This window comes from Pinus tabuliformis, chromosome 1_2, assembly GCF_031772625.1.
Source record: "Pinus tabuliformis cultivar Carrire ecotype Pingquan chromosome 1_2, CPIR1, whole genome shotgun sequence".
NCBI classification, from domain to species: Eukaryota; Viridiplantae; Streptophyta; class Pinopsida; order Pinales; family Pinaceae; genus Pinus; species Pinus tabuliformis.
In genome coordinates, this window is record NC_142298.1 from 6,914,060 (window position 1) to 6,986,148 (window position 72,089).

General features: G+C 39.9%; 1 protein-coding gene across 1 annotated transcript; it reads left to right on the forward strand.

Moving 5' to 3' along the window:
* The first annotated feature begins 34,645 nt into the window (after window positions 1–34,645).
* LOC149204039 (protein NUCLEAR FUSION DEFECTIVE 4-like) lies at window positions 34,646–35,218 on the forward strand. The gene has a single exon (XM_089397015.1). It carries the CDS (start codon window positions 34,646–34,648, stop codon window positions 35,216–35,218), a length of 573 nt encoding a protein of 190 aa, XP_089253141.1.
* Window positions 35,219–72,089: the final 36,871 nt, after the last annotated feature.

A 72,089-nucleotide genomic window follows, 5' to 3' on the forward strand; every position in this document is an offset into this window, starting at 1 on the left:
TGGAAATGATGCAAGAGGGGAATGTTGTTGGTGGGCCCCAGTATTGCGGCAATAATGTTGCAACTCTAGGGCTCCCTTCTTTAATTTTATCAACCCTTTAGTTCGTAACGAACTTGGAAGTGACGGTGCTGTATGCACAAGTACTAGCTCTTGTCATAGCTGTCACTTGGTCAGTTGGCACAAGTACACTAGGAGCTTAAGCCAACTTCTATGAGCTCTGAGAAGAAGCTTTCTAACTGATGGATGGAAGCTAACTCAAAGGAGGCTAATCTACTTGCAGAAAGAAACTGAAAAGCTAAAGGGAAATGCAAACCCTAGCAAACCCTAATTTTACTAGCTAGCCCTACTGATGCAAGAAAGAGGATGCAAGCTACTAAAAGAGATGCAATTGGCTTCTAGGAAGGTAAGATGCATGTGTCTAAGCTATGTCTACAGTAACATTTGAAAAAAACATCTTTTTGTATTTTTGAATAAGTTGTCAGAATTATCATGCATGTGATTTGACTGTTTTGACTGTGCACAGGTGGATTGGCGAGAGGAAATTCTTGCGGATGGTTGGGAAGGTTCAAAGAGGGCCTAAGGGGTCCCTAGCACCCTTCCAGAGAGTTTCACAGTGATCGGATCTAAAGAAACCGCTTTCGTGAGCTTCTACAGGAAGTCTGCAGGGGTTCTACAAGATGTTCCAAAAAGAGGATTTTGGAGGGTTGATGGAGGAAAAATGGTGGGAGAGTGGAAATAGAGGTTGGATAATGATGTTAAGCGGTCTAGGACCTGGTGAATGGGGCTAAGGAGTGATTGGATTTGTTCGAGGATGGAGGAAGCGATGATGCACAAGAATGTAGAAATTAGGGCAAGGTGGGAAAAGTATGGCAAATGAAGGGTAGGAATCATGGATTAAGGGTTGGAGCAGATTATCTGATGGAGGAAAGGTATATAGAGAGGTAATACAGGTGCTTTGAAAGTTATTTCTCAAACTGAACAAACAAAGACTCGGAAAATCAATGACCCAGCTACTTTATTCTAATCTGGCCTAAGTAACATCAAAGGAAATGAACAGAAGTTTATTTGCAATGAAATTACGTGAAATAGTTATGCAAACTGAACAATCATGAATCTAAACGCTTAACCACAACCGGTATCAACTTCTGCAAATGAGAATCTAACACTAATGATTGCATGGTGAGGCAATGACAGTGTTTTTGTTGGCAGCAAGGTCACCTTTGTCCCAACTCATGATCCCACTGAGGGAGAGGTGAGATCAGAGGTGCTTGATGGAATTTTTCTGAAGATCTTCCCTGTTAATAACCTATCAAATCAATCTGAACATAAAAATCCTTTTTAATCATCAAAAGCAACCTAAATAACAAAACAAGATGTAAATCTAAATACCAGATTTTATTCTAAGAATGCAGCAAAAACACATAAAAGTAAACAAAGGAAGTACTGGGCACTTGGGTTGGGCCCAACCCTAAGAGCTACGGCCTCCTAAGAGAGATTAGAGCTGGTGCAAAGTTGGATTCATCTTTATTGATCAAAAGAAATGTTACATTCCAAAAACTGTCCACAAGGAAAAGCTTGAAAATGTGTTGAAATGCAAAGCTAACATATTGCCTAAAAAATGACTAAAATCGAACTACAAACTAGCTAACTTCTGCCTACAAAGTGACTAACTGAAATGAGGCCCTAAGCCTTCTTATTTATACAAATTTAGAACCCCAACAGCCCTCCTAAACTTTAGGAACTCGGCTGCCAAAACATGTAGTTAACAGCACTTTTACTAGCACTTGCTCGGCTGCCCTTGTGATAGTCGATTTTGTGGCCCTTGAACTCCAAGATGATGGTGGAGAATTCAAGGTAAGGGCCCGTAAATGAAGGGGACGCCTTCCTAAAAATCCTCTCCAAGAATTTGGCTACCAAGTGCTCATTTAAACCTTTGATTTTGTCTCAAAATTGACTAAAAATCTACACAAAGCACCCATTAGACTTGTTGGCATAATGACTAACCCAATTCACTCTATTAGCATAAATATAATCAAAAACATGTAATAAACTAATGATAATGGTGGATTAAGTCAAATTAGGAGGCTGAATGAGCCCATATAATTATCCATTTCTTGGGCTCATCATCACCCCCTACTGAAAGTGTTTCTCATCCTCTCAGCAACTAATCTATCTCTTCATCTTTGATGGCCCTCATGGCCTCCCTGTCATGCCAAGCTTCTAAATTGATGCCCTCTTCTAGGTCATGAAACCATGCTTTTCTCTCTACTTCTTCCCACTGCCTGCGCTCCTTTTCCTGTAGTAGTTTTATTAGCTCCTCAACCTCAGCCTGCAGCTTGTCATCTCTTTGTTGTTCATCAGATGTTTCCTTATCATTCCTTCTTCTTGTGATTGTTTGGTTGCCTTTTCCTCCAATTTCTCGATCTCTGTTAGCTTAGCCAGTGTTTCATGTAAAACAGTCTCAGCATCCTGTAGAGAGGCCTTTGTGTCCAACATTTTCATTCTTTCTCTCCAGTTGGATGTCTTCGGGCTTCCCTGTTCATAGGTGATGGATGCCCTTGAGGGAGACCTCTCCTTTTGTGTAGCTGGGGTGTCTACAATTGTGATTGGCTCTTTTGACGGTGGCTGGGGTCTGCCAGTTTTTATCCGCATGCTCCTTCTTGCCTTAAAATACATGGAAGGCTCCCTCTTTCACTTTCCTTTTTTCTTTGGAGATGTGCTTAGGGTAGCCAGCACAGCTGCTGCCTCCCTGGCTAAAATCTCAGGTGATTTTTCCTTTTGTTGCCCTGTTTCCATGCTTCTTGTAGAAAGTCCTGTGTCGACTGTTTTCTGGCTTCCTGTAGAAACTGTTTTCTAGCTTCCTGTAGAAACTGTCTTCACTGTTTCGGTCTGCTTGGCTGGATGTGTCTTCCTTTTCAGTTTTTGTGTGGTTGCCTCTGTTTTATGCTCTGAGCAAAGAGGACTTGCTGTTTTATGGTTTCCTTCTTTGAACTTCAAGACAGTACCTCTCAGGTGTTTAGATTTTTAACCTGCACCAATTCCCAGGTTCTAAAACTTTTGTTGCCCAAAACTTGGCTGTCCGTATGTCAAAGGAAGATCAAATTTTCACAGACAAGGCACAGTGCTCAATTTTCATCCTCAGCACACATACAATCATGAAAATTCAGATTCGTCATACGCAGGTTAGCCCTCACGGTGCTTCATCTTTTTTAGGAGGAAATTTTTTATCAGGGACTAGGGAGGAGAGTTTTGATGCAAAATCGACGGAGTAATTCCAAGCAACACACAGGCAAACCACTATTTTCGACTCACAGGCAGACTTGTCTCTGACTTCCTTATTCAATTCATCACCTTTCGAACACACCATGCATGGAAGAGTGTTTTTCGAGCCTACCTCTTTCGGGACTCCAACTTTGTCGAAGAAAAATCCATTTTCTCTGCTCCGGAAGGTTATGCTGTATTTCATGTAGAGCCTCTTCCTATAGAACGCGTTACCAGCTTCTGTAGGATGTGACGATGCTTCTGAACGAGCCTAGGATGCGGGAGAATTTTGAAACAGGCCAAAAAGCTTGGGCTAACAGACTACGGAGGAGGAGGATGCGTACTTCGTTGAGAACGGTTGCAAATGTAAATGAACAACGGTTAACGTGAGTTATTCGGACGAGAATTTTTGAATTACAACGCAATTCATGGTGAGGAGGTGAGGTGGCCATGTGTACGTGGCGACATGCAGACTGCAGTGCTATCATGAACTGCATGTTCTCTTATGGATCAGTTGCACTGGAGTTCAAACGACCAACACTCCCTGTTTTTTAATTTTCACGTGAGTCGACTGTCCACGTATACTGCATGACTTCCGGCTGAGCGCTAGAGAAGGCACTGTCGGGTTAACTTTGCTAGATTCCTGGCTTAATCCCACCATTTCATTCATTTAAGCATTTTCAGATCATATTGATGCAAATAGAGGAACTGGTTTAGATGCATACCTATAAGTCGACGTGCTGCTGGGTCCTTTTTGCTGCTGCATGCATTTGTTTCTGTGGTTGCATGATGGCTTGGTGGATGATTCATGGCTATTTTTTGTTGTGCAGGTATCCTCTGGCTGGATCTAAGCTGCAAGAATTTTTTTCCACATTCAGATCTGCAACCTCAAGCTATAGATGTTGAATTTTTACAAGGCAGAAACTTGTTTTCTCCATTGCTCCCAAACGATAGACTGGATTGATCTGAAACTTTCTAAGCATGTTCCTATCATCATTATGCACCTCCCATAGCAAAATTGTGATCAATGGATGCACAGATTTCGAAAAAAATAGAAAATGGCTGAAGATTATAGAGATTAATTTCTCTGAAACCGTGCATCAGAGTCGGCTAAAACTGCTTGGGTAGGCTACTATCACCCATGTGCATCTCCCCATGAAACAGGTTTTGAAACAGATGCACGGATATGGAGAAAATGCAAAAATGGATGAAGGTGATGGAGGCTTATTTCTTGGAAACCGTGCACTGGAACTGGCTGAAATTGCTCGGGCATGTTGCCATCGTCCCTCTACAACTCCCCCTGTAACAATTTTGCAAATGGATACATGGTTTTCAAGCTAGGGAAAAAACAAATTTTGTTCTATGTATTTTTTTCTTCAAAGCATTCTGCAAGTTTTTGCATGGTAAAAAAAAAATGATCTTGGGCTGTGATGTAGGCATGGAGATGATGGAGGAGGAGTTTGAAGATTGCAGGAGGAATTCTGAACCCTTGAGGAAGCTATCATGTTCGCCAAACTACCTTTTTGAAATCCATTTCTAGTTTCCTGTAGAAATCCTGTAATTTATACAGGAACTTCCTGTAGAACACGCAGTTTTGAGGAGAGAAGCATAATGAGATGGAAAAAATGATGGAGAAGGGTGAGGGATGGAAACATGGATGCTTTCAGGCCTCATGGACATATTCCTAGCCTTCTGGTCCTCTTCGGAGATCGATTTTGGCTTGTTTGTAGGCTTCCTGTAGAGGACACAAAACTTCCTGTAGAAAACACAAAACTTCCTGTAGAAGGCACAAAACTTCCTCTGTCTTTGTTTTGAGCGATCCTCCTGACCTGCAATGTCCTTGCTGCAACCTGCAATTATTCAATGGAAATTAGGTTTATTTTTCTTTTTCTTTTTCTCTTTTTTTTTTGAAAAACAACTAGGGCGCCTCATGGAGGTTTTCACCCTAATTGCCTGCCCTGGGCGCCTCTAAGGGAGGTTTTCACCTAGGGATCTTATTCCCTTTTTATTTTCTCTTCTTTCCAACCCATTGACCACCTCATGGAGGTTTTCGATCAATGAGCCAATCTAAGGCGCCTCCGAGGAGGTTGTTACCTTAGATTTTTATTTTCTTCTTATTTTCATTTTTTCTCTTTTTTTTTTTTTTTTCTACCCTACCCTACTTGAAAAAAAAATCATTTTCAAGTGTAAGAATACTTCCAATGGAGCCATGTGCACATCGAGATTAGAGACAAAATGATGTGGAGGCTTGAAATGCATGCTTTGACAACTATCCGGATTTCAGAGACCAAATGATCTGACTTTGAAGGGATCAAACATAGCTGAGGAAGAGAGTACTACTGCAACTTAGTGACTGTCTGATACCATATCTCAATATAGCTATGATATCCTTGGTCCTTTTGCTGATCTGGATCATGTTTCTTGTCACCTTCTACCATGACTTTCTCATCTTCCTCTTTTTGCTGATCTTTCTCTTGAATACATGGAAGATTTGATGGTAACCATGAGGGAAATCTCTCGATCTCTGATTTTGATGCCTTCTCTTCATCAAGTGCAGCCCATGGTTCTTTGATCTTTTCTTTTGAATCTTCTTTTGCCTTTGGTCCTTCAATGTTGTCAATATAATCTCTGTTTTGCAATACTCTTCCTCAGCTATGGTGAAGATCATCGAGCTCAAGATGAGTCATTTGGACATGTTGTGCCTCAACTTTGCAATTGGGTTGAGCTATTCCAATGTGAGGGTTTGGAAATGGTGGTATGGGTAGTTGAGTGGGGGTGTATATTTGAGATGGATGTGGACGGGGTTGTAGTTGGGCAGGTTGTGGAGGCAAAGGAGCGGGATGAGAGTTGTACGGGGGGCCTCCACCCCTAATGAGGTGTATTCCACTAAGGTAGTGGCTGAGCATAAGAGTGAAACGAATGAGCAACTGGAGGAGCATGGTATTGCGGAGGATACGACCAAGGAGGGGGTGTGGACCAGGAAGGATGAGCAGGGGGACCCCAAGAAGGCATGGAAGTGGCTTGATAGGGGTTATAATAGGTCTCAGATGTCCCTTGCATTCCCTGCTGGTAAGGTATGGGTCCATGTGACCTCCTTTGGTTCACGAAATAGAGTGGTTCAGTGACTCCTTTGGCCCTATGATATGTAGCTTTAAGTCCAGGCAAGGAAGGGCACTAATTTGTAGGATGGTATTCTTCACAGACAAAACACACTTCTAGGGAGTGCATAAGACATTCATTCCTAGGATGCTTTCTAGTGCACCTAGGACAAAAGATGTCCAAAGCCCTCTTGGCTTCCTCTTGATTCCTTTGGATCCGCAAGGTATCCAGTTGCATGGCAAGAAACTGCCTCATATCACTCTTGAAATCTTCCATCTGATTTGCAAATTCGTTTTTGGACAAGGTACTGCTCCCAACATTTCTATTTGTAGCCATTTGCTCCAGAGGAATTTTTTCTTCTTCTTCTTCCCTTGAGGTTCTTCAAATATGTCTTATTGTCCACCTAAGGGTTCTTTAATCACAGCCATCAAAGAAGAGAGAAGGTTGGCTGTGTGAAGCAGTCGGGGTGTTGTGCAATCATTTTTCTGAATTATCTCTACTCCTACAAGGCATGAAAGGAAATATTTTTGGTTGATTTTTTCTTTTTTCTGCTTGTACCTACAAAACTAAAATAGATTGAACTGCAACTAACTATCTTGCTGAAATGAAAATGCGGAATTGAAATGAAAGAAGTAAATGACTAATCTATTTTACTAAAATGAAATTGCAGGAATGAAATGCTAGGCTACGCTTGGAGAATTGAAATTGCGGAATTGAAATGCTAATCTATGCTTGCAAAATTGAAATTACGGAATTGAAATGCTAATCTATGCTTGCAAAATTGAAATTGCGGAATTGAAATTGCAGAATTGAAATGCTAATCTATGAAAGTGGGAAAGATCTAATCTACTGTTGCGGAAATGAAATTGCAAAATGGAAATGAAATAAACTACTTAGTAGAAGGTTGTAGTAGAAAATAGAAGAAAAGCAGCAATCACTAATACTCTGACGCTTCCCCGGCAACGGTGCCAAAAAGAATGGTGGGCCCCAGTATTACAGCAATAATGCTGCAACTACTAGGGCTCCCTTCTTTAATTTTATCAACCTGGTAGTTCGTAACAAATTTGGAAGCGACGGTGCTGTATGCACAAGTACTAGCTCTTGCCGCAGCTGTCACTTGGTCAGCTGGCACAAGTCCACTAGGAGCTTAAGCCAACTTCTATGAGCTCTGAGAAGAAGCTTTCTAACTAATGGATGGAAGCTAACTCAAAGGAGGCTATTCTACTTGCAGAAAGAAACTGAAAAGCTAAAAGGAAATGCAAACCCTAGCAGACCCTAATTGTACCAGCTAACCCTACTGATGCAAGAAAGATGATGCAAGCTACTGAAAGAGATGCCATTGACATCTAAGAAGGTAAGATGCATGTGTCTAAGCTACTTCTACAATAAAATCTAAGAAAAACATCTTTTTGTATTTTTGAATAAGTTGTGAGAATTATCATGCATGTGCTTTGACTGTTTTGACTGTGCAGAGGTGGATTGGTGAGAGGAAATGCTTGCGGATGGTTGGGAAGGTTCAAAGAGGGCCTAACGGGTCCCTCGCACCCTTCCAAAGAGTTTCACAGTGATCGGATCTCAAGAAACTGCTTTCGTGAGCTTCTACAGGAAGTCTGCAGGGGTTCTATAGGACGTTTTGAAATTTCTACAGGATGTTCCGAAAAGAGGATTTTGGAGGGTTGATGGAGGAAAAATGGTGGGAGAGTGGAAATGGAGGTTGGATAATGATGTTAAGGGGTCTAGGACCTGGTGAATGGGGCTAAGGAGTGATTGGATTTGTTCGAGGATGGAGGAAGCGATGATGCACAAGAATGTAGAAATTAGGGCAAGGTGGGAAAAGTATGGCAAATGAAGGGTAGGAATCATGGATTAAGGGTTGGAGAAAATTATTTGATGGAGAAAAGGTAGATAGAGAGGTAATGCAGGTGCTCTGCAAGTTATTTCTCAAACTGAACAAACAAAGACTCGGAAAATCAATGACCTAGCTACTTTATTCTAATCTGGCCTAAGTAATAGCAAAGGAAATGAACATAAGTTTATTTGCAATGAAATTACGTGAAATAGTTATGAAAACTGAGCAATCATGAATCTAAACACTTAACCACAACTGGTATCAACTTCTGCAAATGAGAATCTAACACTAATGATTTCATGATGAGGCAAAGACAATGTTTTTGTTGGCAGCAAGGTCACCTTTGTCCCAGCTCATGATCCCACTGAGGGATAGGTGAGATCAGAGGTGCTTAATGGCCTTTTTCTGAAGATCTTCCCTGTTAATAACCTATCAAATCAATCTGAACATAAAAATCCTTTTTAATCATCAAAAGCAACCTAAATAACAAAACAAGATGTAAATCTAAATACCAGATTTTATTCTAAGAATGTAGCAAAAATACATAAAAGTAAACAAAGGAAGTACTGGGCACTTGGGTTGGGCCCAACCCCAAGAGCTACAGCCTCCTAAGAGAGATTAGAGCTGGTGCAAAGCTGGATTCATCTTTATTGATCAAAAGAAATGTTACATTCCAAAAACTGTCCACAAGGAAAAGCTTGAAAATGTGCTGAAATGCAAAGCTAACCTACTGCCTAAAAAATGACTAAAATCGAAATACAAACTAGCTAACTTCTGCCTACAAAGTGACTAACTGAAATGAGGCCTTAAGCCTTCTTATTTATACAAATTGAGGACCCCAACATCCCTCCTAAACTTTAGGAACTCGGTTGCCAAAACTTGTAGTTAACAACACTTTTACTAGCACTTGCTTGGCTGCCCTTGTGATAATCGATTTGGTGGCCCTTGAACTCCGAGCTGATGGTGGAGAATTTGAGGTAAGGGCCCATAAATGAAGGGGACACCTTCCTAAAAATCCTCTCCACGAATTTGACTGCCAAGTTCTCATTTAAACCTTTGATTTTTTCTCAAAATTGACTAAAAATCTGCACAAAGCACCCATTAGACTTGTTGGCATAATGACTAACCCAATTCACTCTATTAGCATAAATATAATCAAAAAAATGTAATAAAATAATGAGAATGGTGGATTAAGTCAAATTAAGAGGCTGAATGAGCCCATATAATTATCCATTTTTGGGGCTCATCAGTTGTGCACATGAATATGGATTTAAAGGCATGCTCTTCATGATGGGAAAGCATATAGAGTTCACTTTAGAGGTCCTCCAGGATCGAGGAATGGGGTGTATAGGGACAGTGACAAAATTTTGTGTAAAATATGCCCCCTAAAGTGTGAATGCCAAACTAGAGTGAGGGGTGAAATACTTTACAAGTAGATGCATGGAACTGGAGACAGTCATCGGAAAACCTGCAAGCAAGCATAGATACATATACATCACTGAAAACTCTAATAAATTATATATGAATCATGGTATGGACACAACCATCCAAAGAAAGATCATGTAAATGGATCCAAGGTATGGGTGCAACCATCCAGTAAAGAGCATCATATCGAACCCAAGGTATGGTCGTAGCCATCTAATAATGACAAGGATCACATATAACAACTCATGGTATGGTCACAACCATCCATCTGAAAGAGACATGCATATTAGCATGACCATCTCATATCGCCTTGCAACCTGGACTTTAGTAATCTGAGCGCAGGGTCTTGTACTCCAGCACAACCTGATCAAAGTACAAATTCTAACATGTGAATAGATGTGTTGAAGTCAAACATGCTATACAATTGCTTGATTACTGGTCAATGATGTGAAGCGTTAACAAGCATGAGAGAAACCACCAATAATGATGATGGCGCTCAAGGTAACAGCAACATAATTCACGGAATGTGAATAAGGAATTGAAGTCGAACATCCGTGAAATCACCCGATCAAATGCCAATGTTCTGAACTTGTCATCGAGTGAGAAGAACTTGCCATTAGGGCATGCAAGCTCTAAGGTACTGGAAAGGAGTCTCTCGGCCAACTTCCCAGATAATGAGCTAAAGTTGACAAGAAGTGACCTTTCTAAAGGAGGTCCATGATGTATCCCACATCATCAATGGGAGACAAAGGGATGTAATGGTTGTGGATGATACATGGAATTAGGAATGAGTGTAACTGCAGAAGGATAACTCTTGAACATATTGGTGACACGACTCTGGAGTTTGGTGGCTTTTGGATCCATAGGATCAGAGCTACTGATGACGTGGCATAGATCAAATGGAAAGGAAAAAATTAATGGCCCAACCCATGAAATTCAACAATGAAGTGTGGATATCCCAACCCGACATGAAGCAGAAAGTGTCATGTTCAAGAGTGAGCTATCGACACAACTAATAGAATTTCCCATTTACCCCAATTATTTTTTATTGCAAGGTTGAAGGGGATAGCATGTGCCTACACTATAAGTCCATCCTTTGGATGAATCCAATGTAGTAAGGTTAATGAGCCCTAGGAAGGAGAAGCTCATGTCTGTCATGGTGAGGAATCTGATGTTGTTTAAGTTTAACAAGTCTGACAAAGGTGTAACTCGGTATCTTTTTCATGTTTAGAGAGTTTGTAAAAGACACGGAAAAGAAAACTCCAAAAGGTCACTTTTCGTACATTTGTGTCTCTCGAGCCTGAAGAGGTAGAAAAAATTACTTGAGAGAACCGCTTGACCATGTCTGTCAAGGAGAAAATTTTTCGTAAATAGTTTATCCCAGCCTGAAAAAAGGGTAAATGACGTTTCACATCCTTTAACGAGTTCAAAACAACAAGAACTCAGCAATATTTTCATGTTTTAAGGGTCGAAAAAGAGCTAAAAGCAGACCCCCCATTTTATTCTCTTTAACGAGTCAAAAGAGGAAAATACTCGGCGATATTTTCATTTGAGTTTTTTTATGAGTTGAGAGAAGAGCTTAAACACAACTCAGCACCATCATCATCACCTGTCACTGCACAAGAAGCAAACGCATTATCTGATTTATAAGGTAAAAATAGGTGAAAAATGCTTTCAAAACCCTAAATTGTCATGAAAAATGTATAAAAAAGGGAAAAAGTCAATTATTTTTTACCATTTACCTTTTTACCTTGTGTGGAGCAAATTTTACCCATTTGTGCCCTAGATTTTCAGGAGCAGATTGCGGTAGATCCAGGAGGCCGATCGATGAACCGTCAGTTGTAGGTAAAAGTTGAGACCCTTAACTTCATTTTCATACCCGTTTTTCCTGTTTTTAGGCATTTTTTTGATTTTTTGAGGAGATTTTGGCAAAAACAATTGCCCTCAGTCCGTGTGAGATCCATGCTCAGAATTGCACCGATCGAGGGTTATTTAACATAGTCACTTGCGTTGTCAGTGCTACTATTTTTAAAGCAATCGCGTCGGCACAGAGAGGAGAAAAATTTTCATTTCTGCCTAAATTCCTTGCTGGAAATCCAAAATTTCTTGGTCCAAGGCTAATGTCGACTTGAATATTTGGTGTTTGTAGGAAAAATATAGTGAAAAAATGGTTGTTTGGAAAGAACGTGACCATGAGGCAATTGATGCACAGGCATTGGCACGATCCAAAATGTCTGGATCCTTTGAGCAACTACGGGTTGCTCAAATTCTTCCTTACACTAGGCCTTCGGGCTCAACCAGAGTTGTTACAATACTTGATTAGTCTTTGGGACGTTGTACGAGAAGTATTTGTGATCCGGGACCAAGAGTTGGAGCTAGAGACTTCATATATATAGTTCATCACTGGACTATCCCTAAGAGGGGAACCAGTCAATCTGTATGGATCCAGGCCCATTAGGGCAAGTGTGTAGATGTTGTTGGTATAACATTGCCCAGAAGCACTGAATCAAAAAGTGGCAAGGTTGATATCATGAGTATTGATGATCTTGTGTTGAAAGCGCTGATCTTGACCATAAATAGAGTTGTTGGGGCTAAAGAATTGCATGAGTCCATAAAGTCAAAATTCCAATATGTCATAGGCTGTACAACATCGACTGTCTTCAGTTGGGCGGAAGCCATGAAGGTGAACATGAAGTGCCAGTTATCCAATGCCAAGGCAAGGAACCTAAAACAATTTGGATATGGTTTTGTTCTGGTGACCTTCTTTTTGGAGCGGATCCCACTATTTCACTATCAGCTCATAGAGGTAAACCCCCCATTGCCACGAGACCCAGAGATGGTCCGATGGAGTGAACTGATGCCCAGAACTAGCAAGGGCCATCATATGTCATACAAGCCCACATTCTTTTCATGGCTGATGCGTCAGCTGATCATGGTAGAGGATTGGCCATACAGTGGTACTAACTTCTGCGACGATCCTGGCATGCTGCTCCTAGAGGGAGAATAGTTTGATGATGGAGGTAAGCAAAATAATTTTAGGTTCTTGATTTTTTATTGTTTTTGAAATATATGTATTAATGACATTTCAATTTTGTAATTGCAGGTGTAGGACCAGAATGACCATGTCACACCTTAGACCACATACATAAAAAAAAATTTAATACACGCCTATATAATTAATCTTGCTATACATTGCTTGATGCAACTTTAATGTCTACACGCACATTTAACTCACATAGAATTATTCACATACTTACTACCACACATTACACAGCTTATTAATCCTATGTTAAACTTCTGTTGTAATCTTGGTTTACATACGCTGCGTGGCAATAACATATGATGTCAATGGGTTTCGGTGTAACCTTTGACTTCTCGGTGGAACTTAGCTGTTAGTCCACCCAACAGTTGTAAGTATTAATGAGGCGCAGGCTTTGGTGGTCCTGTCGCAGCTCTTGCAGGAGCCAACTCACCCTTGCCTTAATAACATCCGTCCTTATAGCGAGAGGTGGCATTGCTTGGCTCCTCTGGCCATGTGACATCTCGATCACCGTGTTCTCAGCCTTTTCGCCTTGCGTTCCCACCCTGCATGGACGGACAGGATCTCTCCCATGGATCGAAGGGTTGAGGTTCGATCGAGGGTTTAAGGCATTACATAACTTCAACCAAGCAGTCACGGGGTTTATTCTTTCGTTTGTTTCCTCCGACTCCATCTCGGCATTCCACCTCTGGTTCATTCTCATCAGCGTTATCTACTTAACCTGCATCTACTCCGGAGCTATGCAGTGGCTGCCTTCAATACTACACAGGTAATGGTCTCGATTCTAAGTGTACCGCATGTATTTACAGTTGGTTTATTTGTTACGATTTCTTACAGACTTGTATTCTTTTGCTCATAGGACACGCAGCTGGGTTATGCAACCCCACCGGTGGTGTCAAGCGGATATCCATGACGGTTTCACCCTCGCAGCGGCCACAGGTAAGCTTTAAAAACTCGGTTTCTCTGCTCCTGTATACAAAAGCTTCGCGGTTCATCGATTTTAAGCTAATTAGGTTATGATTGCAGACCGCTGTTCGAATGAGGGCCTTCTTGCTTCGTTGGCCGAGGTATTCTCCTCAGAGAGCCCTCATGACTTGCATTTAATTTTCTTTGCATTTACATGTGTTTATGGTCTTCCTTTGTTTGTATGGTTTCCCCCTTGCGGCATACCCGGATTTGGTTTGCCATATCTGCTCTTAGACATGGGGTTTCGGATCTGGCCGTGGCGCGCAGACCTGGTTAATGGATTTAGGCTTTGTTTGAAGGTTTCAGTCATTTAACGTATGAACAACTGTAACATTCAAGATTTTACCACTCGGGTATTGTTCTGTTGTAGTCTGTATATAGAACCTTGTAATTTATATGTGAACTGTGACTCTATTTGCGCCCTCAGGGCAGTTTACATTTTGTATAACAAATGAATATATATACTCTGTGATTCTCACCGTACCAAAATAGTGTATGGGGTTTATATTATTAGTTGCTAGTTTTGCTCGTTTTCATAGCAGTATCCTCATAACTGTCTCAGGTTATAATGATTATTCCATGCCGTTCGCTCTGTATTCTTTATGCATCTGCCTTATTTGCTAGGTTTTGAATAGTATGCATTCGGTTAACTATACGGCAATATTTTGAACAGTATGCATTCGGTTATCTAAATAGCAATATTTCACTTCCTTCTTTCTTTACGAGAATGTGTATATAAGTGAATACCTGCAATTTCTTTTGAATAACATGCACAGGATTTTCTTGCATTTATATACTTGTCTCGTCTTTGTTTCATGCTCCAATGAACTGGGTTCTCTATTATTGTCTGTAAATACTGTGAATTAATAACGTAGTATGACAGAATACAAAATGATCTTCGCTCTCTTATTTTGCATCGTTACAGAACATACTCTATTCGTCTGATATGGTTTATTTATGTTTCTTGTTTCCACATCAACAGTCATTCGTCTTAATAACTGTAGGTTTATAGGTTATCTCTTCTGTCGGTGAGACTGAATCCGACTACAGTCGGGTCTTCTACCCAGACTCAGAGGTTCAAACCCTGTTCCCGCTGTTACATTACAGTATCTACTTGTTTAATATCCGTATGCAACACGGTTTACTCCACTGTTAGCTTTTCTTTTCTTGGACGGTACCTCTGTCTGTCTAACGAGGTTATGTTATGTCTGTTATTTCATAACCAGGTTCTTGAATAACCCTTCAATACATCAAGAACCAGTCTTATCTAAATACATCTATGTAACCAGATTTACAGTGAGTTTAGTTTGGACCATGTCTGGTGTCTGACAAGTCAGTCCCTTAATCTAAAACTACATTTGTGCAGTTATAATATTATTAAGATAGTATTAAGGAAATAAAACAAAGCTCCTGTCTGTCTACTAAATTCACTGTGTATTCATAATCAATCAGGGACTTGCAGTCTGAATCCATACCTGATTCACCAGAGTCGGAAATGGGTTCTCAGACAAGTCACCTGTACTTTGATTTTGCTCTTCCACCCAGCCATGAGATCCATCTCTCAGACGAAATTCTCCCCCCGAGCCATCGTGCAGGCCTCCAGCCCTCAACAAGATTTGTGCACTTTCTGTGCCTGGTTATCTGGTCCTAACCAGACTTAACCAGTCTTCTTTTTTTGTTTTCCTCTTTTCTCTTCTTGGAAAAAAGGTCCCTTCTGTCTGTCCACACAGCACAGAACTTCCCCCCTACAGCCAGGACTTTTCCTGTTTTTTGGGAGGGTAGTTTCCATCAGTTAATATAACTGATCTCTTTCTTTTAAATCCACCTCTTAGAGGCTGCCAGCATTTCAAGAAAATATTTAAATTACTTTCATCAAAAATAGTTTGTCACAGTTTTGTTTTTAAACATAAACAACAACTGTATTAATGTCTTTTACCACAGTAAATTTCATATTTACATAATCTGGGGTTATTACATCTCCCCCTCCTGTGATTGGACATCGTCCCGATGTCCGTCACCCTTAAACAAATTCGGGTAAGCTTCTCTAAGGAGTTCCTCATCCTCCCAAGTGGCCTCTTCAGGCCCATAATGTTGCCACTGCACCTTAGCTTGGAAAATAACCCGTTTCCGCAGCTGCACTTCTCTCCGGTCGAGAATGGTCAGTGGTTCGACCAGAACCTCGCCTTCCGGCTCGACCTGCAATCAGCAACAGATTAAGTTATTTTCTTGTTTAGGAACAAAGCTTATCTAGGATGACCAGATTAATTCTTACCCGAACATTCTGCCATTGAATCACATGTTTAGGATCGTAGACGTATTGTTTTAATACGGAAACGTGAAAAACATTATGGATCCTAATATGGCCTGGTAGAGCGAGTTGATAAGCTACCGGCCCCACCCTTGCCAAGATTTGAAAAGGTCCAAAATAGCGAGGTGCAAGTTTGGCACACCCGCTCCACTGCAAGGTACTTCTTCTGGGTTGGATTCTAACAAACACATGATCCCCAACTTGGAATTCTTTGAACCTTCTTTTTCGATCAGCAAAACTTTTCTGTCTGTCCTGAGCGGCTTTTAAGTTAGCACGCACCTTTTTTACCGTGTCTTCCATTTCCTTGAGCATCTCAGGACCAATTCGTAACCTATCCTCAGGTCCACCCCAACTTGAGGGTGTGCGGCACTTCCGCCCGTACAGAACCTCAAAAGGACTCAACTGTGTTGAGGAATGATATCCGTTGTTATAAGCGAATTCGACCAGGTGGAGGTATTCCTCCCATTGAGTTGGTTTCATCATAACACATGCTCTCAGCATGTCCTCCACTACCTGATTCACTCTTTCCGTTTGACCATCGGTCTGGGGATGATAAGCTGTGCTAAAGTTCAGCTGTGTTCCCAGTTCAGCAAACAATGTCCTCCAAAAGGTTGATGTGAACTTAACATCACGATCAGAGATAATCACCTTCGGAAGTCCATGCAATTTGAACACATTTTGCATGAAAATATGAGCAATTTGCACAGCCTTATACGTTGATTGTACAGGTATGAAGTGTGCTGCCTTACTTAACTTATCCACTACCACCATAATGGAATCATTATTTTTCTTCGTTCGAGGCAATCCGGTTATAAAGTCCATGGAAATAGTCTCCCATTTCCATTCTGGAATGGGTAAGGGTTGTAACAGCCCTGCTGGATGCATATGCTCCGCCTTAATCTGTTGACATTCTAGACATCGCGCTAGATACTCAGCTACTTCCTTCTTCATTTTTGGCCAATAATATTCCTTTCGAAGAGCGGTAACCATTTTCTGGTACCCTGGATGCCCGGTATAATGGCTGGTATGAAATTCGTCCAGAATCAGTCTTCTAAGACTATTTTCATTGGGTATATACAGCTTTTTATTAAAATACAGCATTCCGGCATCATCTAGCTCATACCCCTGTTGTATTTCCTTACCAGACAGTTGCTGTACTTGCTGTTTAATTTGCTGATAAACAGCATCTTGATCAGCCGCTGTTTTTATCCTTTCAAGTAGAGTACTCTGCCACTTACTGACCGAAATCTTGCACACGCATTGTACCTTTCGACTCAATGCATCAGCTACTCGATTCTCCTTCCCCTTTAAATGTTTAATTTCAAAATCAAACCCGCTTAAAAAGTCAGCCCAACGAGCTTGCCTCGCATTCAAAGTGGGTTGGCTGAAATAATTTGTTAAGCTGTGGTGGTCTGTTAACAGCAAAAATTTTCTCCCCAAGAGGTAGTGTCGCCACATTTTCAGTGCATGAATAACAGCTGCCAGCTCCAAGTCGTAAGCAGAATATTTCTGCTCATGTTCCTTCAATTTCCTTGATTCGTATGCAATTACTCTTCCTTCTTGCATCAGCACTCCTCCCACACCTTCTTTACTTGCATCAGTACAGACCACGTAATCCTTATTAGGATCAGCTATACTTAGTATGGGCGCGGTGGTGAGTAAGTGCTTGAGCTGTTCAAAGCTCCGCTGACATTCTGAGGTCCACTTAAATACCTTTCCCTTCTTTTGTAAGGAGGTGATAGGGTATGCTACCCTTGAAAAGCCTTCCACAAATCTTCTGTAATAACCTGCTAGCCCCATAAAGGACCTAATATCTGCCACGTCCTTTGGTATGGGCCACTCCATTATAGTTCTGATTTTCTCAGGGTCTACTGCAATTCCTTCCTTTGTGATTACATGGCCTAAGTATTGTATCTCCTCCTTGAAGAAATCACACTTACTAAACTTTGCATATAATTGATGTTCTCGCAAAGTTTGCAACACCAATCTAAGGTGTTCCTCATGCTCCTTTCTTGATCGGGAGTAAATCAGAATGTCATCTATGAATATCAACACAAACTTGTCTAAGAACCTGTGAAACACACTGTTCATCAAACACATGAAGGTAGCAGGTGCATTGGTCAGACCAAAAGGTAGCACCACGAATTCATAATGCCCATACCGCGTTCTGAAAGCGGTCTTAGCGATATCCTCCTCTTTAATTCTGATCTGATGGTAACCAGATCGCAGATCGATCTTAGAGAATACCGTCGCTCCCTTCACCTGATCAAAAAGTTCGTCGATCCGAGGCAAAGGATATTTATTTTTGATCGTGAGCTTATTCAGCTGACGATAATCAATGCACATCCGAAAAGTTCCATCTTTCTTTTTGACAAATAGCACTGGGGCTCCCCAGGGTGATACACTGGGACGGATGTAATTTTTATCTAACAGCTCCTGCAGTTGCATTTTTAATTCTGTTAGTTCTGGTACACTCATACGGTATGGTGCCCGTGATACAGGTGCTGCCCCCGGAATCAGTTCAATGGTGAAATCCACATCTCTTTTTGGTGGTAATCCCGGTACTTCCTCGGGAAAAACGTCTGCAAATTCTTGCACCACCGGAATGTTACCCAACATGGCAGTTTTATCCTTCTGATTTGCGTAACCCACCTGAATAGCATAGATTTGACATTTCTTCTTGATGCATTTAGCTAACTGAGTTGCTGTTATGGGTCGAATTTGTACAGGATGTTTGATTCCTTGTAACTCCTGCTGCTCTCCACGGTCATCCTTATAGTAAATGGTTTTTGTCTTGCAATTCACTAAGGACCAGTGTTTCTCCAGCCAATCCATCCCAATCAGGATATCATATGAACCCAACGGTAGTACATTTAAATCTGCCACTATTGGCTGCCCTGCTATGGTTAAGGAGCAATTATTGACTTTGGCCAAGACTCGTCTCTTGGCTCCTGTAGCTAATTGGACCAGCCACGGATTTCTGAACTTTTCAGCTTGTAATTTACACTGTTCTACTATTTTTGGGCTAACATAACTTAAAGTAGCTCCTGGGTCAATAAGAACAGCTATAGAAAGGTTTGAAATTTTACCTTCAAATTCAACCATAGATGGCTGGTACTCCGCTTGGCGGTCCTCCAAAGCTGCATTAATTCTGGGTACACTACGTGCCACGTCCCCAACGGTCGATGCTTCATGAATTTGGGATATCTGGTCTGTCCCCTTTCGCTGTGGGCAGTTTTTAACATAGTGAGGCCCTCCACAGCCCCAGCATTGAACTGGAGGTCTGGTCATTCCCTCACCTTCTGGTCTAACAGGCTGCTCACTCACTCTGGTTTCACTTCCTGGCCTAGCTCGGGGCGCACTTCTTGTTACAGATCTACTGTTTAATCCTTTACCAGCTCCCTTACTTCCATTGCTGCGACCTCCCTTGCTGCTTCCAACCATCCGACTGCTCCTTTTCTCATTCCATCTTTTATTCGAAGTATCCCCCTTCTGCTTACTCTGCTGATAGCAGATCCTTGCTTTACGAATAGCCTCATCCATGGTCCTAGGATTGTCAAACTCAATCCTCTCTCTTATATATGCAGGTAAGCTGCTCACAAACCTTTGGACCTTGGCTTTCTCCTCCTTGATGTAAGGTACATAACGTAGCAGAGAGGTAAAGCGATTAATGAACTCGTCCATGGTCTGCTGTCCCAGTCTTAAGTCATGAAATTCCCTTGCCTTCTCATCATAGAAGCGCTCAGTCAGGTACCTTTCTTTGAAGTATTTCTGGAACTTCTCCCATGTAATGGTCCGTTCACTTACCCCCTTGACAATCTTGATTTCCTCCCACCACAAGGTTGCCTTACCTTGTAACTGGAAGATTGCTAGTCTCGCTTTCAAGTTATGATCATACTCATACAACTGAAAATATTTATTCATATTTATTAACCAGGCTTCAGCGGCTTCCTCCTGTTCGCCATCGAAATGTGGGGGTTTAATCTTCCGGAATTCTCCCTGCAGTTCCATTTTCTGACGTTTTGAGGTCTGCTGCTGTGGTGCATTATCAGAGTGATCCTCCTTGCCATCAGAATTTTCAGGTTCAATCTGATAGTCTTGTTCTTCTGTCAACCTCTGTTGTTCCGCGCTGGGGTTAGATAGAGGTGGATTTTGCCTGTCCGACAAACTCTTCAGAATTCTTTCTTGTTCAACTGTCAAACGCGCGTTGTCCTCTCGCAACCGTGCCATTTCGTTTTTCAACTCCTGAACAGTTTCCAGGATTGCAAGGTTGGTACTTCGTGTTTCCTCACCCAACTGTACCCACAGCTCTGGGTTCTCTCGAGGATTACTGCCGGGTCCTTGCATTTTGTCTCCTTTCTGGCTTAACTGCTAGCTGTTGTAATTCTGTGCTTCACCCCTAAATAGACAGAACAACAGTTAGGTAAATTATTACTTACATGTGTACACATGGTGTACACTTCTGCACAGTGAAACATGTTTTGCTTGAGGCCACAGTGTTGAAACTGGGCTCTGATACCAATTTGTCACACCTTAGACCACATACATAAAAAAAAAATTAATATACGCCTATATAATTAATCTTGCTATACATTGCTTGATGCAACTTTAATGTCTGCACGCACATTTAACTCACATAGAATTATTCACATACTTACTACCACACATTACACAGCTTATTAATCCTATGTTAAACTTCTGTTGTAATCTTGGTTTACATACGCTGCGTGGAAATAACATATGATGTCAATGGGTTTCGGTGTAACCTTTGACTTCTCGGTGGAACTTAGCTGTTAGTCCACCCAACAGTTGTGAGTATTAATGAGGCGCAGGCTTTGGTGGTCCTGCCGCAGCTCTTGCAGGCGCCAACTCACCCTTGCCTTAATAACATCCGTCCTTATAGCGAGAGGTGGCATTGCTTGGCTCCTCTGGCCATGTGACATCTCGATCACCGTGTTCTCGGCCTTTTCGCCTTGCGTTCCCGCCTTGCATGGACGGACAGGATCTCTCCCATGGATCGAAGGGTTGAGGTTCGATCGAGGGTTTAAGGCATTACATAACTTCAACCAAGCAGTCACGGGGTTTATTCTTTCGTTTGTTTCCTCCGACTCCGTCTCGGCGTTCCACCTCTGGTTCATTCTCATCAGCGTTATCTACTTAACCTGCATCTACTCCGGAGCTGTGCAGTGGCCGCCTTCAATACTACACAGGTAATGGTCTCGATTCTAAGTGTACCGCATGTATTTACAGTTGGTTTATTTGTTACGATTTCTTACAGACTTGTATTCTTTTGCTCATAGGGCACGCAGCTGGGTTATGCAACCCCACCGGTGGTGTCAAGCGGCTATCCATGACGGTTTCACCCTCGCAGCGGCCACAGGTAAGCTTTAAAAACTCGGTTTCTCTGCTCCTGTATACAAAAGCTTCGCGGTTCATCGATTTTAAGCTATTTAGGTTATGATTGCAGACCGCTGTTCGAATGAGGGCCTTCTTGCTTCGCTGACCGAGGTATTCTCCTCAGAGAGCCCTCATGACTTGCATTTAATTTTCTTTGTGACTGGTCGAGTCCATACCCGCCAGATTAGTTAATAAGCACGGCGGAACTCTCCATAGTTCGTTTACATGTGTTTATGGTCTTCCTTTGTTTGTATGGTTGCCCCCTTGCGGCATACCCGGATTTGGTTTGCCATATCTGCTCTTAGACATGGGGTTTCGGATCTGGCCGTGGCGCGCAGACCTGGTTAATGGATTTAGGCTTTGTTTGAAGGTTTCAGTCATTTAACGTATGAACAGCTGTAACATTCAAGATTTTACCACTCGGGTATTGTTCTGTTGTAGTCTGTATATAGAACCTTGTAATTTATATGTGAACTGTGACTCTATTTGCGCCCTCAGGGCAGTTTACATTTTGTATAACAAATGAATATATATACTCTGTGATTCTCACCGTACCAAAACAGTGTATGGGGTTTATATTATTAGTTGCTAGTTTTGCTCGTTTTCATAGCAGTATCCTCATAACTGTCTCAGGTTATAATGATTATTCCATGTCGTTCGCTCTGTATTCTTTATGCATCTGCCTTATTTTCTAGGTTTTGAATAGTATGCATTCGGTTAACTATACGGCAATATTTTGAACAATATGCATTCGGTTATCTAAATAGCAATATTTCACTTCCTTCTTTCTTTACGAGAATGTGTATATAAGTGAATACCTGCAATTTCTTTTGAATAACATGCACAGGATTTTCTTGCATTTATATACTTGTCTCGTCTTTGTTTCATGCTCCAATGAACTGGGTTCTCTATTATTGTCTGTAAATACTGTGAATTAATAACGTAGTATGACAGAATACAAAATGATCTTCGCTCTCTTATTTTGCATCGTTACAGAACAGACTCTATTCATCTGATATGGTTTATTTATGTTTCTTGTTTCCACATCAACAGTCATTCGTCTTAATAATTGTAGGTTTATAGGTTATCTCTTCTGTCGGTGAGACTGAATCCGACTACAGTCGGGTCTTCTACCCAGACTCAGAGGTTCAAACCCTGTTCCTGCTGTTACATTACAGTATCTACTTGTTTAATATCCGTATGCAACACGGTTTACTCCACTGTTAGCTTTTCTTTTCTTGGACGGTACCTCTGTCTGTCTGACGAGGTTATGTTATGTCTGTTATTTCATAACCAGGTTCTTGAATAACCCTTCAATACATCAAGAACCAGTCTTATCTAAATACATCTATGTAACCAGATTTACAGTGAGTTTAGTTTGGACCATGTCTGGTGTCTGACAAGTCAGTCCCTTAATCTAAAACTACATTTGTGCAGTTATAATATTATTAAGACAGTATTAAGGAAATAAAACAAAGCTCCTGTCTGTCTACTAAATTCACTGTGTATTCATAATCAATCAGGGACTTGCAGTCTGAATCCGTACCTGATTCACCAGAGTCGGAAATGGGTTCTCAGACAAGTCACCTGTACCTTGATTTTGCTCTTCCACCTAGCCATGAGATCCATCTCTCAGACGGAATTCTCCCCCCGAGCCATCTTGCAGGCCTCCAGCCCTCAACAAGATTTGTGCACTTTCTGTGCCTGGTTATCTGGTCCTAACCAGACTTAACCAGTCTTCTTTTTTTGTTTTCCTCTTTTTTCTTCTTGGAAAAAAGGTCCCTTCTGTCTGTCCACACAGCACAGAACTTCCCCCCTACAGCCAGGACTTTTCCTGTTTTTTGGGAGGGTAGTTTCCATCAGTTAATATAACTGATCTCTTTCTTTTAAATCCACCTCTTAGAGGCTGCCAGCATTTCAAGAAAATATTTAAATTACTTTCATCAAAAATAGTTTGTCACAGTTTTGTTTTTAAACATAAACAACAACTGTATTAATGTCTTTTACCATAGTAAATTTCATATTTACATAATCTGGGGTTATTACAGACCACCTAGGATTTCCCCAATCGCTAGACGTGTCGCTCAGTAGTTCGAGATCGCTCCTTATCAGGAAGGAGTCGATAATGAGGAGGAGATTGCGGGGAACCTTGACAACTTGACTAGAGGCATCCCAGAGTATGCCCAGGTGGGTGACATCCAATGCTAGTATCAGCGGCACACAGTGGGAGTGTCAGACCGAATGCATCGTTTACTAACTCGAGTAGTACGAGCAATGATGTGCTATCATAAGCACCATGCCAAGTAGTCCATAGTTTTAGCATATATAGTTTTGAGGCCTGTGAGCCACAGATGTACTGAACACATATATTTCTTTTGGCGCTTTTTATGTATGACACTCAAACAATATCGACATATATATATATATATATATATATATATATATATATATATATATATCCTGTTTACTATGATACAATGTTTTGTTTTTTCACATTTTGCGTAAATGTTTGTCTAACACATAATTAGCCAAATCATCTGTTAATGTATTCATATGCCTAGGAATATGATGATATGTGATGTAATCAAAATTTACTTCCAATAGACGAATACGCAAATACATTCTTAATATGTGAGGGTTTTTAACGGAATATTTCCCATTCAGCTGAAGAACAACAAGCTGTGAATCGAGGTTAACAACCATTTCCTGAATGTCAAGTGCGATAGATTTTGACAAGAGTTCGATAATTGTGTTATACTCAGCAATGTTATTAGTTGCTTGACCCAAACAAATACCTTGAAGATCAATCAACTCACCATTCAGAGCATAGATAGCCCATGCCACGGAAGATAGATTCTGAGTACTACGGAAAGCACCATCAGCGAAACCAACGTAAGGAGTCATAGACATCTGCAAAAGTGAAGACATAATAAGTAGGAAAGTTGCTTGAAAAACACACCAAACCAAACTTGAACAAAAATGAAAAACAAACGTATGTACAAAAGTAGCCATGCGAGATGACTTAGGCATAGTACTTCATAACAGAGTCCATTTCCAGACTCGGGTAATCAATCAACAATGAGGAAAACTGGAGTTTTACCATTGACATGGCGTGTAAACATGAACTCAGCCAAATAATAGAGTAAAACTCATAAAAGGCTATGCCCCCATGCCCCCTGGCCAAGTGAGGGTTATGAGTTGTAAGATGAGAACCTCATTGCAATAATGGGTTGACAGTAGAAACTAGAGGAAATGAGGCAAACCTAAACACATGATGAGAAAAAGGTGCCCCCAGTTGAAAGATCTTGACAGTGTCAAGGAAAATTGAAATGTCAATAGGCAATCCTGGGGTAATATTACCCAACTTTCCTTCTGATGAAACTTCATGAGTCATAATAGGCATTTGAAGTGGTTAGGTCAGGAAACAAGAAGAGAACTTCTAAGGAGTGGTAGACATGACCGCCGAGCCAGGTAAGAATGAGGAACGATTATGAGTATCATTCCATAGTGCTTCCTCCAGAGACATTATTTCCATGATACTTTCGTCAAAAGGAAAAGTCTTGGTTAAGGGATCGGGGGAATCCAAAGAACTAAGCCATGGGGATTGAGAATACGTGTCAAGAGACACACTCAAAACAGTATGATCAGTAGGTACTGAAGCGGAAGCCGAAACAATCTCCTCATAATTGATCTCAACAAGGCTTAATGGCATGACATCACCCCATGTATCAACAAGATCAGGAGAGGGAATCACCCAAGGATCAAACTTAACTAAGATCATGTTGACTGAGGCAACATGCAGAAGTGGGAGAGGAAAAACACTCATCAAGGTGGGATCTTTAAAAATTCCAGCCCCCACTCTCTCATAAGGAGCACCGGTATGCTTCATGTATGGGACATTTCCATCTGAGGAAGAAGAAGCGAAGAAAGACAACTGGCTGACTATGACAATTTTCCCTTGATGGGGAAAAAGGAGCATCCGGAAGAGAGAAGAGGGCATAGCATGCATAATAGCATATAATCGCCTTCAATTTACTTAAAAAGTCAAGGAATCTTAAGCCATCAAATGTAATATGACACTAAATTTAGGAAATAAATCATTAGTTGTATTGATATAAAGCTCTGAAAGAGATACAACCAAAGCCTTAACGTTGCAGGTCTCCTCTGACATATCTGAGTTCCAACACCACTTCTAAAATCTCATGGTTAGCCTCAACAACGGAAGTTTAAGGCTTCTTCCCTTTAATTCCAAACCAAACCAAACACACTATTCTCCCTTTACACACACAAACTAGAAGGCAAAAGCTATAGATATCTTCCTGGTTATTCAAGCTCCAGAAAAGACTAGTTCAGCTAGGAAATGGAGGAGTTTATATAGCTTTGATGGAGGGGAGATGGTTCCTCTTATGATGGGAGAGGGATTATCTCTTTGGTCTGTTCCATACTTATATGGGAAAGGAGACCAAACAGACTCCCTCGACTCTATCCAACCCAACCATTTACTAGACATCCATTCACGAAGCTTCTAGAGATGGAAGCTTCAACTCTATTTTTAGAAACTTGGCAAAAGAGGATCGACATGAGTGAGGAAGGGCTCACTTGCACCGTTCGGCACTAGGTCTGGTTTCAAACTCTACAAATCGGTGTGGGGGAGGAACTGATTACTAGCGCCAGTCTCAAAAATTGGAATTGAAGGAAGATTGTTGGGAAATTACGAAAGAGGGGAATGTTCTACACAGGAATAGGGATGTAAAGGCATGCTCTTCATGATGGGAAATCATATAGATTTCACTGTATAGGTCCTCCAAGATTGAGGAACGGGGAGTACAGGGACAATGACAAAATTCTGTGTAACACGTAGTCCCAGTAGCAAGTGTGGAAGCTTGAAGACGGAACTGCACAATGCACAGTTCAATCTAGGACAGGTCTTGGGAGAGACTATGTATTGCATAGTCTTACTGGCCAAGTTGGGAGACTAGCTCCTGGAATGCATAGTGCATAATTGGAGTTAGCACAGGACCAACTCTACACAATTACAAAAGCTAAGGTTGATGCCTTGAGCTCCTAGATTGCGGAGTGCATGTAGTGAGATGTGAGATCCGGGAAAGGGGAGCCCATATCTGTCCATGGGGAGTATGCAAACAAGCAGGTCTAAAGGATGATGTGATGTATGCATGTGAAACAAGTGCATTAATCGATTAAACTGAATGAACATGAAGCATGTGAAGGGAGTCACCGCAACGCCGACCATTGGTGCAAATATGGGAAAACTCATGCGATGCTTAGGAAAGAAAATGTATAACTTGAAACAACACTTATATAAGCTAATAAAAGCTAAAACGCTAGCGGTCATTCAACAAAACGAGTGAAACAACACTATCACAAGCTAAACATACAAAAGCAAGTGAAAAAGCAGCAAAAGGTGATAAAAATGAAACTCACCCCGAAAAGCAATGATAATGCTTTGAAGGCTCCTTGATCTCCTAGGGAGCTAGAGCTTCACAAGAGAATGTATAAGTGAGCTCTAAAGGCATCCATTACATAGAGTTGAGAAAATTCGATTCCATGACACATATCCTTGAGATCAAGGACATCAATGACACTTGGAAGAAACTTATAAAGATGACAATGTGTCCCCTTTAGGAAACTACTTATAGATCCCTACTTCCTACTGATGATTTTCCTCTTAGCTTTTTTCTTTTTCAGGAAAACTGATATGCACTACCTTGAAATATTACGCAATTCTGGGAAGGACCAGGCAACTCTCTGGTTCATGCACTGAGCAGTTTCTCAAAAAGGTGGGTTCAATGTAATTTCTAGACCTAGTGGCTCTAGGTTACCTCTCAGGCTCTGTGCAATTTCCCAGCTAAAGGCATGCTATCATTTGGCTCTGTGCAATTGTGGATCTGAAGGCTCACTTGCTGGCTTAGACTACTTTGTGCAGTTTCCCAGCTGAAGAGAAGCTTCCAGTTTGGTCTGCGCAATTCTGGAGCCGAACCTGACTGTTGGGTTGCATTGCGCATTTCATAAGAGGAAGGTTGGTTTCCCTGAAGGGTTGCGCAGATCATAAAGGCAGTGCTAGAATCAGTTTGCAACCAAGTCACAAGGTTAGCTTGTGCTTAGATGGCAAAGAAAGTAACCAAGCACAAGCTGTAAAGTGAAAGATAAAGCTCAATGAAAGCACAAGTACCTGGGCAGTGTAAGACAAGATGCTAAGATTTAAGGAGGGAGGCTCCAAAATGAAGTGAAGGCAAAATTTTGGAGGGTGCTTGTAGCCGCCAAAACACAACCTATCCAATTGTTGATAGTGATCTTATCTAGGGTGAGCTAAATCCATAATCTTCAGAGACATGATGATTTTTATGGAAAATTTCCTATATGTCTCCACAGGTAACAATCAAACTCATTGCCTTTGCTATGAGCCCAACTAGTCTTGCTCTGTTTGCTTGAGCTTGAGTCCTCTTCCACTTCCACTTAGCGAAATAGTTCTTTTATAAAACCCGAAAAGAAAATAAACATTTATAATTAGAGAAAAAAATATATTTAATTTCATTTATATGAAAATCCACATTTTTGTATATATAAACAAGATAACTTAGTATTAAAATTTCACAATCACCTTGGAATAGATTATTTTATATTGATAGGGATTTTATATATTATATTTTAATAGAAAATTAAAAATTAACAATTTTGTAATAAAATTTATTACATCACATATCATTTATAAAATCACTATTAATATTAGTTTTTTTATAAAAAAATAAAAATTAAATCATAAAATTAAATACAAAATCACAAGTTTTATTGCCCAATACTTTTAAAAAATCATAAACTTAAATAAATAAACAAATCATAAAATTAAAAAAAAAAAAAATTCATAAAATTAATAAAAAAAATAAAACTAAAGAAATATAATAAATTAAAAAATTACTAAAAACTCATAGAAAATTCATAATATTGAACGCAAAAGATTCTAATAAAAGCAAACTAATAAACCTCAAAAACACAACTAAATACATTGTATGTTTAGTAAGAAAACAAACTAATAAACATCAAAAGCAAAACTAAATACATTATACATACAATGAATGTCTGCCGCAAATATAATAATTGTGCATGTTCCACATCAACACTTTTAAAATGTCTGGATTTACGTTATTGAAGACTATAACAAGGGATATTGGGGTCACTGTATTTAATAATTGTCCATGTGCTAAGATGCTGTTGTTAGCGGGTGACGTGTGAATCTGGCTCCCCATTAAACATTTGAATAAGAAATTCCCAAAATTTTAAAATGGATCGATATACCTTATTAGAGACTATAAAGGAAGAGGTAGTTGCACTAGTTACTGGTTTGTGTGTTTGTGTTTTTTATTTTTTAATTTAGATATTATTTTTATAAATAATATATTAATTTTTTTTATAATGTTAAAAATATATTCTTGACTAATTAATTAAATGACGTTTTTATAAATATATTTTTATAATTGCTTATTTTTATTAAATAATTAATTTAAAGTATATGCTTATATTTTTCTATTTTTACTAACTCATAAATAAAAAGGATCGATGAAATTGGACAATCAAAAGAAAGCATAGAGAAGTATGACTTTCCATATCACTAGCTTTAAGTAATAAAAGAATACAAAATTAAAGTGTTTGCCATTAACATTATTAACTAAATATTTTGGATTTTTCTAACCTTCCATTATTTTTAGATTTTTTATATTTAAATTAATATTAATTTTTGAAAATTTAATTATATATATATATATATAATTTAAATATAAAAATACTTGTAATAATATTAGATAATCATATTATGAATACAAGATTATATAATATAGTTAATACTAGTTTTACAATGAGTCTAGATCTATTTTTAATTATGGATTTATTAAGTCTTGAGAGATTAAATCACTAGCTTAAAATGGAAAAGTTTTGGTTTAATTAATAATAATTTTTTTTTTTTTTTCCGAAGGTGGCAAAACCTATCAAACTCAGGTGTCAAACCAACAGTGAGGACAACCATCTCTGGCTGCTATCCGCGAATGTCGATTTGACTCATCACCGTTATCAAGGAAAACCACGCCACCTGTAATAACCCGCTGGTGGTCCGTAAGGGAGCAGGCTTTCACTCCTGCCAGATGCCTCTGGGTCTTGGGCCGTTAACCTGTTTCCTTACGTCCGAGGAAGACGAGCTCTTAGCCAAGCAGAAGCAGTTTTACGACATACTCCAGGCCGAAGTTTAATTAATAATAATTAATAACTATATTATTGATTTATTTATTTTTTCAATTTAATTTTTATTTTTATGCAATTTGATCATGACATAATATAATAGGACATTAAACCATCGCTTTCATATTATTTTTTTTGTCACCTGTGGCATGAGAAACCCCGACCTAGGAATATCTAAGTCGTCAAATTCACAAGAGGATAGAACCTAGCCTTAGCCACACCAAAACTTAACATGGCTAGATTTTCCCCGGACTGAGGGGCATCTAAGTCAAGAGCATAGCACCTAGCCTTAGGCTACACCAAAACTTAACATGGATAGATCTTTTGTGATGACCTTCACGTAACATAGTGACTTAACAATACACCCCATTACCCTCTATTCTAGGTTAGATATATCTCAAAAGTACCTATAATCATTTTACTTTTATACTTAATTAAAAAAATATATAAAATTAAATTTGAGTAACACATATATAAAATATTTTTATTTTGAAGTGAGAGATGACTTTATGCAAGTGGTATTGATCAACCATGGTATTGTAACAAAATCTATGTACAAGTTAATAATATCTATGGTAAAGTGGACGTGATTATCCATGTTAATTAAATTTAAATATAGTTATATAATTATTATTTTAATTCATACTTATATGTTATATTTCTTAATATGATGTGTATATTATGATTTTCTTTTATCTAAAAAGTTGTTGGAAATTTTGTTAATACAAATAAAATTACAATATAAGAAATTGAATTTTATTATTTTTATTACCCTTTAATTTTCTACTGACTATACAACACCTTTGCTATATGAGATTATATATTACTTTTAATCTTTTATTATTATTTAATGGAGCAAACATGTAAATGTTTACCAATTTTTTACTTGTTATAAATTCAACATAGCCAAATGTAACACCTACACATTTCCGGTGTACAAAATTGTTGAATAAAGTAATTTTATAAAAAAACATAAAATTACATTATAATTAATGGTTTGCTAAATTATTTTAAATACAAATTTATTTAATTTTATAGTTATTTAAATAATTAAAAATTTGATTATTTAAAATTAAAATTAAAATTGACTTTTATACTTCTTTACACTATCAAATTAGAATTTAATCATAATTATGACTAGAAAGATCCATCTTATGTCGTGATTAACAATGTTGTAAGAGGAATCAAAATATCAAAATTCAAAATACTTGCTAGGTCTATTTGGAATTAAGATAAATGGATATTAATTGTTAATGATAATATTCATATTTATATAAATTTCACAAATTCTTATTTTCACCTGTATTAAAATATTGTTAATATATATAATTATTAATTATATTTAAATGTTCTTAATATATATAATTATAAGTTTTATAATTTTTCTAATTAAAATTTTTAATGTAATAAACATACGATAATGATGATGGTGGTTGTTAATGTGCACTAAGACCAAACTTTGGTCTATCGGACCTAAAGAAACTAATTATTTAGTTTGATTTATGATTTTATTTTTATGCTCAAAAAGTTTGGAGAGAAGCCTCCCGAGCTCACTATAATTTTGACATCGTAAAATGCTAGGAAGGTCAGTATTGCAACAAAGATTATGAAACTGAGATCTAATGTGGTTGTACGTCGAGTACTCTAAGAGGAAGTGAGGATGATGTTCATATTCTCATAGAGATGATAGATCCTTTCCCTCCATGGTGTTTTAGGAACTGCCCAACGTTTCACTATGGAGCACATGAGAGTTCGTTCTAATCTTGGCTATATTAATTTTCTTCGTTGAGCTAGTTAAAACAGAGAGATAGTTTTTATCTTCTAGGGTGGGGTTGATAACCTCCTTATAATATCTTAATTTTCTTTTAACTGCTAAATCTTCCTCACACCACATTTTTCCTTTGAACTTAGAAGTAATAATATTTTTAATGTTATTTTTAATATATATATATATACTTTTAAAAAATTTTATTAGCTAAAAAATTATTTGGAGAAGAGCCATTTCACTTTTATATATATATATATATATATATATAAAGTAACTTAAAAAAAATTCTATTAGATAAAAAAAGGATTTGGAGAAGAGCCATTTCATATATATATATATATATATATTTTTGAAGTTTATATGTTTATTTATATGTTGGATACATAAGGGCTTGTTAACATGCTTTTTGCCAATTGTATTACCACTCACGGACAATTTTATATATGTATTAATTAAGTATAAATATATATTTGGAAGATTTGATCTTTAGCCGAGTGTTTTGGAGGTCTGAATATAACAAATTAAATCAAACAATTAATTTTTTTTATTACATTTTTAATTGAGTAGAACTCTTTATTATTATTATCATTATATTATTTAGCGCTTTATTTTATAGACACTATAACATCTCTATCATACTAAGCTACATCTAAACATTTATACTCATTTACAACCACTACAACATCTACTTATTAAATGTTTATACTCATTTAGAGACACTACAACATGTCTTAGGATGAACACCTTAGTAAAAGCCTTCACTTTTTATATCATTAAATTTTTATTTAAATATATTTTTAAGAAAATAATTATTCTATTTAATTTGAAATAGGTATTCCATAATTTTAATTTAATTATTAATAATTATTGGGTGGATGGTAGTGATTGAACCTCCACGGAATATTATATAATATTCATAATAGTATATACAAATTAGAAATTGAGATTTATCTCCAAAGTAGTTATGCCCATTTTGCCCCCTAAATTGATTAGTTAAAAAACTATCCTGGTTTTTTGGGCATATAGTATTAATAAGCTATGGTATTTTCCCATTGTATTTAACAAAGCATATTTATAGGTTAAAAAATGATGTGATAAAATGAAAGTAAATCTTCATGATTAAGAATTATATAATAATAATAATAATAATAGTTCTTCACCCCTGTGAGTATCATGTGATGCAATGAGTGCTAAATAAACTATTCAAAAATGATATCTAAAATAATAATAATAATTTAAAACAAACTATAAGCTAGTAATTTTTTATTTTTATTTTTAACTTTAACTATTTAAAATATATTTAAAAAAATTATTTAATATTCATAATAAATTAAAATTTATCTATATTTACCAACTATTTAATTTAAATAATTAAATTAATAATATATTATAAAAATATTAATTTTACTATTATTTTAATAATAATAATAATTTTTCCGCATCACAAAACCGTCATGCCATCATCCCAAATTAAGCGGGAAGGTCATGGTGATAATGAAGTGTCCCGAATTTTGATGCAAGTTTCGTTAGGAGCCTGAATGAGCCACTACATTTATTTCAAAACCTTTTTTCTGTTTCTCCCGAAGATTAGGGACAGATCTATTATTTAATCTATAGGCTACTATTATTTAAAAAGTCAACGCCCGCGTGCTAAAGACTTAGAACTAGGCGACAGTCTAGTCTATTTGAACTAGGCGACAGTCTAGTCTATGAGAACTAGGCGACAGTCTAGTCTATGAGTTATTTAAAACTCATAAAGAGGGGGAGGAATTGTTAGGAGGTAATTTTTTTTAGAGATAATGTTTGAATCTTATTTTTGATGGTGGAAATAGATTCAGCACCATCAAAAACATTTAGCACATTTAAAATTTTGAAGTTTAACAATTATCACTTGAATTTACAAAAACCCTTGCTAAATTTTCTCTAAATATAATTGCAATTTCCATAACTTTCCCAGCAAATCATCTGCCTCGTTAGACTACGCGGGCAGTCTATACGCGATACACGTTTTTGAAAATCCACATTATGATTTCCCACAAAGTTCGTTTTCGAATCTCTTTGATCTCTATACGTTACCACACCCAACTCTTCTGAGGTAGTTCGCGTTCTACGAATTCAAATCCTCAATTTATTATTTAAGCAAGTGCGCAACGAATGATTCCCGTCATTGGGTTTAGTTGTCTCGTGGTAAACATTCGACTCCCAACGCATTTTTGCTTGGGATCGAAAATCTATACTTGTGGAGAAGAATTTCAGATAAAAACCCAGAAACAACGCGGCTAGAAAATTCCATATGCTAATAAGAACATCAAAGGTGCTTATATTCTGGTGAGTGCCCTGTAAGACATTCGATCAGAAAGAAATTTAGGTTCTTCCTCTATGTTGCTCTGGTAAAAATGATGCAGGGGAGCGAGCTGTTTGATTGGGCCAAAATAGTAGTGATGGGAAGATGGTTTGTACTATTTGTGTCGTTCCTTATTATGTCATGTGCTGGTGGGACTTACATATTTGGGGATTACTCACAAGCAATAAAAACCTCCCTAGGCTATGATCAGAGCACATTCGATACCTTGACATTTTTCAAGGATCATTGTTTCAGGTCTCATCAATGAAGTCTTCCCTCCATGGGTTGGTCTTGGTGTTGGAGGCGTCATGAATATCGTTGGGTATTCATTGGTATGGTTATCTGTACCCCGACGAATTGCCAAGCCCAAGTTATGACAGACGTATTTGTATATGACCATCGGAGCTAATTCTCAGACATTTTCCAACACCGGATCTCTGGTTACATGTGTCAAGAATTTCCCTCGGAGCCGAGGAGTTGTGTTGGGGATTCTGAAAGGATTTGTGGGTTTGAGTGGAACAATTTTCACTCAGATTTACTATGCAATTTATGGGCGTAGTGCCAGTGGATCGGCTGGTGTGATTCTTCTTCTTGGCTAGTTGCCTAGTGCTGTTTCTCTGATTGTAATGTTTATAGTTCGTCCTACAAAATCACACCACGGAAAAAAATAAACTGAAGCGATTCTACCACTTTCTGTAGATAGCTCTAGGATTAGTGGTGTTTCTTATGGTTCTAATCGTAGTCGAGAATACGCGGAAGAATTTCCCTAATGCAGGCTACAGAATTGCTGTTGCAGTTATTGTGGTTTTTCTTTCGCTTCGTCTTGTAGTGATTGCTAAGGCAGAGATGGATAAAAAGAAGCAGCAACATATTTCCACCGAGACCTCAGTCTCAACCATAGTGATCATACCAAAATCACTGTGCTTACACAAGAAAATGAAGAGATGAAGGATCCCCAACATTGCCCAGAGATCAATGAAGGAAAATCGATGAGCGGCACAGAGTATATTACTCACAATAACGATGAAATGAGAACAAGAGCTCCTGTTGTATCGCGTATTGTGAAATTCTTCAAAAGCCCCAAAAGAGGAGACGACCTCACAATTCGTCAAGCTCTAGTAAGCATAGATATGCTGATTCTTTTTTTAGCCAGTATTTGTGGGGTTGGATCAACTCTGACCGCCATTGATAATATGGGACAGATTGGAAAATCTCTTGGTTACACTCACCAGAATATAACCACTTTTGTTGCTCTTATTAGCATATCCAATTTTCTAGGCCACGTTGTTTCTGGGTTTTTATCGGAAATTCTTCTCCAGAAGTATAGATTTCCCAGGCTGCTGATGTTGACCATAATTATGCTTATTGCTTGCATTGCACATATTTTCATAGCCTTTGCTCTTCCGGGATCACTGTACATAGCGTCCATTATAATTGGACTCTGTTTTGGAGCTCCATGGCCTGTAATGTATGCAGTCATCTTGCAGTCATCTCAGATATATTTGGTCTCAAGTTGAGAGAATTTTGGAGCGGTTGCGAGCCCCTTGGCATCTTATCTTCCGTCTGTCAGAGTTGTGGGGGCACATGTATGACCAAGAGACGAGAAAGCAGCGTACTGCTCTTGGAACTTGTTCCTGTGTGAGCGCCCTTACTTGCACTGGGCATAAATGTTTTCAGCTTTCGTTTATCATTATGACACTCGTGACAGTCTTTGGAGCTCTCGTCTCGTTCGTTCTTGTGTTGAGAACGAGGCAATTCTACAAAGGTGATATATATGCCAAGTTTAAAGAGCCAGAGAACACAGCATCCCATGTTATAAAAAAAGCGGAACATGATAATCAAAGGAACGTGCTGGCTGGCAAGGTTGAAATTCTGACAGCAGGGAAGCAATAAAGCTAGTTAGGAATATAAAACTTGTGAACGAAGTTTTTAAGGGTATCCCAAAGTAAAGGCAAAAGATCATGGGTCATAGCAGGTTTTAGAATGTTTATTTGTTCAGCGTCTAGAATTGTTGGTACCACAGCCTTGTTGCAAACATTAACACACAAATTATGAAGTTGGAACCAGCGAAAATTTTAAATGGCTCATTGGTGAGGCTGCATCTTACATCCCTGTAAACAATATTATGTAATATGTTAGTGGGATTTTACTCATTCAGATTTTGAAAATTAATGTTTCTATACTCCATTTTCATGGTTAGGTTTCATACACTCCTTAATGTTAAGCATAATCATTAATATATTAATTATTTAAAAAATGTTTATTAATGTTTATGGGTGTGATCTAGTTTTACATTTTACAACTTATATGATATATGATATTAAATAATATATCATGGTTCTCTTGTGATAAGAAAAATAATATATTATGTGCCCTACTTTGTCTTATTAATTTATAACCAATTATTCATTAATATAAATGGTATATTAATATTTTTATATCTCAGTTTTTATCAATAACTTTTTAGCTTTTACCACTTTACACTTTACACTATATAACATATTGTGATTTGTAATTATCATAACATAATGTGATTTGTAATTATCATTATTTTTTTATTATCATTATTCTTTTTTACAATACATAGTATATTAATGTATCATTTTTTTTAGTCTTTTGTATTTGATGACTATTGTTGAGCTTAGTTATACGTACAGATAAAATCATTGTTAATTATAGTTAATTAATAAATATTTATTAGTAATATTAAAAATTAATCTTTAAATTAAATAAAATATATAAAGACATTTCAAATATTTAATTATTAATGAAAATTTAAGTATATTAAATAATATATTGAATTTAATAACAAAATTAATATATAGATATATTAAAAACGTGTGATAATATATAAGTAAAATAACGGGAATTGAAACATTTTTTAAATATAATAATTTGTAATTTTTTTTAAGAATATTATAAAATTTGTAAATAATTATAATCTTTCTTTAGAAGATTATATAATTTTATATAGAAATTTTGCATTTTTTTATGTGGGTTTATTAATTTTCTAAATTCTAATGTAAATAAGAAATATCATATTATATTTTAGAAAGTATAATGTTTATTAATCAATCAATTTTAAATTTAAATATTAACATGATAAATTAGTATTCTCTTGTTCACTAAGGTGAGACATGTTTGTACATAGTTTCAATTAAATTATTTTTGTAAATCATCTATTTTCATTATAGAAAAGATTAATAAAATTAATTAACAAAACCATTTCAATATAACATTTACTTTTATTTTAATGTGTCTCAAGTTTATTGTGGGCTATTCAATTCTTTCTATACTTTAACTGCTATATTTTTATCTAGTTGTGCTAGTTCTCAACCAAGGCTTGTGTTAATTCTATGTAAACCTATGTGATATTTCTTCAACCAATACCAAGAGTTCTAAAATCATCTCACCTTTCTATATGATATTATCAATGACTAAATCTATGTTTATACAATCTTTATCATTAAATATTTCTTACAAGGAAATGGAATCTAGTAATTATACCCTAGAACAAGTAGAGAAACAATGACCAAGTATAAAAATCATACAAAGTCTTAATAAAATCTATTAGTGATGGTAATAACCAATTTAAGGTAGGCACATCTTAAGGTTATGTATAAGGGATATTATTTTCTTAAGAAACACAATGTTTAGTAAATGACACAATTTAATTCTCTACATACAATTATGATATTGTAGCAATAAAAACCATAATGTAAACATATGGACACCTTTTCTATGGCCTTAATCTTGAGTGATTTTAAGTGAATCCACAGGAAAAACAAATTAGTGATTTGAATAGCACAGATAAACATGATAAATGTTTGATGCCTTAGTTGTCAATTGGGGTTCCTTGGCCCATTGTCAAGGTATGCCATGGACATGTTGGATTCCCCTTTTCATAGACTATATGCACCATAGGTAGTGGCAATTTACGCTAGTTGGATGCACCAAGATAGGCTTGGAAGAGAAGTTGGATGGAAAAGGAGAGAAGGTTAAAACATGTATCCTGATTTTCAAACATGTAGTTGACATGATGGACATGAGTGGCCTAGAGAGATTGATGAATTAACTATTTTGACTATATATGGACTCATGAAGTTGGGTAGTCCCCACTTAGGGGTTGTGCTAGATGGTTGAAGTGCCTTTTGACACAAGTAATTATTGATCACAATCATAATATACATTCATTTGGAATAAAACATTGGCAATGAATCCATCAATGCACATCCATGAAACACGCTTGGGTGCTTTGGTGGGATTAGCTAGAGGGATTTAGGTAGATATAGGCATATTTGTGAGGATTGGGTCAATCCAGGTGAATTTGATGGATAAACAAAGGTGAGTTGAATAAATGGACTAAGATGGGACAAATTAATGTGGTACATGGACTTAGGATGATTTGAATAGACCGATTGATGTAACTACCTTCCTCCCACATCTACGCAAGTAACCGACAAATTAGGGTAAACATGCGACAAGAGAGGCCAATATGTAGGGATTCAACCTCCTTCATGACCTTAAGGAAATGGAACTGATGGAAAACATCAACCATACCTTCCACATCAACAACAACACCCCTAGGAGACATCTCAACGACTCAGACATCCTGCCCCTGGGTCCCAGTGATCTTTCAGACCTCTTGACCTTTGAATGCTCTCATGCTATAAACATGCCAATGTCTAGGGACCTCTAGAAGCTCTCAAAATGATGCAAGCCAATGTCCAGGGAATTTTTCCAGCAAACCTGTGACAGTGTCCATGGAATTCAAGGCACTTTTCTAGCCCAAAATTCTAGCAACTTCCCAGAACTTGTTATAACTTTCAGAATCCATCAAAGACATGATGACAAGACTAATAAACCAAAAATCAACCTCAAGACTAGGCCTGACCATCCCCAACTAGGAATGACATTTAGTCAAACATTTGGCATCAATGCAATCTACAGGTTTAGGATACAAGACAGAGCATGAATGACTAAAAACTCTTATGGAACATGACATGAATGATCACCACCTTCTCCATTGAACTGTTATAACATCAATTAGTTCTTTCATCCATCAATTTAACAATTTCAAGTAAATACATGAGATAACCATGACATGAGGTAGTCAATTAACAATGCTTATAACCAGCATAAAATCATGTAAATAAAAGAGATATAACAACCATTAAATCCACATATAAACAAGTGCAAAAGAAAGAGAACTTAAATTTCATTAATCATAAGAAAATATGACTAGGTTCAGGACTTCCACGTACCACCCAACCGTAGACATGGCTAAATCAAATCTTTCTTGTAGCCAATCACCCCCATGCCATATTCCAAGCATGAATGTGGGATCTCATTGATAAACCAATCTAAACAAAACCAAGGGAATCTAATGGTTAAACCACCTCCACCCTCACCAAACCATGATCATAACAAAACCATTGCTTCGATCACAACCGAACTGAACATGGAATGACATCCGGAATCCATCATTATCCTTGAGAAATTTTCCATCTCCTTCTCTCTTAGGCTTTACCGCAATCCAATCCCGGATCACTAGGCACTAAACTAAGACCAGACACTCAGGGTTTAATGCAATCCAAACCCAGATCACTAGGACCCAAACTGACACTTCTCCCTCAGGATTTATTATGTATCCTGCCAAAACTAGTTAAGGGATTCCTAGGCCTTCGGGAATGAACCTTGAGACCACCTCCGCCCCAAATTATTAAATCCACCCAGCAAACCCAAGCTGAAAATTAAGATAAACATCCCAACATACCATGGCATTCGAGAAAAGGCAAGGCTAGCCTGAAAACCACTGTCATAACCTGGTAAAACCATGCCACTGATCGCAAGGGAACCATACAAAAAAATGCAAAGCCATGCATATCAAAACAAGATAGGAAATCACACATGCAATATGTTACCTGCCTAATCCCACTCTTCATTCCTTGATCTCCTTCCTTTCCCTTTGCCTGCTTTTCCTTCCTTGGTCCAAAGCTAGAGTGCTCCAATAAAACTCTAAGTGACCAAGAGTGAGAGAGAGAGAGAATAATGAGAGAACTCCAAAACATGGACTGACAAAAGGTTACCAACTGATCCTGAGAAGCATTTTTATTAATGAGGCCTCTATTTTCTTCATTTTCCATTATTTTCGTTCAATTTCCTATGAGCATGTAAACTGTGACCTTTCACCTTACTTTTCTCCTAATTTCCTTTATTTTCATAAATAAATGTGCCAAAAATGGCATTTTTCCTTTTAATGCCTTTGTCCTTGCCAATTTCCTTCATCAAAAACACATCCAGTGATGCCCACTAGGATATATTTGCCCAACATTTAGCTTGGAATAATTGTCCCTTAACCATGGTCTTACTTTTCCTTTATTAAATTTTATTACATGAAATTTTCACCAGGGAGATTACAGAACCCTCCCCCTTGGGGAACACCATCCTCAGTGTTAAACCACCCTAAGACTTCAGCAAAACCACTGAAAATAAAACATATTGCCCATAGAGCTTTATAACTTAGCTCGTTGCAGTATTTACAATGAAAGACGTGCTCAAAAGAAAAACATCATGGTAACATGAAAATATAACAACCATAACGCTTATTGGAGATTTATAACCTAGATCATGGTGGTATTTACATCCATGTACATATGTAGATATACCAAAACATCAACAAAACATATGCCAAACATATACTGAACATCAAACCAAAACTGCTTTGCCTCACCCAGAAAACAATGAAGGATACAGGGCCTGCATCTGATCCACCATCTCCCGTGTAGCTTCTTCAGGCCCAAAGTGCTTCCACTGCACTTTAACTTGCTCTATGGATCTATTCTTGAGCATGATATGCTTTTGCTACAATATGCACTAAGACCAGACTCTGGCTGGAAATCTCCTTCTTGCTCCACCTGCAATGTAGACCAATCAATAACATTACCAACATCATTTATATATATCTTAAGCAATGAAATATGGAAAACATCATGGAATTTCAACGTTGGAGGCAGTGCATGTCAATAGGCCACTGGTATAATCCTCTCAAGGATATCAAAAGGTCTGCAATACCATGGTGCCAACTTGGCACATGAACCAATCCTCAGATAACTCTTCTTGGACATGATGTGCAAATACACATGCTCCCCAACCTGAAACTCCTTGAATACCATGTGGTGGTACACATAAGTCTTCCTTCTATCCCGCGCTTCCTTTATATTCTTCTTTATAACCTACATTCATTGTTCTATGTCTGCAAACATATCTGATCAAATAAGTACCCTATTCATTAGATCACTACAACTAATGGGAGTATTACAACTCCGCCCATACGATGCCTCGAAATGACTCATCCTCAATGATTCCTGATAACCATTCTTCTATGCGAACTCAACCAATGAAAGATACTCCTCCCATTTCCTCTGCTGGTGCATCACATACATCCTTAGTATATCCTCCAAGATCCTTTTGACCCTATCTATTTTTCCATTTGTGTGTGGATGATAATATGTACTGAAGGAAAAATCTATACCCAAACCTCCAAATATCTCCTTCCAAAATTTGGAAGTGAACTTTGCATCCCTATCCGACATAATCTTCTTCGAAACACCATGTAATCTCACAACCTCTCTAATGAAAACCTGTACTACCTCACTCACTGAATATGTAGTCTTCACTGGAATCAAGTGAGCTACCTTTCTCAACTTGTCGACCACGACCATAATAGAATCATGTTGTCTCATTGTCCTTGAAAGACTTGTAATGAAATCAATGGAAATTACCTTCCATTTCCATTCCAGAATCGCTATAGGATGTAGTAGGGCACCTGCATGCTTACATTCTACCTTTACTTGCTGACAATGTAAACATTTAGCCACGAAATCTACTACTCCCTTCTTCAGATTCGGCCAATAGTAGAACTTCTTCACCATCGTCAATGTCTTCTGATATCCTGGGTTACGCGAGTATGGATTAACATGAAACTATCTCAGGATAAGCTTCTTGAGCTCACTAAAATTCTATACGTAGATCCTGTCCCTGAATGTCACCAAACCATCTCGCTTGAGATGATAGTCTGCATTTGAACCAGTTATACCTATTCCTATAATTGTAGATGTACCTATACCTATACCTGTAATTGTACATGTACTTGTACCTGTAATTGTACCTAGACATGTAACTGTACCTTTACCTGTACGTATACCTATACATGTACCTGTACCTATACTCTCTTGTAACCTATGCATGATCTCCATGTACTAGTCATCCTATTGTCCTGCCTACATGATCTTATCTTGTAACTTTGTCACATAAGAGCTCATAGTTGCTATATGATTTACCTATACCTTCCTGCTAAGAGCATCTGCAACCCGATTCTCCTTTCTTTTGATGTATATGATATCAAAGTTTAACTCACTGAGGGTGGCCAACCATCTAGCTTGTCTAGAATTTAGATTCGTCTAGTCAAACAAATACCTCAACCCACTGTGGTTTCTCATTATTACAAAACCTCTTGCCAAGAAAATAGTGCATCCACTTCTTCAGTGCATGTATGACCACTTCTAGATCAATATCATGTGTTGGACAATTCTTCTTGTGCTCATTCAGTTTTCATGGAATCACGACACACTACCTGTCCTTCTTGCATGGGAACTCCACCAAGTCCTCTATAGAAAGAATATGTACACTCTACAAACTCCTTGTCTAGATCTGCAATCTTTAACACTGGTGCATGTGTCAACAACTGCTTGAGCTGCTCAAAACTAGCTACACATTCTTTCGTCGATTCAAACTTCTTATCTTTCCATTGCAATGATGTGATAGGATATCCAATGTGTGAGAAGTTCTTGATGAACCTCCTGTAGTAACCTGCAAATCCCATAAATGATCTCACCTCATCCACATTACTAGGAGCTGCCCACTCCATGATGGCCCTTGTCTTTTCTCGATCTACTATTATGCTTTCCTTGGAAACAACATGTGCCAAGTAATGCACCTCTGTCTCAAAGAAGCTACACTTACTAAGCTTAGCATACAATTGATTCTCTCTTAGCAATCTCAACAATGTTGCTAAATGCTCGCCATGTTCTTCCTCATTTTTTCAATATACTAATATGTCATCAATGAACAAAATAACAAACTTGTCGAGATAAGGGAACAACATACTATTCATCAAACACTTAAATGTAGCTAGAGCATTAGTCAAACTGAATGTAAATAAAACAAACTCATAATGCCCATACTTGGTCCATAACGCGGTCTTGAAAATATCCTCTTCCTTGATGCATACCTGATGGTATCCTAATCTCAAGTCAATCTTAGAGAACACTAGTACTCCCTTCAACTGATAAAAAAAATCATTGATCCTTGGCATTGGGTACCTATTCTTGATCATTACCTTGGTCAGTTGCATGTAGTCAATGCACAATTTGAGAGTATCATATTTCTTCTTTACGAACAACACTGGTGCACCCCAAGGCAATACACTTGGCCTAATATATCTTATGTCAAGCATTTCCTTTAACTACAACTTAAACTCTACCAACTCAGGTGTGCTCATCCAATAAGGTTCCTTTCATACCAGAGCTGTGCCTGGCACCAACTCAATAGAAAATTCTACCTCCTTATGAGCTAGAAACTCTATAATGTCCTCAGGAAATACAGCTTGAAACTATTGTATAACTGGGTATCTGCTCAAAACATCTGCATCCCCAACTTCCTTACCTTTGTCACTATAAATGTGCATTGCAAACATCACAGAACCTTTTGTGCAACTACGCTTAGCCTGCATAGTGCTAACCATCCTCAATGATGTAGGATTCTTCTTCCCTTGCAAAGTTCTATTTTCCCCATTGTCATCCACACACTCAATGGCCTTGTCAAAGAAATCCACCTTGGTCCTGTGAAGGTATAGCCAATCCATATCCAAGAGCATATTATATGATCCCGATGGTAGTACATTTAAATGTTCTGCTGTAGGCATACTATTTAACTCAAATGCACAAGCTCTTACCCAATGGTGAACTCTCTTCTTTGTACCTGTAGTCAACTGCACCAACCAAGATTCTACATGAACTTCTTTTCTCAAACCACACTTATCCACCAAGTCAAGATTAATAACTATAGTTAGATCCAGGATCAATAAAAATAAAAACAACTTGACCACAAAGCTTACTGTCCATCTCCATGATAGATTCCTGATGATCCACTTACCTGTTGTCCACAATTGAATAGATACAAGGAATGTTATGACCAACATCCCCAACTCTATGAGCCTCCTCAAAATTGTAGATTTGGGGTCTACAACCACTTTAATACTGTGAACAATCCTTGTTACAATTATCCTTACCACATATCTAACACTGTAATGGTTCCCTACCACCACCTCTAGCCTATTTCTCTCCATGTCCTTTCTTAGTTCTATTGAACCTCTTGTAAGGAAATGAATTTTATTGCTCACTTGCATCTTGAAGTCTTCCTTGCTTTGGTGGCCATTTTCCTTTATCTTTATAATTTCCTTGAAGTCACACTTAGGCTCAAATTTGTGCTTCAACGACTCATAACAATGTTTTAACTTAGGCTCATCGAACTCAATTCGGTCTTTATATTCTATTGGCAGTCCAATGATGAATATTTTAACCTTTTCATTCTCCTCCTTGAGGTAAGGCACATATCTCAAAATCTCCAAGAACCTTCTAGTATACTCATCATCTGTCATGGAAGCCATCCGCAACTCATAAAATCCTTATCTCTATCATCAAAGTATATTTCTGACAAATACTTATTCTTAAAGAGCCTCTCAAACTCATTCTAAGTAAAATTGTCCTCATGCATACCTTTAACATTCTTCACATCTTCCCACCAAATATCTTCTTTACCTTTGAGATTGAAAGTGGATATCTTTTCTTTCATGTTTTCTGAATAATCATGCAATCTAAAGAATCTCCTCATACCAAGAAACCATGCCTCTACATCTTGTGATTTATTCATCTCTCCATAAAAGGTAGGTGGCTTTTCTTTCTTAAACTCATATGGGAAGTACCCCTATCACTTCTCATGTAAGGATTATAACGATGACGATCAGGATGCCTACCCGAACTAGAACTGGAATAGTACTTGTGCCCATCACCTTTCCTATCCGAAGTGTCCAATAACCTTCCATCTCTAATCATGTCATCTATGTATGACCTGTGACTACCGTAATACGTGCTACAATATGCCTCATTAGTCCTTTCCTCCTTCTCATGTCTGATCTGAAATGGTCATTGTCGCTATAATTCTCACAAACTCTGAAGTAGTATTGCATTAACCTATGCTTGTTTCTCTTTTCCTTGCATGATTTTGTCATTATCCACCTTACAACTCCTTATTTCTTCCTTAAAGCTTCTCAAGGTATTTTCCAAATTAGAATAGATCCCAACAGCATGCTCCGCATTCGATTCATAGAGAGAGCCTTTGTAGTCTACCATCTTACTATCCATTTGATCTCTTTCCTGGAAGGCATACGATGTCAGTTAAACCAAATCACAATAAACCATTGTACCTTACCCTAGCTTGGTGGGATATATCATCTACAATATCATCAAATCAACATGATACATGTATAACAAAATCATAATAACATATAGACATATGATACATAAGCACATAAACCTGCAACCATCAGTATAGCTAGAGTCTAGTCATCCATTCATGACTATATCTACTACACACATACCATGACTACATGCATGACAACAAAAAGCATAACACCACCATATACTTGACCACATGAAAACATTAACATGCATAAGCAATGCGTAATCGACCACACACACACAAGAACACATATGATCAAGCATGAAGGATGATACTTGTAACCAAACCTACAAGAATGATACATGTAACCAAGCATACAAGAATGTAATCAAACATACACAAATGTAACCAAACATACAAAATGACACATGTAAGTGTTCTATAACAAAATGTAACCGCTCATACACTCATGACAACATGCTTGAAACAACAACATCCTTATCCCCATGGCGACATCACTGCGACTATGACCAACACCATACATATGCAAAAAACACATAGACCAAAAGGATGAATGACACATGTACAACCAACATAAATGCATGAAAAACACATTCACCTAAGGAGATCATAATCACACTCTGATACCAATATTTAACCACCCTCTACCCACATCTGCCCAAGTAGTCAGCCAACCAGGGTAAACATGTGACGAGAGAGGCCACTATGTAGGGATTCAACGACCTTGGTGACCTTAAGGAAATGGAATTGATAGAATACATCAAACATACCTTCCACATCAGCAACAACACCCCCAAGAGACATATGAGGCACTCAAACATCCTGCTCTTGGGCCCAACTGATACTTTAGACCTCTTGACCTCTGGATGCTCTCATTATCTAGGCATACTAATGTTGAGGGACCTTTCGATGCTCTTACAGACCTATAAGCCAACATGCAGGGACTTTTCCCAGCAGACCTGTGGTAGCGTCCATAGAATTCAAGGCACTTTTATAGCCCAGAATTTCAACCACTACCTAGAACTTGTGATAACTTTCAGAATACATCAAAGACATGAAGACAAGACTACTAAACCAAAATCAACCTCAGGAATAGGCCTGACCATCCCCAACTAGGACTGAAATTTTGTCAAACACTTGGCATCAATGCAACCTATAGGTCTAGGATACAAGATGGAGCATGAATGACTAAAAACTCTTGTGAAACATTACACGAAGGATCACCACCTCGTACATTGAAATGTGATTGTTGAATTTCCACAAGCTTAGGTCGAGGTTAGAGTCTTAAAATCACTAACGTTACCAAACCAAGAATCTCAACCATAAACTAATTTGCACAGTGAAAACATAAAGCAGTAAATCACATATGGACAAGTATACACAATTTTTAAAAAAATTGTACAATAATGTACAACCCAATCTTCATTATATTAAACCAAATCTAAATAATACAATATTCTATGGTATATAATATATAATGAAAAACTTCATTGTAGCTTCTATGTCGTATCTTATCCTATTGGTCCTTTACTTCTATACTTCTCACTAGCTGCCCCTTAGTCCTTCAAAGGACGACACATCGAGACTCCAGGAGGGATGCCACCTAACACTGGTGCAAATCACTTCTACTGCATGTACATGGGATCACAAATCTACTCTTTGTGTAGGTTCCTTCTAGTAGCTTCTTTTTTCCATGAAAGAGCTACTCATTAGGCTGAAAAAATCACCCAATCACACAAAAAACAACCTCCATTTTCTATGCTTCTCTAGGGCTACTTTGGGTAGCCAACACATTTCCCTCTAATCAGATCAATGGAACCCAATACAACCACTACAAAATCTGCACCAATGAAGACACATGATCACCCAATCTCGGCTCCAAATTGGCTCCAACGAGTTGGCCAAACAATCTGATCAAATCCAGTCAACACACTTTGACCCGACACCTCTCCAAAAGTATTTTTGTAATAATGTTTGTACCTTGTTGTGCATGAAATCTATTTAGGGAACTTGTTGTAGCCCTAAATCCTCCCAATAATCGCTAAACAGGCCCTTAAAGATCCACAAGACACCTTAAGAGGTCTCCTTCTCAACCACGCTGCTTCTTTAAGGCATATGTCAACCCTTGATAGTCCTTAAACAAGCCCAACTATGTGCTATGACCTACGACCTAACACAACAACTCTCCAACAATGAGACAACTCTCAAAATGGTGCCCAAGAACACTCCAAATAACAACATTCTTGCCCACAACGATCTCAGTCTAGCAACTAGCCTTTTCGACCCTCATCACAGAAAACAAAAACCCCTATTCTAGCCCAAAAACAATCCTCGACCTCCCTGTGGTGTGCTTCTCTTGTTGTGGCTAGGGCTTGAATGTTCCTTTCTCTATTGCAATTTCAAAGATCCTTTTTCTTGAGAATATGTTGGACAATGGATGCTTAAACAACATGTCTTCACCCTTTATTTATATCCAATAAATGGGCTCCATGAATTGATGAAGAGACACTTCTATCGGAGGAATTTTATTTGAAGCCTACCTGACTTGAAAAATAATAATTACCTGTCAACTTTAAAAATTCATTTCTCCACTTCTACAACTTGGAATTTGATGATTCTAGAAGCATTGGATTTTTTTTGTGCCCTATATTTCCTCATGCTATCACATGTAGAAATGTGCTACTGAAATTACCCCAAAGATGATTTGGTGCAAAACCCCATCTTTGCGTTCCAAGCCCACAAGTGACCCTTGTGGCACTTTTCCCTCCAAACCCTGAATCATAGGGCTTGGAGTACCTCCCAAGCTACATAAATCAACAATCCCTCTTGGCGATGGAGGTACATCTATGACTAGGAAGTAATTCGTCATCATCATCACTTCTCACAACACTTTCCCAACTCCTAGTGCTCACAATCGCAACAATCCCTGTACAATGAACTATGCCCTTCTCAAAAGTGTTGCAGTAACTACTGGAAACACCCTGCTTCTTATTATTATCCTATGACGTCTTCCACTCTCTCCATGATATGTTCTCAGAAGTTTTAGGAGCACCACTTCTCCTCATTAACCACTCACTCTTCTTAAACTGCAGAGTCTCCCTCTGAATCTGCAAGCTCCCTCTCAAACTTGACTCCCTCTGAGTCTCTGGAACCAGGACCTTCATTTCAGGAAGGTGTACCTTATTTTGGGGAACCTATACCTTCTCCTCTGAAGCCTACCCCTGCACCTACTCTTGTTTCTTTGGAACCTGCACCAGGTCCACCTCCTTCTTTTCATGATCCAGAGGCTTACCTGTCAACCTGTAGAGACCATGCTCTCTAACTACGAGTACTATCCCATTGAACTTAGAGCCTATTGGCCTGAGTCTTGCCTTCCCATATAGTAAAATACCTAAACCCCCTTTCTCTCTATCATCGAGATGAAAATCATGCTATATATGAGTCCTCGTACAAATAGTACATCCGAGACCCACATCACATGTCCTATCTCGATCATGAATGGCACAACTCCCAATCCTTGGATCTCCAACTGACTCTTTTCACCCAACACCATGTGCAACTTTGAGTCCCATTCAGCTAGTCTCAAAAACCTCTTATGACCCTGTCATATTCTTCGTCGCACCACTTTCCATGTACCAACCATCCTTATTGACAATACCTTGTGAGAAATGAGAAATCATAGCATAGTCCTCCTCTTCGAATCTCCTAGAGAGATCATCTATCTCAGCTGAAGTGGCAACATCGACAACCTGATTTCATTTCCCCTTCTCATCATCTCCATTCTTCTTCATCAGATATCTTGATGAATGATGACCCATCTTGCCACATTTTAAACACTTGACTTTACTCAAATCCTTATTTTTCTAACCCTTCATTCATGTTGAAAGTGTCATGTCATCATCGAAAGAATTCTTCTTTGGATGAAGATCCTCGTCTCACAACTCTTCTTGAATGAATTCATCCCACAACCTATCCCAGTCTGGCAACTTCTCCCTAGCAACAGTCCCTTTGATGAAGGGCTTCCATTCCTCAGTGAACACTTTCAAGGAAATCCTTACCATATCTCCATTTGGGATAGTCATACTAATGGTAGAAAGCTCATCTTTGACCTGAGACAATCTCGCCAGATACGCGGTCACGCTTTCACCCTTTATCATCTTGGTGGACTTCAACTTATCCTCCAATACCAGTACCTCGTTCTCATTCTTATTCTGGAAAAAATTCTAAAGAGCCATCCACATCTCAATTGTATTGTTCTTCATGTACAAATGAGGTATTAGGGTATCCTTCACACCATATAGAATGATCAATCTCACCCTCACATCTAAATCATCCCATATTTCCAATTCGTTAGGGTTGGTTGTCCTCTTGATCTCTTTCTTGGCAAAATCTAAGATCTTGTTGACCTACAAGCTCAAGTTGATCCTTTCCTTCCAAGGAGTATAGTTGGACAACCCTTCCAACATGTCCTCATACCAGAGACCTCCCTGCAACATCGACATTGTAGTGCACCCTTCACTTACAATGTTGCCAACTCCCTCTCACGTTGTACTTCACTACTCACAACTCTGATTACTTACCTTCAAAGTAGCTCAGACACACTCTAATACCATGTGAAATTTCCACAACATTGGGTCTAGGTTAGAGTCTTAAAATCATTGAAACTACCAAACTAAGAATATCAACTAGAAACTACTTTTCACAATGGAAAATATAAAGAAGTAAATCACATATCCACAAGTATACACAAATTTTCACAAAATTGTACAATAATGTACAACACAATCTTCATTATATTAAACCAAATCTGAGTAATACAATAGTCGATGGTACACAAGATACAATTACCAATTTCGTTGTAGCTTTTATGTCGTATCTTGTCCTGCCTCTCCTTCTCTTTCATGCTTCTCACTAGTTTCCCCTTAGTCCTCCAAAGGGCAACACATCGAGACCCTAAGAGGGCTACCCCCTATCACTGTTGTAAGTCACATGTCTTGCATGTACACAGGCTCATAAATCTGCTCTCTGGGTAGGCTTAATTCCAAAGCTCCAATTTTCCTTCTAGTAGCCTCTTTCGTCCATCAAAGAGCTACTCATTAGGCTACAAACTTCACCCCATAAAGCACCAAACAACCTGTTGGGTCCCTATAATACTAGTGATTACCCCATTACTATTGTAGTTATACCCCTTATTTATATTGTTGTGCCCCTATTACCCCCATATTGTTATTTCTGTGCCCCATAGAATCCCTCTATTGTTATTTTTGTGGCTTTATATTATTATTGTTAGGTCGGCTGGATTATATTGTGACTCCTTAGACTCCTATATATAGAAAGGAGGTTTTGTCATTTGTATCATCCAAGAATTGTTCATTTATGTAATGTAAAGGAGGTTTCCCCCTCGAAGAGGCTGAATTCTAAGGCGTTGATCTATCTTTTCTATCTTTTCTTGAGCTGGTTTCATAACATTTGGTATCAGAGCTTTGGATTCTAGGGTTTCGCTGCTCCAAACAGGTCATCGTGGCATTTTCGCTATAACTTTTTTTCTGTGACGTTTCAGAAGTCGCAAAAAAAAACCCATTTGAGAAGAAATCGCGCTGAACCTTGGGTCCGAATTTCAGATCTTTTCGCGCGATATTTGCGGAGATATGCTCTGAGGAAGTTGGTCTTTTTACAGACTCCTGAATTACATTCAAAACAGGTGACCTAGGGAAAATCGTCATAACTTTCTCTCTGGGGATCGGATTGAAATTTCGTAAGAAGGTACAGAAAGAGGACAAACTGTTGTTTCTTGTATATCTTTTTCAGAACCAAAGGTCAAAAATTGTACACGTGGCACTTCATACAATTTCACTCTTCTGGAAAGGTCTATAATCAGGTCATCTTGGGAGATTGTGCATAACTCTTTCTTGGAGAATCCAATTTGGATCAGACTGGTGGCATTGGAAAGAGGACACAGAGAGCTACTACAGGTAACAATTTCAAAACTAGATTATTGGAAAGTACAGAGATACATCAGAGGCAATATCAAGCTCCTACAAAGTGAAAAAAAGGTGTGTAGATTTTTTTAAATTTTTGCTTAAGCTTGGTTTGAAAATTTATTTTGAAGGAATTCAAAGGGCATAGTAGAGTATTATTATCGGTAACTGATGCCCCGAGGAAAGAAAATGCAAACACCTAGTAAGGAACCTGAAAGCTCTAGCATGACTCATGAAGAAGAGGAAGAAATGCAACATGATATATCAAAATTACAAGACCAAGTGCAACAACTGTCCCTTGCACAAAAAGGAACAGAATCTAAGATGGATGGTTTAAAGAAAGATGTAGAAGCTAAGATGGATGGTTTAAAGAAAGGTGTAGAAGCTAAGATGGACTGTTTAAAGAAAGGCGTAGAACCTAAGATGGATGGCATGGAAGCTAAGGTGAATGGCATGGATGCTAAAATTGATGGCATGGATGATAAGATGGAAGAATTGAAGATAAATATGAATAAGTTGCTACAAGAAATGGTCACTAAGGGTGAAAGAGTACTAAAGGAAACTCATGATGAGAACAAAAGAAATGTTAATCATGATTCCATAGACTCTAATGTTGGATCGAAGACTCACCATGTTCCAAAAATCGATATGAGGAAGTTTGATGGCAAGGATCCCGCCACATGGATATTACAGATGGAGCAATTCTTCGATCTCAATAATGTGCAAAACACACAAAAGGTATGTATGGCAACTTTATATTTGGAACCAAATCAGTTTGTATGGTATCAATGACTTTGTTCTCGTAAACAGTTTATCACTTGGGCAATTTTTACGGAAGAATTGATAGCACATTATGAGGATACAAAAAGCAACACTTTTTTTAGCCAATTGATAAGTCTCAAACAAAAGGGTTCAATAATGGAGCACATTGAGGAGTTCCAAAAATTGAACATAAGGGTAAAAGATATTCCAGAGGAGCATAGGATTGATGTGTTCATAGGGTCTTTAAAGGATAATATCCAACATGATGTGTGCCTTTGGGAACTTGATTCATTAGAGAAGGCATTCAGGTTAGCAAGAAAAATGGAAAGCAAAATTATGGCAACTAGGAAGCATACCATTCACAACTATAAAGACGGAAGTGTTGTTGCCCATAGTCTTCCACAACCTACAAGTTTGACACCACAACAATTGGAAGAAAAAAGAGAAAAAGGGCTTTGTTACAATTGTGATAGCAAATACACAAAAGGTCATAAGTGTGCTGAGAAGAAATTATTCTACATAGATTGTGAAGAGGAAGAAGAAAAGGAGCAAGAAAGGTCAAAAGAAGAGGATATATTCCAGGAACAAAGCCTAGATGAAGAACAAATAAATCCGACCATATCTTGTAATGCATTGGCGGGAATTACCACTCCTCAAACCATCAAGATAGAAGGACAAATCAAGAAGAAAAAGGTAATAGTGTTGATTGATTCAGGAAGCACCCACAATTTTATTCATTGTAGGGTAGCAAAAGAATTGAATTGCTTCCTATATCTAGCACCAGAGTGTCAAGTGATGATTGCAAATGGAGGAACAATAAATTGTTCTGGAAAGTGCCATAATATCAAGCTATCCATGGGAGAATATGTATTGACTAGCCCAATGCTTTCCATTCCAATGGGAGGTGCTGATGTTGTACTAGGAGTCCAATGGCTACAATCCTTGGGTACAATAGCTTTTAATTTTCAAGAAATTTTCATCAAATTTTTTGTGGAAGGAAAGGAAGTTGAATTAAGGGGTATTGCAGGGAAACCAGGAAAGATAATCAGCTCTAATGGCATGACAAAGCTTCTAAAAAAGGAGCAAAGAGGTGTAATTGCACAATTATGTTCGCTAGATGTTTCCACATTGGAATCATCTATTTCTCCAGATCTCCAAAAAGTCCTGAACAATCATTCCAAGGTATTTGAGACTCCCAAAGGTCTCCCACCTATGCGTGATCATGATCATGCTATTCATCTGATTCCAGGAAGTGTTCCTCCAAACATCAGGCCGTACAGATATCCATATGTCCAAAAAAGTGAAATTGAACGTATGGTTGCAAAAATGCTAGAGGCTGGTATAATTCAACCGAGTCAAAGTTCTTTCTCAGCTCCAGTAGTATTGGTGCACAAGAAGGATGGATCATGGCGCATGTGTCCAGATTATAGGGAGCTCAACAAGCTCACTATTAAAGATAAGTTCCCCATTCCTGTCATTGATGAATTACTGGATGAATTGCATGGATCAATTTACTTCACCAAGTTGGATCTTCGTTCGGGATATCATCAAATCAGAATGAAGATTGAAGACATTCCGAAAACGGCATTTAGAACTCATGAGGGTCATTATGAATTTTTGGTCATGCCTTTTGGCCTTACCAATGCACCTTCAACATTTCAAGGTTTGATGAATTCAATTTTCAAACCATTCCTTAGAAAATTTGTGTTAGTATTTTTTGATGATATACTAATCTACAGCAAGTCTTGGAAGGATCATGTTGAACATGTTGACAAGGTTGCTACAACTATTGGAGGAGAAACAATTATATGCAAAAAGATCCAAATGTTTCTTTGGAGTCCAGGAGGTGGAATATTTGGGTCATATTGTATCTCATGAAGGAGTTAAGGTAGACCCTAGCAAAATTAAAGCCATTAAGGAATGGAAAATCCCCACATCCATAAAGCATCTGCGAGGATTTCTTGGGTTGACAGGGTATTATCGCAAGTTCGTTAAGAATTATGGGAGAATAGCAGCACCTCTAACAACATTATTGAAGAAAGATTCATTTTCATGGACTCCAGAAGCAACAAAGGCCTTTAAACATCTTAAAGAGGCAATGTGCCAAGCACTGGTCTTAGCTACACCGGACTTCACAAAAACCTTTATTGTGGAATGTGATGCTTCAGGAAATGGAATTGGTTATGTTCTAATGCAAGATGAAAGACCCATTGCTTTTGAAAGTCGTCCAATCAAGGGAAAGTTTTTAAGAAAAGCTATTTATGAGAAGGAAATGTTGGCAATACTCCATGCACTTAAGAAATGGCGACCCTACCTAATGGGAAGACACTTCAAGGTAAAAACGGATCATGATAGCCTTAAATACTTTTTAGAACAAAGATTATCCTCTGAAGAGCAACAAAAATGGGTCACAAAGATGTTGGGTTATGACTTTGAAATCATCTACAAAAAAGGGAAGCAAAATGTGGTGGCAGATGCACTCTCAAGAAAGGATGAGGATATGGAAGCATTGTTGTGTGCCATTTCTATTATCCAACCAGATTGGATAAACGAAGCAAAGCAGGAATGGAAGATTGACGAAGAAGTGTGGGCACTTATTCGAAAGCTACAACAAGATTCCAGTACTTCTGATACATTTAGCTGGCAAAATGATTCGTTATGGTACAAAGATCGCTTATACCTCTGTAAGAATTCCCAGCTAAAACAAAAGATTCTTATGGAATTGCACACTTCTCCCTTAGGAGGGCACTCAGGATTTTTAAAAACTTACCACAGGGTTAAGAAGGAATTTTTTTGGGATGGCCTTAAATCAGATATTCAAAAGTTTGTGGCGGAATGTTTGGTTTGCCAACAAAATAAAGTTGAAACAATTAAGACACCGAGTCTATTACAACCTTTATCCATTCCAAGCCAACATTGGGAGGAGGTTTCAATGGATTTTATCACAGGTTTACCCAAGTCTGAGGGAAAGAGTGTCATCATGGTGGTAGTTGACAGACTTACCAAGTATGCACACTTTTGTGCATTATCACATCCATTTAAAGCCAGTACAGTTTCTACTGCATTTATGGAAACAGTTCAAAAGCTACATGGAAACCCAAAGATTATTGTAAGTGACAGAGATCCCATTTTCACTAGAAATTTTTGGACAGAATTATTTTCTTGTCTTGGTACTCAGTTAGCTCATAGCTCATCTTATCATCCTCAATCTGATGGGCAAACTGAGATAGTAAACAAATGTTTGGAAGGATATCTTCGTTGCTTTGTATCTGATAAACAGACACAATGGGTCAAATGGTTGCCTCTGGCTGAATGGTGGTATAACACTTCCTTCCATACAGCAACAAAAATGACCCCATTTATGGCACTTTATGGGTACCAACCACCATCAATCACATCATATTTAAGAGAAAATTCTAAGGTTCAGGCAGTGGAACATCACATCGAACATCAACAACAAGTCCTCCAACTCTTAAAGGATAACCTCGTGTTGGCACAAAATAGAATGAAACAACAGGCAGATCAACATCGCAGTGAAAGAAGTTTTGATGTAGGTGATTGGGTATTCCTACGGCTACAACCATATAAGCAAATGTCCCTAAAGCAAGCTAAGAAGGATAATAAATTATCACCAAAGTATTATGGTCCGTACAAGGTGTTGGAAAAGATTGGTACTATGGCATACAAATTGGAGCTTCCTGTAGCTTCTCGATTGCACCCAGTTTCCCATGTTTCATGTTTAAAGAAGGTTATAGGTGACAAGCTCCCAGTTCAAACAATATTGCCAGAACTTGATGAGGAAGGAAAAATTATATTGGAACCGGAAGCAGTCACAGAAACAAGAACTCGACAGCTACGAAATCGATCAATTTCAGAGTATCTTATCAAGTGGAAGAACTTATCCGCTGAAGATTCCACATGGGAGGATGAGAATTTTATGCAGAAGTATCCAGAACTGCTCAAGCGTTGAGGACAACACTTTTTTGAAGGAGAGGGGCATGTTGGGTCCCTATAATACTAGTGATTACCCCATTACTATTGTAGTTATACCCCTTATTTATATTGTTGTGCCCCTATTACCCCCATATTGTTATTTCTGTGCCCCATAGAATCCCTTTATTGTTATTTTTGTGGCTTTATATTATTATTGTTAGGTCGGCTGGATTATATTGTGACTCCTTAGACTCCTATATATAGAAAGGAGGTTTTGTCATTTGTATCATCCAAGAATTGTTCATTTATGTAATGTAAAGGAGGTTGCCCCCTCGAAGAGGCTGAATTCTAAGGCGTTGATCTATCTTTTCTATCTTTTCTTGAGCTGGTTTCATAACACAACCTCGTTTTTGTATGCTACTCTAGGGCTACTTTGGGTAGCCAACTCACTTCCCTCCAATCAGATCAATGGCACCCAATCCAACCACTGTGCAATATGCATCGATGAAGACATGATCACCCAATCTCACCTCCAAATTGGCTCCCACAGGCTACCCAAACAATCTGATCCAATCTTTGAAACAGACTTTGACCCAACACCTCTCCAAAAATACTGTTTTATTAATGTTTTCACCTTGCTGTTCGTGACACCTAGTTAGGGAACTTGGTAAAACTCTAAATCCTTGCCACAATCACCAAATAGGCCCTGAAAGAGTTGTGTCACACCTTAAGAGCCCTCCTCCTCACCCATGCTTGTTCTTCAGTCCATATGTCAATCCTTGACAACCCCTAAACAAGCCCAATTGTGTGTTATGGCCTGCAGCCTAGCACAACATCCCTCTAAGAGTGATATGGTCCTCAAAATGGTGCCCAAACACACTCAAAATTGTAGCATTCTTTCCCACAAGGAACTTGGCCTAACATCCAGCCTCTTTGGCCCTCATCACAAAAATATTAGACCCCTATTCCAGCCTAAAAACAATCCTTGGTCTCCATGTGGTGTCATTCTCTTGCTGCAGCTAGGGCTTCACTGTTCCTTTCTACGTCCCAATTTTAGAGCTCCTTTTTCTTGAGAAGATATTTCACAATGGATGATGAAACAACATGTATTCACCCTTTATTTATATCTGATAAAGGGGCTCCACAAATTGATGAAGAGGCAAATCTATTGGGGGATTTTTACTTCAAGCCTACATTACTTGAAAACCAATAATTACTTGTCAAATTCATAAATTCATTTCTCTACTTCTATAACTCGGAATTTGATAATTCTCAAAGTGTTGGATTCTCCTTTCCTCCCTCTATCATCTCATGCCATCACATGTACAAATTTTCTTCCAAAATTTCCCCAGCTATGATTGGGTGTTTTTGATGGTCTTGAACTTGCCAACATTCAAGGGATCTCCCTAGTATGAATTCCCAACTAGACCTCACATCGTTTGCTGTAGGACTCCAATCTGGTATAAAGTCCCTGTTTCCATACACTTAGAGATATTCCTTGGTTCTAGCTATCAGCACATGAGAGTGTTGCATTGGTATCTTTAAACATCAAGGTATGTATGCCTCGTGAGTGCGTAATGTAACTTATGTCTTAGTTCTCTTACTGCAAATGGGGAGAGTCAAGTGAGCCTCTAAAAGAGAGGTAATAGTACCATGTAGGAAGAGACACACATGAACTAGAATGGTCTATTCGACATCCAGTGGAATATTCCACAATAGATGCAGTAGTCATTAAAACTAAAGTGCAAGGGACAACATGTACACCACCGAGCGAAATAGTCCACACAGATGTTATGGTTGTTAAAACTGAAGTGAAGGGGACAACATGCACACCACCCAGTGGAGTAGTGCACACGGATGTGATGGTCATTATAACCACAGGATCTCCTCTGGTAGAATTATTACGCAAAAGTGTTAGTGTGGGTCAATCTACCTTTACTCGTTTTACAGTTTACACACTTTCATATTACCCCTTCTTACTACTGTCTTTATGCCAATGCACTTTCTAATGATCCATAAGCAGGGTTAGAAGACCATTTTTGTTCAAATGACAAAGTGAATTAGCATCTAAATGAGGTATTTCCCTAGTGATTCTATTAGGACCCTGGCTCTTCATACAAATTTCAATCTTGTATCTTACGATATGGAAAGAGGTATAAATATCTTCATATACCAAACGTTCAGTAATGAGTATTGCTTCTTCGAAATTATATCCCTCCCATGGCATGTAAGCTACTAAAACATTTTTTCCCAAAGAGAGTTAAAAATATGGTCTATCAAGTACCCCGCAGAGTAGTCCATAAGGATGTGGTAGCGGTGATAACCAATACACAAATGTGGTTTGTCTAGTATCCCATGGAGTAGTCCACAAGGATGAGACATCGGTGATAACCATTACAACACATTCCCAACAATATAAGTACTAAGACAACTGAAGTAGCTTAACTATCTTAGTACAGGTGAAACAAACATGCATTAAAAATGTTGAAAGAATAGTCTTACAAACATCTACAAAACATGGATGAAAACTCTTGGATTTAACAGGCTTTTGAATTAAGCAAAAGTCCCGAGACACATATGTACACCATACATCACTAGTCCCCGTAGTGGGACATTAGAGCCACTCCTTTCTCATCAAAGAACTAACTGTCTACTATCAAGGTTATGTGGGAGGAGCCAAGATGAAAATTCGTTGCTGATACAATGGGAGGGGTATATATATCTGAGGGTGATGCTTGACCCTTGTGACACATGGACTACCCTCATGACTGTTAAACTTCCTATGAATTTTCAATTGACATGGCTCTTCATCTTCATCTACGTGTCCGTTGGACGTCCACTTTACATTACATTTGGTTACAACAAATATGGCCCATAATAGTGATGTAGCGTTGAAAACCCATGACACAACTTGACATGACACTGCTGACATGTACTGGACAACTCTGGTGGCCACATCAAGCTGCTGCCCTGCAAAGTGATGGATGTACTCTAGGGTGTGCTTTGTCTTCTCCTCTCCATGACTTGATGTTGTGGGGTATTCAATGGTATTGGTATTGCAAGATGGTTTTGTGCATGTGTTCCTTTCATTTGAGCCTCTCTCACCCATCCATCTACAAGTAATTATTCTAGTATGTTTGCTCCTTCTTTATCCTATTTGTCATCTCACCATGATTAATCATTGTACCTATTCATGCAATTGACTCATGACAGGACACCATCAAATCCAAAACCTCCTAGTCTAAGATGTGTGCATTGTTTTCCATGATCTGGGCCCGAGACAGATGAGAGGTTGGGAAGAGGGCCCAACAACTGGACAATGCATAGTTCCAGGTGATAGGGAGGTGGACTAGCCACTGAGACTACATAGAGCATAGTTATAGCTTGGCTAAGGAACTCCTGGGAAGAGTTTTCATTATCGTGAAAAAATGCATAGCGGTCACTCGGATGCAGTATTGCGCAGTTGAGGTCACCAGTGACAGATGCAAGGTGGGACTCTGAGGAACACCTCTGCTTAGTTTCCAGGGGGAGGAAAAGGAAGGACAATAGAGAGGCTAGAAGATAGTTTTGTGCAATTTTTTAGAGCAATGAGTCTCAACTAAGGGAGGTCACTGAGAGAACACCTATATGTAGTTTTTTGGAGAAGTGCAAGTTCAGGTCTCTGCACAATGCGAGGATCCAAAAAATAGGAAGAAGGCTTGATGATTGATCTTGCGTAGTGTGTAGTTCAGGGTGGGCCTTGACATAGTTTCTGCAATATTTTGGGAAGGAAGACAGACTGCTCACCTCTAGAATTGCGCAGTGAAACTCAACTGAAGGAAAACCATAAGAACTGTGTAGTTCTAGGTAGCAGATTAGCACCACTAAGGGCTGAGATTGCACATTATAGCTTAGTCTTGGTCCAGTGAAGTGGGGTTGTTCAATAGGAGAAATTTTCATGAAAATAGTTAAGTGTCAAAGGCAAGTGAACTTGTGAGAACTTTGACATCTTCATCACACACTTAATATATTACGACTACATGCTAACACTGACCAATGGGACAATAGAGAAAAGAATGACCCTCTGTCAGACTATCTAAAGCTAAAAGTGACAAGTGCGATACCTGGGATAGACCTTTGGATGACTGTAACGACACTTGCGTAATAGTGCTTACAACTTTGTGTATGAGTGTGATAGGTGTTCACATGTCTATGAAAACTTGTATACACAAACACCAACCTTCATGGTCACCAAAATAGTTCGCAAACATGACATAACAACCAAAAATGTCAAAATACGACAATTGATCCAACAAGTGAAAGGGAGCAAGACACATAGAGGAAACACATGGAATGACATTCATTGCTTGCAACCATGCATGTCATTGAAGACATAATGATATGACAATGATAAGAAGTCCTTCAAGCTACACTATGAGGTGTATTTAAAAATATGTGCTTCATTTTCCATACTTACCCTCCAAAGGGTTATGCATCAGATGCAGTCTTCGTGTGGCCACGATCTTCTATCATACCTTAGGTTCCCTGGTCTACTTATCTTCCTCCTTAGCTCCTTGAGAGTCCTCTAGCATGTCATCCTTATTGTGATCACTGAGAGACAGATCTTTGTAGTTTCAGTGGGTAGTGACTGCTATAGGATAAGGCCCTCGGAGGACACATCTACTCAGTTCTAGGATGAAAGGCAGACTGAGCAGGTGGGGGACAAAAATGTGTAGTTTCTGGAAAGAGTGGGTTTCGACAGAGGGAAGGATAGTGGAGGAAACCACTACGCAATTTTTGGAAATAGTGGGTTGTGGCGGAGGGAAGGACAATGGAGGAAACCACTACATAGTTTCAAACTCTAAGGGAGGTTGGGAAGATTTCCCCTTAAACCAAAACAAAATTTCCTTTGCATAACAAGTGAGAATCCACATCCGCAAAGATGACACATACTCTAGAAAGATAAAAGCATGAACGAGTATTAATATTGGAAAGGGAAGCTTGAGATCATCAGCTTACGAATAAGTGACTAAGGAAGTATTGAGCACAGGATCCACAGTAGGCTCCGAAATTTGAGTATAGGCCAAAATTTTGGAGGGTGTTGTAGCTGATATAACACTTGGAAACACACTGATTGAATTCCAGCTTCTCAGTCTTGTTTTGTTCTAGTGTAGGGTCTTGGTCCTTCAGGAAGTATTAATTCATCATGTAGATTACTTCGGCTTCCCCACTTACCCCATGGGAAGACATAGTCCCCTTTGTACCTACTCAGTTGAACACAACACAAGATTTAGTGAGATCAAAGTGTTTCGAATTAGGAAGACTAGTTTAGCTCATGAGCTTAATATTTTGAGAGTATAGTTTTTAATCTCTGGTGTTGCTCCACTTCTAGCAAGCCTAGATAGTACCTTGTCAGAGTCACACAGGAACAAAATAATTTCTCCACTATCAGCGAGCCTATATAATACTCCGGTAGTGTTGCCTACTTCACCTCTCTACACAGGAATCCTTTCTCTTCTTTTGTCTTTGTTATTTTTCAAAGAGAACTATGCATTGGAACTTATTTATTTTTGGGGTGGAAGAAGGATCCCGACTTATTGAGAGAAAGAGAGGTTGTTCCTTCAGAGAATAATGTAAATACCTCTGATTCAAGTTTTCTCATTTAGATTTTCCCCTTCTCCCTTTCTACTAGTTGGATAAGCTTTAACACACCAAAGAAGAAAACTGAGTGTAGGTATAAGGTTCCTAGACTAGACACAGGTTCATGGTTGGACCAAAGCTCTCTTTACGGACTGAACATATTTTATATCAAGACTTCATCAGCCAACAATTACAACCAAACACAAGGAAGATAGATATAAGACTAGCTAAGGGCTGCACTGTCACAAGACTCTTTGAACTTCAGCCACATACACATTTTGAAGCCAGGACGCAGGTCGAGACAGAACACTTATTCATGTAGTGAAAACAAACATAAACTAAACAAGGAAGGCCACTAATAAAAAATAAAGTAGACACAGAACTAGGAAACAAAATTGAAAGACAAGACAACAAAATGACAAAAGCGAGCATGATGTAAAATCGGAATAAGAAAACTAGGATGAACTACAGGGAATGAGTGCAAGATGAGTGTAAGGAAAGGAAAACTATGATGCAACTAATCCTACACCGATCCTAATAACTAGACAGTTGGGGTTACCTCTAATTAAATTTCCAGTGAAGCCACCATAGTCATTCTTGACCTGCATCCAAAAATATATGAATGATTAAAATCGATAAACAATGATGTGCAACAGAAAATACAAAAACTTGAAAAAATTGCTCATGGGAAGGAAGGTCTTACCTGTGGGTAGAAAAACATGTCACAACCACTAGTTTTACCCAATGCACATGATTCCCTCTTTGATGGATACCACTTTTCAACAAAACTTGAAGGCATCTTCTGGGGGCATCCTTGTCTTTACTGAACTTATTAGCAAGCACGAGGAAGGATTGAAGCTTGCTCCCTGCAACAGAGCTTTCCAAGTAAGATTTTTCCAGCGATTCATCAATTGAATTGTGAAATTCATAATGGTTTCTGGAAATACTTGTGATCTTTGAAAAGATAAAATTTCTATCTGAGAGACAGGATCATGTTTGGAATAGTGTAAATAAAAATAGATTTCATCATTCTCGACAGTCATGTTGAGACAGTGCTGACCTACCATAGCCATCAGCGAAGGCTGAAGTTCCTGTCCTGCTTGAAAGAAGTCAGAAGAAAGAGATGTTAAATGGTGAATATTAGAGAGCGGGAAGCCACTGTCATCAAATGTGCTGATGGGAAAATGATAAGCCGAATGAAAACGACCCAAGACAGAGCAATGATAAGATGAAATAATTGAGGTGGAAGATTCCGAGTTTGCAATGAACAAAGAAAAATCAATGTGAACAATCTTGCGAACACTTCGAAAAATCAAACCAAGTCCGATGTGAGCTAGATACGATGGGCCACCTTCCTACAACTAGTGACCAATTGTGCAAGCATCATAGTCATCATAAGAATTTAAAAAGGATATTAGCACCGTGAATGCATGAAACTAGTTGAGGCATGGCGAATGGAGTGGAACTTGATTCATGTGGTAGCTTGTGTGTTCATCATCATCCAAGGATATCTCTAGTGTGACAAGAGGACATATTTGCAGTACAAGATCTGCAAGAAGACCGAGGAGCTGACCATTAAGGGAGACATTCGATAAGTACGATTGCAGGAAAAGAGAGTCTTTGAGATGTTCAATTTTCACAATCCCATGATTTCATGACAGATGAACATTCCCAACCTGAGTTTGACGTGAGAGATTTGCATGAAGACGATTGCACTGTAATAGATTTGTGAATTCGGTCATAAGTGAAAATTTGGAAATTTGAGAGATCACATCCAGAATACCAAACATTTTTCACATGGGAATTCACATCGAGTGGAACCATGAAAATAGATAGATTGTGTGTGAGAAACCAGATCTAATTTTCTTCGGGAGGCTTACCAGAGTTGCGAAGTCTTGACATAAACATCAATGGACGTTGAAGTGCCTCGACTCCCTGGCACATATCAAAACTTTCCAGAATTGTAGAATCACATTTGGAAGCTTGATGGTGGATACTGCTGCTAATTTAAAAAATTATTTCTGGATAGAAATCATCTTTGTCATAGGCTTCAACAACAATTAGATTCCTCAATTAATGAGGCTCTTCTGATGCTAGGTCCAAAGATAAATGAATTGGTGAGCTCGCATGATCAAGTTGATTTGACGAGTTTTATTCATGCAAAATAAGGGATGATAGGGAATGGGAAGGACACTTTATGATTATAATATTTTCAATTTTATCATGGATAACCTCACCATCTTGTGTCAATCAAGGAGATAGCTCATTGGATGAAGGAGAAAGAGAACATGGAGCATCTCTACCGCATGTACATGTGTTGCGAATGGTAGGACACAAGGGAAAGTGAGGTAGAGAGGAAGTTTCGATATGGATGTCTTCTTTGACTAGAGCACATTGTGAATCTGGGTTAGAGACTTCACGATATATGGAAGCATGGGAGTGACGACTTCCCAAGACTGGGGCTTGATCGAAAGAATTGATTATACAGGATGCTCCTCTAAGATTTGCGGATTGAGAATCATTCAAGAATGGAAGATCATTGTTTGGATGTGGAAAATTTTGAAATAGAGAGGGAAGATTGATAGTGTCCTCATATTTCTGCTCCTTTGCCTGTGTAATGTGACTACCTTGCGCCTGATCACAATTTGAGCCAGCAACTTGAGAATCAAGAAAATGTGAACAACCGACTGGTGAAATAGATAGATCAAGTGAGTCATGGTATAAGGAGTCATGGATTGTATATGACAAACAATGTAAACTATGAAACAGGAACTGATACTGTTACCCGTTTCGTAGAGATAGCTAAAAAGTGACCTGATTTTGAAAATGGGTGATGCAGAACGCACATGTTTTTTCTAGAGCATAGTTTTTGGCACTTTAGTTTTTTTTATGTACATCACGTTTTAGAATGGTAGTGATTTTCATGCTGATTTTAAAAAGTGAGCATTCTGCATCACACTCCTTTCTTAAAAGCCCTGTTTTTTGGCTTTAAATTTTTTAATGTATAAAATGTAAATAATTATTTAGTAAATTTGATAATTTTTGAAGTGGTCGTTTTATTCACATTTCCTTGTTTTTTATTATAATTTAAAAAAAAAATTTCGTGAGGTTTTTACTGTTTTGCATTTTTAAATTAGAAGGTCGATATTTAGACTTTTCGATATTCTACATATTTATACATCCTTAATTAATTTTTCAATCGACATGAAATAATTGTTTCTAAAAAACAATATTTTTTAACAATGGACATAAAAATAACCATTTTTAACATAAATATAACTAAAAAACTACACGTTTTGATAATTTTTTGTTAGAATTGACATGTCAAAATCACAATTTTTATACGATAATTTTAACTAAAAATGGTTAAATAATAGTTTTTTCTATGAATTTCATGTCAAAAAAATAATAAAAATCACTTTTTTTTTTCAAAAAATAATGATTAACTTAAAAATCAATGCAAAAATCACATATTACCAATATTGAACGTATAACAACCATAATTGAGTGTTTATTCTTCTCATAAAATGTCAAAGTCAAAACATTGCAAAGCTTGATTTACAAGCATAACTTAAATTTAATCAACAATGTCACGTAATCCAAACTCTTCGTCCTCTAGAGTTTCATCATTGTCCTCTTCCACAATATTTTCTGTTTCATTTTGCTCATTTTCCTCTTCTAATGGGTCTTTGATGTCTGCGAAACTCCCAATGTATGTCTTTCCAAACATTCCATGTAATGGTGGTTAGGGTTCCTTTGCCTTTTTTGCCACACGTGATTCACTAAAGTCCCCTTTCTTCAACCCAATTTCTTGCATTGCATCTGGAAGAAATTGAAGAGCATTAATTCTTTGTTGAATGAAATTGCACTGTACTGGATCTTTTTCAATTGCAATGCAATTTCTTCCTTTTTGAAGGCAACATGCTAGCGTTGTACCTAATTTTCAAGCACAAAAGAAATAATGAACTAAATTAGTACAATGACATATTAATTAAAAAAATAACATATTGAAATTCAATTCCATATAATAAAACTTACCTGAGCCAGAAAATAAATCCAAAACCCAATCTCCTTCATTTTAACAAATGTCTATAATATAGTTAATCAATAACTGTGGTTTTTGATAAATGTTAACTATCTCTCCTTTTGCTTCTTTGTCTTCATATGTTAGTTTTCTCACAACAGCATCATAACTCAGTATTTGGCTATGACTCTTTCTGTCTACCCGATTAAAAATCATAGACATATGGCTATCATCTTTTGCCCAACTATCAATATGAATGAACTCACAATCATTTATAAATTGTTGATCTTCATTGTGAAGAAGATTTGGCTTTTCCCTGTAACACGAAATACTAAAAGTTAAATTAACTTGTACATAAATAAATTTTTCAACATTAATCAAATATACATTTTAAACGTCTTACCATGTAAGCTGCATCCTTGAATTTGTTTTCCTCTTGAAGCTTGACAATATCATTGCCAATTGTGTGTCTGAATGAAATGTCACAAATCTCCATAATGGTGATGACGTGACTTCTACAAATCCCGCAACCACTTTACTAAAAGCTTGATAAGTATAAGGGTCACTATCATAGTCAATGTTTGGAATATTGAAACCATGGGGAATATCTGCAATGACTAGGGCATAATCCCTTTTAGGTATGAGTTTAGCAATGTCTTCACAGTCGCCTTGTATTACTTGATATTGAATAGTGTCTAGCCCATTCCAAATGAAATGATTAAGAGTTGGATCAAGTTGAATATCCTTAATACGTTGCTTCCTCAGTCTTTCGATCTTTATCTTTTCGATAAAGGTTTTGAAACTATCTGGCACTCCATTATCATCCTTCCTCATCTTTTATAAAATAAACAAATATATGTGTAAGTTATAAATTAAAAATAGTACACAGGTGAATAAAAATGAATGTATAAATCAAGATACCTTTTTAAATGCAAGATAAAAAGATTTTAATGTTGATGTAGAACTTGCATCTGGATAGTTGCGTACGACATCATCCCAACTATCTTCATTCAACAATCTAACCATTTGTTCTTGAATTTTCATGTAAACTTTGTGACTGCATAGATAAAGTAACAAAAAGTTAACATAATGATATGTATAACAAATACTACCAAGAACAGCATGTTTTATTTAAAATATAATTATAATCTAGAAATAAATAAGAATATTTCAAGAAACTTACTTTTGAAATTCTTCAGACATTTCCTCCATTGATAATTCCCCTGACCTCACACGAGATAATATTGTTTTGACAATTTTCTCATCTTTCACTCCTTGCATCGCCCTCCAAGGTGTGATAGTCATATCGTCTGGAAGATGCTTCATTTCAGGAGCGAATTTACTGTTGCCACATATGAATGGCTTAGACTTTTTGACCTTCTGGTTTTTAATGGCAATGTCTTCCCACATGCCAAAAATCTCATCAATCAACCTCCAAACATCTCCAGTTCTAAATGCCAATTGGAAAATGTTATCAACACCTCTGAATAAATCACTATGTTTGTTGCCCTTTCCACCTTTTGAATTGGTTTTCTCTTCAATTTGATATCCTATTTCCATACAACATTCCTTTCGGAACTCTGCAGTAACTTTTGTCCTATCCCCACCACATTTTTCTTCAAATTCACTATGAATAAATCTAACCCTTTGGATGAAAGTCATAGACATCCTATATTCATTATCTGAATTATGATCCCATGCCACTAACCTTGCTTCTGTATCAGATAAACCAGCGTAAATGATACATTTCATTGTTTCAAAACGTGGGTTATTAGGATATTCCTCCATCAATTGTCTTTGAGCTTCTACAGAATGGTTCCCCCCAAGCACATAATAATTGTATTCAAAACATTTTGACTTATCAAATGCTTCTTTGTTGGGAACTTGAAGTGGATCAACAAGAAGCACATAACTAACCACATGAGCATATGGATTGTACCTCATCAATGTCTTCAAGTTGTGAACATGCAGATGATGTGGCTTTCTAACTTGATATTGACATTGTCCTTCACTTGCTTTATAGGTTTGCCTGACATTAAGCTGAAATGTGCGACCACCATCAATTAAGTTTCTCTTTGTCAAATTCTCTCGAATGAAATTTTGTTTTGTTTTGATAATGCCATCTTCTAAATCAGCTCCTGGTGTAATGATTTCTCTGCTTTCTTTTGTAGTTTCACTAGGTTCTTGACTGCCGGTAATGACTGCTTCAAAATCATCAACTCTACTTTTCTTGGTCATAACATTCCCACCAGAGTTATTCTTGGGCATTGTTACTTTTGGATTTTTATGGCTCTTCTCAGTTCCAATGTCATCTTCAGTAATGACAACATATGTTTCATCGTCAATTTCAACTTCATCGTTCTCAAAAGTAACTTGTTTACCCTTGCTAGATTTATCCACCAGAGACCTTTTTTTCTGATTCCTTGGATGTAGTTTTGTAGCATTATCAATTACTTCATTTTGCCTCTTTTCCATATTTTCTTCTGACACTGAGTAAAAACTGCTGACAACTTTCATGATATCATTCTCAATGAAATGAATGCCTCCCAACCTAATTGAACAACTTTCAACAAAATTCTGCCAAACAAAATATCATATGTCAATAAAAAACAAAGTTAAAAAATATAGTGAGACACTTTAAAAAACGCAAAATACAAATATAAATAATAATACTTACGATGTTATCTGTCATCTCATTTACGATTTGACTACACAACTTTGTAGATACCTCGCTCGTGTCATACAATGAATATGATAGTTGGTATTTAACCCTTTCATGTGACTTGGGAGCTTTTGTAAGTATGTCAACAACTTCAGTGTTCGTTACCGAACACATATCTACGACTCTTCCCATCACCTCAAAAATTACACTATCATTCGGTATATCGATATATAGATATATATTCACATTTGTGCTTTCTCTTTCTTTCACATACCACATTCTTGATGGAAATTTCACCTCTTTCGAATTCTTCCAGTCTGAAATCATCTTCTTATCACTTGAGGCACTTGATAGATTTGTAGTCATGAGCTGAGGTGGAGTTCGTTCACCAATGTTTCTTTTAGATGCACCTTTATGAGTCTTTGGTCCAGAAAGATTCACTAAAATTCTCTTTGATGCCATTTTCCTGAAAAATAGAAACACATAAATCAGTAAATAATAAAAACATATTGACTTAAAGTAACAATGAAAACTTATCATAAATTTTAATCAACAATCGCCCCCCGCCCGGCAACCTCACCCACCCGCCCGCCTCACCTGAACCCCCCTCCGCCCGGGCTCCCTACCTCTTCCCACACCCGCCCACCCCACACCACCTCACCCGCCCGCTCCAAACCTCCTGGCGCCCTCACCCCTTCGGGTGCCCTCGCCCGCCCGTCCACCCGACGCCCTCACCCAACCACCCGCCTCAACCGAACCCCCCTCCGCCCGGGCTCCCTACCTCTCCCCCAACCCGCCCACCCTGCACCCCATCATGCACCCCTCACCCAACTGCTCAACCCCTCCCGTGCCCTCGCCCGCCCCCCCGCTCGGCACCCTCACCCACCCGCCTACCTCACCCGAACCCCCCTCCGCCCAGGCTCCCTACCGCACCCCCTCACCCCGGACCCCTTCACCCGCACACCCCGCACCCCCTCACCCGCCCGCTCCTGCCTGTCGGGCGCCCCGCCCTGCCTGCCGGGCGAGGGCGCGGGCGGCCCGGGTGGCGCCTGCACGAGGTTGGGCGCCCTCGTGCAGGCGCCACCCGGGCCGCCCGCGCCCTCGCCCGGCAGGCAGGGCGATTACGGGAATCGCCCTGCCTGCCGGGCGAGGGCGCGGGCGGCCCGGGTGGCGCCTGCACGAGGGCGCCCCCCGTCGTGCAGGCGCCACACGGGCCGCCCGCGCCCTCGCTCGGCAGGCAGGGCGATTCCCGGAATCGCCCTGCCTGCCGGGCGAGGGCGCGGGCGGCCCGGGTGGCGCCTGCACGAGGGCGCCCAACCTCGTGCAGGCGCCACCCGGGCCGCCTGCGCCCTCGCCCGGCAGGCAGGGCGATTCCGGGAATCGCCCTGCCTGCCGGGCGAGGGCGCGGGCGGCCCGGGTGGCGCCTGCACGAGGGCGCCCAACCCTCGTGCAGGCGCCACCCGGGCCGCCCGCGCCCTCGCCCGGCAGGCAGGGCGACCCTGCCTGCCGGGCGAGGGCACGGGTGGCCCGGGTGGCGCCTGCACGAGGGCCCCAAACCTCGTGCAGGCGCCACCCGGGCCGCCCGTGCCCTCGCCCGGCAGGCAGGGCGACCCTGCCTGCCGGGCGAGGGCGCGGGCGGCCCGGGTGGCGCCTGCACGAGGGCACCCAACCTCGTGCAGGCACCACCCGGGCCGCCCGCGCCCTCGCCCTACCTGCTGGGCGAGGGCGCGGGCGGCCCGGGTGGCGCATGCACGAGGGCGCCCCCCCTCATGCAGGCGCCACCCGGGCCACCCGCGCCCTCGCCCGGCAGGCAGGGCGATTCCGGGAATCGCCCTGCCTGCCGGGCGAGGGCGCGGGCGGCCCGGGTGGCGCCTGCACGAGGGCGCCGAACCTCGTGCAGGCGCCACCCGGGCCGCCCGCGCGCTCGCCCGGCAGGCAGGGCGATTCCGGGAATCGCCCTGCCTGCCGGGCGAGGGCGCGGGCGGCCCGGGTGGCGCCTGCACGAGGGCGCCCAACCTCGTGCAGGCGCCACCCGGGCCGCCCGCGCCCTCGCCCGGCGGGCAGGGCAATTCCGGGAATCGCCCTGCCTGCCGGGCGAGGGCGCGGGTGGCCCGGGTGGCGCCTGCACGAGGGCGCCCAACCTCGTGCAGGCGCCACCCGGGCCGCCCGCGCCCTCGCCCGGCAGGCAGGGCGATTCTCGGAATCGCCCTGCCTGCCAGGCGAGGGCGCGGGCGGCCCGGGTGGCGCCTGCACGAGGGCGCCCCTCCTCGTGCAGGCGCCACCCGGGCCGCCTGCGCCCTCACCCGGCAGGCAGGGCGATTCCGGGAATCACCCTGCCTGCCGGGCGAGGGCGCGGGCGGCCCGGGTGGCGCCTGCACGAGGGCGCCCAACCTCTTGGAGGCGCCACCCGGGCCGCCCGCGCCCTCACCCAGCAGGCAGGGCGATTCCGGGAATCGCCCTGCCTGCCGGGCGAGGGCGCGGGCGGCCCGGGTGGCGCCTGCACGAGGGCGCCCCCCCTCGTGCAGGCGCCACCCGGGCCGCCCGCGCCCTCGCCCGGCAAGCAGGGCGATTCCCGGAATCGCCCTGCCTGCCGGGTGAGGGCGCGGGCGGCCCGGGTGGCGCCTGCACGAGGGCGCCCAACCCTCGTGCAGGCGCCACCCGGGCCGCCCGCGCCCTCGCCCGGCCGGCAGGGCGACCCTGCCTGCCGGGCAAGGGCGCGGGCGGCCCGGGTGGCGCCTGCACGAGGGCGCCCAACCCTCGTGCAGGCGCCACCCGGGCCGCGCGGCGCCCTCGTGCAGGCGCCACCCGGGCCGCCCGCGCCCTCGCCTGGCAGGCAGGGCGACCCTGCCTGCCGGGCGAGGGCACGGGCGGCCCCGGTGGCGCCTGCACGAGGGCCCCAAACCTCGTGCAGGCGCCACCCGGGCCGCCCGTGCCCTCGCCCGGCAGGCAGGGCGACCCTGCCTGCCGGGCGAGGGCGCGGGCGGCCCGGGTGGCGCCTGCACGAGGGCACCCAACCTCGTGCAGGCACCACCCGGGCCGCCCGCGCCCTCGCCCTGCCTGCCGGGCGAGGGCGCGGGCGGCCCGGGTGGCGCCTGCACGAGGGCGCCCAACCTCGTGCAGGCGCCACCCGGGCCGCCCGCGCCCTCGCCCGGCAGGCAGGGCGATTCCGGGAATCGCCCTGCCTGCCGGGCGAGGGCGCGGGCGGCCCGGGTGGCGCCTGCACGAGGGCGCCCAACCTCGTGCAGGCGCCACCCGGGCCGCCCGCGCCCTCGCCCGGCGGGCAGGGCAATTCCGGGAATCGCCCTGCCTGCCGGGCGAGGGCGCGGGTGGCCCGGGTGGCGCCTGCACGAGGGCGCCCAACCTCGTGCAGGCGCCACCCGGGCCGCCCGCGCCCTCGCCCGGCAGGCAGGGCGATTCTCGGAATCGCCCTGCCTGCCAGGCGAGGGCGCGGGCGGCCCGGGTGGCGCCTGCACGAGGGCGCCCCTCCTCGTGCAGGCGCCACCCGGGCCGCCTCCGCCCTCACCCGGCAGGCAGGGCGATTCCGGAATCACCCTGCCTGCCGGGCGAGGGCGCGGGCGGCCCGGGTGGCGCCTGCACGAGGGTGCCCAACCTCTTGCAGGCGCCACCCGGGCTGCCCGCGCCCTCACCCAGCAGGCAGGGCGATTCCGGGAATCGCCCTGCCTGCCGGGCGAGGGCGCGGGCGGCCCGGGTGGCGCCTGCACGAGGGCGCCCCCCCTCGTGCAGGCGCCACCCGGGCCGCCCGCGCCCTCGCCCGGCAAGCAGGGCGATTCCCGGAATCGCCCTGCCTGCCGGGTGAGGGCGCGGGCGGCCCGGGTGGCGCCTGCACGAGGGCGCCCAACCCTCGTGCA

Coding starts and splice junctions, on each gene's coding strand:
- LOC149204039 (XM_089397015.1), top strand. CDS start 34,646: ATGAAGGATCCCCAACATTGCCCAGAGATCAATGAAGGAAAATCGATG.